The sequence below is a fragment of the Globicephala melas genome, chromosome 15 (assembly GCF_963455315.2).
Source record: "Globicephala melas chromosome 15, mGloMel1.2, whole genome shotgun sequence".
Taxonomy (NCBI): domain Eukaryota; kingdom Metazoa; phylum Chordata; class Mammalia; order Artiodactyla; family Delphinidae; genus Globicephala; species Globicephala melas.
The window spans coordinates 58,971,307-59,042,114 of record NC_083328.1 but is presented as its reverse complement, the minus strand read 5'-3'; the positions used below and the strand labels follow the sequence as shown (position 1 = coordinate 59,042,114).

At 51.1% G+C, this 70,808-nt stretch overlaps 1 protein-coding gene across 1 annotated transcript; it reads right to left on the bottom strand.

Moving 5' to 3' along the window:
* Window positions 1–13,551: 13,551 nt before the first annotated feature.
* Window positions 13,552–56,566, bottom strand: ANGPT4 (angiopoietin 4). The gene is made up of 9 exons (XM_060284719.1): window positions 56,060–56,566; window positions 36,583–36,738; window positions 35,016–35,137; window positions 32,029–32,261; window positions 28,243–28,358; window positions 25,308–25,409; window positions 23,601–23,767; window positions 18,406–18,536; window positions 13,552–17,438 (listed from the first exon to the last, which is right to left on the bottom strand). The coding sequence occupies exons 1-9, from the start codon at window positions 56,366–56,368 to the stop codon at window positions 17,278–17,280; spliced, it is 1,497 nt and encodes a 498-aa protein (XP_060140702.1). The 5' UTR covers window positions 56,369–56,566; the 3' UTR covers window positions 13,552–17,277.
* Between the last annotated feature and the right edge of the window lie 14,242 nt (window positions 56,567–70,808).

Below are 70,808 nucleotides of genomic sequence, written 5' to 3'. Positions count from 1 at the left end.
ACTTGTCCAAAGTCACACGACAAGTTCATGGCAGTTTGAGCCAGATCTGAAAAGCCTGTGCTTTTTGCTCTAAATCAGTGTTTCCCAAGCTGGTGTTTGGGGATGCACTGGGGGTAGTGGTTAATGAGCTCCCCATAAGACTTTTTAAGTTGCTTGCTTTCATTTTGACAGTAACCCTAAAAAAGTAACTCGAATATATCATGAACCATCTGCATGACCATAGGTGAGTCCTGTCTGAGATTGTGTTTGGATTTGGGGTCACACTGGCATCAAAGAATAACATTTATTGAGAACTAACCATGGGCTGGGTACTGTGTTTTGTACTTTTCATGTAGTATTCATTTAACCCTCACAACAACCCTATAAGATAGGTACTATTATTATCCCCATTTCACAGAGGAAGTTGAGGCCCAGAGGGGTTAAGTAATTTGCAACAAGGTCAACAGCGAGTATGGGGTGCAGCCAAGATTGGAACCCAGGCTGACTTCGGAGCCTGTGATCTTTTTTTTTAAGGTAATTTTGCTTACCTTTATTTATTTTTAAAAAATTTATTTTTGATTTATTTTATTTTTGGCTGCATTGAGTTTTTGTTGCTGTGCGCGGGCTTTCTCTAGTTGTGGCGATCGGGGGCTACTCTTCGTTGCGGTGTGCGCGGGCTTCTCATTGTGGTGGCTTTTCTTGTTGCGGAGCACGGACTCTAGGCGCGTGGGCTTCAGTAGTTGTGGCACATGGGCTCAGTAGTCGTCACTCACGGGCTCTAGAGCGCAGGCTCAGTAGTTGTGGCACATGGGCTCAGTAGTCGTCACTCACGGGCTCTAGAGCGCAGGCTCAGTAGTTGTGGCGCACGGGCTTAGTCGCTCGCCCCGGAGCCTGTGATCTTGACCACAATGCTTTACCACTGTAACCAGCTCGGAGTGGTGAGAAAAGGCAGGTGTGGCCTTGATATGTAAAATGAATTCCTGCTAAGTGAAGGCCATGTGATGCAGAGGTAGAGGGTGAGAAGGAAGTTTTGCCATGGGTAAATCAGAGACAAGTGGTGGGAGAATAAAGTTAGCAGCACACAGAGTTGGATGGAAGTGTGTGACGAACCCAAAAGAAATGGCAGCACAATTGAGTGTCCCACATTCACACTGCTAGTGACAATTCAGGTTTAGCAAAGCAACATTGTCCATATCACTAAATTAATATTGTTACATTGATGCTGTGACAGCATAACTTAGTGGTTAGGGCTTAAGAGACATGATTCCTGAGTTCAAATCCATCTTCCTCCTTGCCTAGTCCTCAGACGATGGGCAAATCACTCAACCTCTCTGAGCCTCAGTTTTCTCATCTCTAAAATGGAACTATAATAGCACTTGAAAGACTGCTGGTTCCCTATGCAATTCCCTTCTCTTCCTTTTCTTTGTTGACCAAACCCTGATTTTATTCCTGGTAGCAATGTACCCAGCCAAAACACTACATTCCTAGTCTCTCTTGCAGCTACCTGTAGCTAATGAGTGGAAGTTGTTAAGTGAGGTTTGTTGGAAATATCCTTAGAAGATGCTGATGCAGCTGAGAAGAAAACCAATTTGCCCTTTTTTCTCTTCCTACATGGAACTCAGGCATTAAGGCTGGAGCCCCAGCAACCATCTTGGATCAAAAAGGACCTGGAGGATGAAACCATGTATGGTTAAGGATGAAACAACATGAAGCCGGAAGGAACCTGAGACATTGGTGACACCATGGAGGCTGCACCAGCCCTGGCCCAGAATGATCTTTCCAGATTTCTTTTTGAAAATAAACTTTTTTCTTTTTTGAAAGAACAGTTTTAGGTTTACAGGATTATTGCATAATACAGAGACTTCCTATATACCCCACACCCAGTTTCCCTTATCATTAACATCTTATATTAGTATGGTACATTTGTCACCATTAATGAACCAATATTGTTACATTATTATTAACTAAAAAGTCCATTCTTCATTCAGATTTCCTCAGTTTTCCCCAAATGTCCCTCTTCTATTCCAGGATCCCATCTAGGACACCACATTACATTTAGTCATCATGTCCCCTTAGGCTCCTCTTGGCTATCAAAATTTCTCAGACTTTTCTTGTTTTTGATGACCTTGACAGTTTTGAGGAATACTGGTCAGGTATTTTGAAAAATGTCCCTCAATTGGGATTTGTCTGATGATTTTCTTATAGTTGGACTGGGTGGTGTGTTTGGGGAGGGAGGTCACAGACCTGAAGTGGCAGCCTCCTCATGTTCTGTCAACATGACTTAGTGTGGCGGTGAACTTTGATCACTGTCAGGTTCTGTCTGTAAAGTTACTCCTTTTCCCCTCTTTCTATGCTGTGCTTTTCGGATTAAGGTCACTTTGCACAGCCCACACTCAAGAAGTGGGGAGTTAGTTTCCCTCCTTAAGGGTGGAGTATCTACGTAAATTATTCGGAATTCTTAGGAGAGTTATCTCTTCTATTTGTTTGTTTATTTACTTATTTATACCAGTATGGGCTCATAGATATTTATTTTATTCTTCGGGGTGTAATCCAGTAAAACTTTATTTTTTTTACTCAAATTGTTCCACTTTTGGACCTTGGGATCCCGTTCTGTTGGTTCCCCAGACTTCTCGACATGAGAGTAAAACAAACTGAGGTAGATTTTTAACAACAATGGTCTCAAATTCCTCCCATTCCTCCATGCTCATGCCTTTGCAATGTGACTTTATAGCTTCTGGCATCAAGACCTGACCCTCTCTCCATCCCTGGAGTCTGGGCTGGGCCAAGTGACTTGCTTTAGCCAATGGGAAGAGGCCAAAGCATGAAAGTGGCTTGTGCATTGGGGCTGCTGCACCCAGGACCCTAAGACCACCATGTGAGCAAGCAGCGCTTGCCTGTGGAGGAAAAGAGGCCGTGTGGCCTGGTCACCTCCGCTACCCTTGCCTACAGCCAGGCAGCAGGCACGTGTGGGAGACCTTCGACCATAGCTGACTTCAGATGGATGACAGACCCAGAGGCGAGCCATCCCCACTGCCCACCCACAGGGTAATGAGCACATCAGTGGTCAGCTTAAGCCACTAGCTTGTGGGGTAGTTTGTTATGAAGCAAAAACTAACTGCTACACAAGCCACTTTCTTTTGCCAATCTGTTGAGTTTTCTGTTACATGAAGTCAAGCCTAATTCTAAAAGACTCAGTATTTACTTCATAGGGAGGTTGTGGGACTTGAATGAGTGAGGCAGGGATAGTACATGTAATAGTACCCCAGTAGATTAAGATTATGTAATTATATTCTATTTCTATAAGATATACAATATAACCATTATGGTTATTATTATTAGTTTTGTAGTGTGTTAGTATTTAATTTGTAACTTTGTTTCAGATTATAGCTGTTTGAAGACTATAAGCTTCAAGACCTGAGACCTCATTTTGTGAGCGACATGAATCAGTAATGTTCTGTCCATGCCTCCAGCCCAGGACCACCAGGAGCACACCAGTGGTGGTTACACACGGGGGCTTTATCACCCACTGCAGGGAGGGAATGCATGCCATGGGGAACCCAGGTGTCTCAGTAAGAGGGTGTCAGAGAAGGCTTATCATAGGATTTGGGATCGTGTGAAGTGATTTTGAGGAGAGTTTAGGGAAGTGGGGTTTTTCTCTCGATTGGATGCTGTCAGGAAGTGGGAGTCATTACAGGCTTGGGACCTTGATAATCTTCTCTAAAGAGAAGGTGGGCTAGAGCCAGGCTAACTCTGGTAAGTGGTGAAGAAGCAGCAGTCACTGTGTCAGGTGGGGTAGGGGGACAGTGTCTCAGCAAAATGTTTCGTCATTCTGCCTGAGACGTGATTACAAGCGGTCTTGGTTTTGTCTTGAGTCATCAGCCACAGCGCACCTTGTCTGTCGCTGGTGTTCTGTGAAATTGTTTATGTTCGGTGAGACATCAGCTGTCCCCTGTGAGTGTCAGGCCAGTTTGCAGCAACGTGATCACCATCCGTGCCAGCTCCTGGATGGCAGGGCTGCTTTTCTCCTTCTCAACTTAAGTCAACACTGGTGAATCTGGGAGGATTCCTTCCCCCTTTTAAAGATCTCAAGTTGAAGCAAAAGTTCACTCCTGCTCAAACCGGACAGCTATTTTTAAGGCACTTTTCTTCTCCCAGAAGTTTTCCTCTCCCACTTACATATTATATCAACACTACCTTAACCATATAGTTATAGTATTAATTGCACATAAATGAATTATATAACTAATAAGATAACAGTAATAATAATATTTATCATGCACTTGCTATGTGTCAGGTACTGTTCCAAGCATTTTATATCTATTCGTTTAAGGATTCTTAACTGGGGTCTTACCACAGTCCATGGATGGAATTTATCTTCATTCATGTTTAATTAAATTCAGCACTTTCGGGCTTCCCTGGTGGTGCAGTGGTTGAGAATCTGCCTGCTAATGCAGGGGACACAGGTTCGAGCCCTGGTCTGGGAGGATCCCACATGCCGCGGAGCAACTGGGCCTGTGCGCCACAACTACTGAGCCTGCGCATCTGGAACTTGTGCTCCTCAGCAAGGGAGGCCTCGACAGTGAGAGGCCCGCGCACCGCGATGAAGAGTGGCCCCCGCTCGCCGCAACTAGAGAAAGCCCTCGCACAGAAACGAAGACCCAACACAGCCAAAAATTAAAAAAAAAAAAAAAAATTCAGCACTTTCTTCAGTTATGAACATGGAGACAAGCCACAGTGGTATTAGGGCCTGGAACTTTGTCACCATTAGAAACCATGGCTACTTTCATATCCTATCAGTGGTTTCAGATAGCTCAGAATGTTGTTCACAACCACCATTACTTTGAAATTGCAGTATTAATGACATCCACCACTAGATCGTGCAATAAGTGTTTTAATTAAAAAATTTTTAAATTTTATATTGGAGTATAGTTGATTTACAATGTTGTGTTAACTTCAGGTGTACAGCAAAGTGATTCATTTATACAAATACATATATCCATTCTTTTTTAGATCCTTGTCCTATATAGGTTATTACAGAATACTGAGAAGAGTTCCCTGTCCTATACAGTAGGTCCTTGTTGATAACCTATTTTATATATAGTAGTGTATATATGTTAATCTCAAACTCCTAATTTATCACTCCCCCCATAAGTGTTAATAGAGAATCATATATAATACTATGTCACAATTGTGTTCTTTAAAAATATTTTGATAACCACAATTTTAATAAATTTGTTTCCTTCAAAATCGGATGCATTTTATTTCAAGCATTTGAAAACATCGTTCTGAGAAGTGCTCCATGGCTAGATCCAAAGGTATCCATGACAAGACAGATGTGAGGAGCCCTGGGCATTGATTAAATCCTCCAGTGACCCCCACGAGCAGGTATTATTACCAGCATGTTACAGAGGGGGATGTGAGGCACAGAGAGGTTGTACGGTTTGCTTAAGGTCACGCAGATATCAAGTTGTAGTGCCTTATCTAATCTGAGAGCTGTGTTTACAGCCTGTGGTCTGCTGTGGGCTTGTTCTCTGTGTTGTGCTTATGCATGTGAATGTCCCTAGGCAGGTGTCATGCGTGTGGTTGTGTGGATCTCCGTTTCTGTACGTGGGTGTGTGTAATGCATATAGAAAAGGGAACCACAAACACCTGTCCACTCGGGGGGTTCTGTCTGACTTCTGGAATCACTTGGATTAATTGCATCTCCACATCCCTTGGGCCCTGGAAACCGAAGGGCTGGGTTGGGGGAGGACAGTGCGGCCAGGCCCGGGGGAAGGGGCAGCAGGTGAAGGTGGGGTAGGAGGGCAAGCCTAACCCCAGGGCTCAGCCTCTGGCCTGGGTCTAGACATGTAACCTGGGCACAGCCTGGGGGGAGGGGAATTTGGAGGAAAGCGGAGGCAGTTCCCATAGTGAGCCCTTCTCTTGGGCACCTGTGACTGAAGGCTATCTGGGACCACAGTCCTTGTGCCAGACTGCCTGTGGGGAGTGGCAGTGCTGTTGGGAACTGTAAAGGAAAACCACACTCTTGGAGGGCTTCTTGGCCCTCAATACCCCACTATAACACTACTTCACTGCTGATGCCAGACTGGGTTTTCCACACATCAAGCAGTTCTGTGACACCAGCTGGGTGTGTTCTACAATTTAACTCAGTTCTGACACTACCTGGAATTAGTGTCAGATCCTACAAGAGTGCCCTCCCTCCACTTCAGACACGAGTCTCAAGTTCAGGTTGTCACCTGTGCTTCTGACAGACCAGCTATCAATCGGAGTTTCCCAAGACCCCCTCCCCAGGTTTCATTAATTTGCCAGAGCAACTCACAGAACTCAGGGAACCAGTTTACCTACTAGATCACAAGTTTATTGTAAAAGGATAAAACTTAGGAACAGCCAGATGGAAGAGATGCGGAGGGCAAGGCATGTGGAAGGGGGGGCGGAGCTTCCATGCCCTGCCTGGGTCCCCACTCTCCCTGCACCTCCATGTGTTCTCCAGCCCAGAAGCTCTATGAACCCCATCCTTTTGGGGTTTTATGGCAGCCTCATTACACAGGCACAGTTGATTAATTCATTGGTTGTTGGTGAAAACCTCCAGCCTGTGTTCACTCCAAGGATTTAGAAGTGTGTGCCAGAAACAGAATGAAGACCAAATCTATATATTTCTTTTTTTTTTTTTTTTTTGCGGTACGCAAGCATGTGGGATCTTCCTGGACCGGGGCACGAACCCGTGTCCCTGCATCGGCAGGCGGACTCTCAATCACTGCGCCACCAGGGAAGCCCTATATATTTCTTATTATAAATCACAATATCACAGTAGTCTAGTAAAGCCTGCCCCCTACCCACACAGGGGTCCTGGGGTTCATAGCCTGAGGAGACTGAATCCCCAGAGGGGTCTTTGGATGTGAGCCATCTGAGCCACAGAGCTAAAGGCTCTTCCCACCCCATGGCCCATGGGATAGGAGTCCCCCAGAAGGGGCCCTTTAATATTCTCCCTGAATATCTCTCCCTGCTCCTCAGCTGTACCTCTCAATATATCTTTCCAAAAATGCCAAGTCTAGTTAATTGTTTTCATCCCCGATGTTAAATGATATCAATAACAATAATACATATATCGCATGGATTATTTGTGGTCATCATTTGCTAATCCTCATACTTGTGCCGCACCGGGTCAATGATTATAGCTCTGTGATGTGCTTTCTAAGGAGTCGGGGCAGAATGGAAAAAAATCACAGCAAGTCACCTCATCTCATTTTCTCATTTAAAGAACAGAGACAGTTACTTGAAATATTTGTGAGGATTAAAAGAAATATCTGTATTTCCTCAGTTCTGTATGGTAGCCTCTATATCTACCCAATGCTATGTCTGAGGAAATTTGGGCAGGAAGAGAAAATAACAACTCGTATCTTATCTAATAACTTAAAAAAAGAACAGCTTTACTGAAGTAAAACTGACATGATGAATTACACGTATTTAAAGGAAAGCATTTGGTAAGTTTTCACATACGTATACACCCGTGAAACCACCGTAGTCAAGATAATGAACCATATCATCACCTATAAACGTTTCCACATGTGTAATTTAGAGCAGGGGCTCTGGGAGCTCCCATTTGTCTGTGATTTTCAGAAGGATCATTCTCTTGTTTCAAGGCTCTGCTGTAGCCTTAACCTTCTTGACGATGGTATATTTGAACTTGTGTTTTGTAAGTGAAGTTTGACGGGATGGTGGCTCATGTGGCAGGAGATATGTGTGCATTCGTTCCTTGCTGCCTTATTAGTATATGCGTTTGTGATGCCTGCTACGTGGCTTCTGTAACAAGCTTATTTTGTATGTAGGGCCACACGCTCAGAAGGGCTCCTCTCTTGTTTTAATGCTCTGCTGTCACATCTTAAAATTCTTAATAATTGTCATCTTGAAATTTTTCATTTTATCTTTGAACCTGTGTATTGGAAGTGAAGTCCAATGGGCAATGGCTCTTGTGTGTGAGCAGAAGAGAAACATGCGATATGGGTGTTCACCATTCACATACAGTGTTCACAGTGCCCCATGAGCATAGAATTCTGGTGAACCCACAACGCATGGACAGTCAGCGAGACTCAAAATGAGTACAAGGGAAGCGTGTTATATCTATGGTAAGGAGGGGCACCAAAGAGGCCACGCTTTCTGTTCAAACTAGAAGTTTCTTAGGTCCCAGAAAAAAGGTAATGGCCTTCCAAGAAACAAGGACAATCAAGGAAACTTAACATATCCTTTCTTAGTCATGATACTTCCCTGTTTTAGCCAATCACTTACACTGAAAATGATAACATAGAAGGAAGGGGAAACATAGGACACCTCATACTTCCCTTTCCTTTCAGCCTTCCTCATTCATTAGTAAGTAGGAAGTAGGGAGTGTCGGTAAAATGTGTGAATATCAAGAAGTGAAATAAAAGCAATTCAGTTGGTTTGGTGCAACATTTCCACTGTCCTGGTAAGAATGTATGAGCTATGCAATACCAACGGTGTAGTTTCAGTGATTCCACATATGAGTTAAATGCTCTTAGATTGCATTTAAAACTGTCATTGCACAATATAAACATGAATGGTAAAATTCATGCTAATAATTTAAAATTAATTTTTCTTAGAACAACATTTAGTAGTAAATAAAAAACACCATGACAAGTTGAGAGAGACTAGAAGAGAGGAAACAGCTTTATACTTCAATGCTCCTACTGGCACGTTTTTCCTACTTTTTGAACAAGGGGGCCCGCATTTTCATTTTGCATTGGGCCCTGCAAATTATGTTGTTGGCCCGGTTTGGAAAGCTTGCTGTCAGGACGCTTCCTCTCAGAATGCAGCTGCCGTGCTGGGAGCAAGCCCAAGCCATATGGAAAGGGCACGTGTAGGTGCTCCAGTCAACAGTCCTGCCCAAGTCCAGCCTTTGGGGCATCCCAGCACAGGTGACAGAAATACAGCCTTCAGATGATTCCACTCCTACCTCTCCTAGCCCTCCCCCAGCCCCACCTCAACTTCCAGACACCTCCATCCACCTGGGTCTTCCAGCTGAGACCCAGCCTTCATGGAGTAGAGACAAGCCATCCCTGCAGTACCCTGTCTGAGTTCCTGATCTACAGAATCCATGAACAAAATAAAACACATGGTTGTTATGTTTCACCAGAGATTAGGGTAGTTTGATATGCAGTAATAAATGTATCCTAGTTTATTCACTCGCGTTGATTCCAATCTTTTGTTAATACAAATGAAGCTGCAATGAATAACTTTGTGCATAGCTTATGTATACTTAGGGCAGATTCCTAGAAACGAGGATTACTGTGTCAAAGGGTAAAATGCATACACAATTTTGTTAGCTCTTGCCAAATTCCTCTCTAAACAGCCTTCTTTGCGTTTACAGTATATTTGTACATGTATAATTCCCCTCCCCAACATACCTACAGAGAAACATACATAGAGAAAAATGCATAGAGGTACAGCTTGATGAATTCTTGATGAAACTAAACACATGTGTAACCCTCACCCAGGTCAAGAAACAAACATTCCTAGCAGCCTAAAAGCTGCCCTTGTCCCCCTTCCCAGTGAGTACACCCTTCCATGGTATGAATTTACCACTATTTATCCAATTTCCTTTTGGTATTTCCCGTTAGGGGCTAATACATTCTATGCTCCTTGGCTTTTATTATAGTCATCAGAACCTGTTGCACAGATGTCACGTTTGTTAGATGCTCCTCTATGGTTCTGCCGTTCTGTTGGGTTATTGTTCTCAAAGTAGGTTCCTGTGGAACCCTGGGCTTCTTTCTCAAATGACAGGAAAAAGAACAAATGCATGGATTGGCTCTCCTCAGTGCAAAAATTTTCCTAAAACCTTTGGGGTTCGTTCCCACTTGTCGGCTACCAAGTTTTAGCGATGACAGATGTGCAAGAAACAGGAAAGAATGGGAAGACCCAGAAATGCCATGGGCTGCTACTGAGAGTAACAGTGGTCATCATCTACGGAGAAGTCTTTTGCATTGGGATAGGGTCTTTTACGTACAGTAGATAGATCTTCTCTAACCTTCAAAAGCCTTGGCGAAATAGGTATTGGGACCCCTCTTTCACTGGGAGTGAAAACCCAGGCTCTGAGAGGGGAAGTAACTTGCTCAAGGTTCATTGCTCACATTGGAGAATGGCAAAGCCTATAGGCTCTGGGCTCCCCAACGGCCCTGGCTTCCTTCGGTTTAGACCACATCTTTGTGTCCTCTTCTCAGTCTGGCACCCAAGGCTCTGCCTCCTCTGCCTCTTTCAGAGCACTGGCCTCTTCCTTCCCCTTCCTGAATGTTCTCAAGCTTTTCCCTGAGCCGCCCCTGGGCCTTTGCACATGCTGCTCCCTCTGCCTGGAACCCTCTTTTTCCTCTTTACCTAACTCCTCCTCGTCCTTCAAGGACGCATCCCCTAAGTTGATATCCTTGCTCCAATAGCACTGTATAGTTCCCCTGTCACTGTCACTGTGCTTTTCGTTGTTTGGTTATTGAATTTCTGTCTCCTCCCACCCACCCCAGACTGAAGGCACCTTAGAGCAGGTGTCTGTCTGTCTTGTTCATGGCTGTGTCCACAGAGCCTAGCACAGTTGCTGGCACATAGTAGGCACTCAATAACATTTGCTGAGGGAAGGGACCATCTTACTTGAGTCCCATGGCAACCCTGTGAAGCAAGCAGGGCTGGGCTGCTCACTCGCATTTTACAGATGAGGATAGCAAAGCCCAGAGAGGGAAGGGTCCAGTCCCCTGTGACTTGTGGACACAACCAGGCCTGGGTGACTGTGTTCCTGACACCTCTCCCAGACCGAGGGGTGGGGCCTCAGCCAGCCAGGGGGGCTTCCAGGGCTCCCGTAGCCCTCCCTTGTTTCCCAGATTGGAAGTGACAAGTGTGACCCTCTCCTGCCCAGGACCTGGTGGGCGGGGTGGGAGGGGTGCGTGGGTGCAGCCGGAGGTGGGATCAGAGCGGCGAGAAGGCCGAGGAGGTAGACAAGAAAGCTAAGTCCTACTTGCAGAAGAGTTGGGGGGTCGTGGAGCTGTGGTCACGTTCTGAAGCCAGGGCAGGGGAGTCAGGAAGTCAGAAGCAGGAAGGAAGCTCCCGTCCCTGCCCCAGGAGGACCCAGAGGACTCAATGGCCTTTATCTTCCTGTGTGTTCCAAGCACTGGTCAGCTTGGACTCAGCAATTGCTTATGTATTTATTTTCCTTTAATCTTGGTCACAGGGAACATAAGACTCTGGAGCAGGTGATTTGGGTCCAAAACCACCTCTGAAACCCCTCACTGTGTGACTTTGGCCAAGTATCTTGGCTTCTCTGGACCTCCATTTCCCCATCTGTAAAAGGGGGAGATGATAATAGTACCTATCCCATACGGCCGTTATAGGGCTTCCCCAGATATTCTAAGGGAAGTTCTTCGTGGGGTGCCTGGCATAGAGAAATAATTAGAGATAACATCACAGAGAACTTACTATGTACAGGCCCAGTACGAGGGCCCTTACAGTTTACTAAGCCTTCATGTGGACTTTGGAGGCTCCAGCATGATCCTCGAAAGGGGCAGAAGTGGGACTTGGACCTAGCTCTCTACAGAACCAGAGGGCTGAACCAAAGAACCATGTTACTTAGACAGAGCAGCTGCTGCATGCCGGGCCCTGCATTCTGTTCCATAGGGCAATAAAGGTCAAGTGGAAATGGACAGTTCTTCCAGGACAACTGATGGCCATCTGGGACCCTCTCTTCAGAAGGAATACTTCAGGCCCAAACCTGCACTCCAGTTTAAGAACCCCTGCAGCAGGAGGGGAGCTGGAGAGGGGCTGAGCTAGGCGGTGAGGAGTCCTCCTTGTAGGCTGAGCTCAGGGTACTTGGGAGCCGCTGAAGGCTCTAGGCAGGGGAAGTGACATGACTGTAGGCCAGGAGGGAGCAAACCTGGAGATGGGGCTCTATTGGGAGGCTGCTGGGATCTTCCAGGCAAAACATGAGGCTGGGGTGAGAGGGCAGGCGCTGGAGGGGGAGCGGTGCCGGATGTCCTGCTTCCCTTCCTGCCAGCTGGGAAATGTCACCTTTGGGTACAGCTTGCCCTGCTCCCAGAGAAGGAAGCTGAGGTGGTGGGTGGCTCTGCCATACATAGACGGCTCAACTCCAGACATACACAAAAGAGAAATATTTAACTTACTGAGTTTTGGGGTCTTTCTGCTACAGCAGCTTGGCCTGTACCAGAACTCACTGTGTGACCTCAGGCAAAGGACTTTACTTCTCTGAGCCTCAGTTTCCACATTTGTAAAACAGGGGCAATAACAGAACCCACTAGGATTCCGAAGTGGTGTGTGTAGAGCTAACACGGAGGAGCCATGCAGTGAATGCCCCTTATCCCCACACAAGCCCCTGGCTGGCCCCTAACTCCCGTCTAGCCCAGTGGCAAGACTTTTATTTTCTCTTCCTCCTTCTGACTCCCTTGGTGGCACAGGCTCAGGGCAGTGGACACAACAGACGTCAGACCCAGGGTCTGGATGACTTTCAGACAGAGGCGATCCCTCTCCTGAATTTTACAGATTAGGAAACTGAGGTCTAGAGAGGGGCAGGAATTTGCCCCAGCTCCACAGCAACTCGGGCAGAGTGGTGCTGGATCCAGTCCCTCGTGGGCACTGGGGTGGGGAGTTGATTTCCGAAATAGGTGTCGGGGGCACCTCTTCCCACCACTCTCCCTTGGCTCACTGGCTCAGTGGCATCACTCTCCCACACTAGCCTCCTTATGGTTCCTCACAACTACCTCAGGGCCTTTGCACATGCTGTTCCCTCCAGTGGGCCTACTCTTCCCCCAGCTCCTCACCTGGCTGCCTCTTTCTCACCTTTAGTCCTCAATTTAAGTGTCCCTCTTCAGAGAGTCCTTCCCTGATCACCCTGCCTCTGAAATCTTTTATCTGTAACTCCTGTTTATTTTCTTCACTTACAATATATTAATTAGTTAATTTAGTTAAATAAAAAATTTTTTTTTAAATTTTATTTTGGCGGGTCTCTCCCTCTAGCCTGTTAAGCTCTATGATTTCGGGACTGTGGCCATCTGTCTCTCTCGTTTGCTGCTCCCTCCCCATCACCGAGGCAGGCCTTGGCCCAGGCAGGTCCTCAGTACGTCCCTGCCATGTGAAAGAATGAATACGTGTATGAATGAATAAATACATGAGTGAATGTGCCAGGCCTGGATGTCCACCACTGCACTGAATTTGCACGACTTCCCCATGACTAGAGCACAGTCTCTGCATTGTGCAGATGTGGAAAGTGAGGCTCAGAGAGGTCCCACAGGGGAGGGTGGGAATGTGTTGGATGTTAAAGGTCATTGGACTTCCCTGCCCTCAGGACACAGGCAACAGCAGCTCACAGGCCACATTACACGTTAATCTAACACAAGAAAGTAACACATTTTTGCTGGATGTGGCCTGGACCAGATTCCATTCACAGAAGGGCTGCTCCATCAAAAGATGCTGATGCTGCTGTTGCCAAGGCAACACTGTTAGCTTTCCGAAGCACCTTCAGTGAGAGAGGTGAAGGCCCAGATGGACACTGGGGGGGGCAGGGGGGGGAAGTCTGGAAAAAGGGATTAAATCACCCAGCCAGCAGGACAAACCATCCTGATGCTGACTTATCCCCTGCCCCCTGCAAAGGGCCACCTCCTACCCCATCCATGATTGTTGTCTCTAGGCTGTGCTCAGTGAACTCTCTCCCCCAGTGTGGCAACTGCCTTTGCTGCGAACGTGCAGAGATCGTGGGAAGAATGCATTCTGCCTGCCTGGCTCCATCGGGACCTACCAGGTGCCAGTGGGAAAGACAGATTAGTCTTGGAAAACTTTCCAGAAAGTTCCTTCAGCCCTTGATATAGGTGGAGGGGACACCACTCCAGCATTTTTGTGGTCGGTGCCAAGGTGCCTCCAGAGAGCTCTGGACGAGGGAGGCAGCTGATAGGTGCAAGTGCACTGGAGGTGGTGACTGGCTGTGCCTCTCGGATGAAACTTTCCCTCTCTGAGTTCTAATTTCTTCATTACTAAAATGGGGGAACGCTGGTCTGATTCAGGGAGAGGGGACAAGGATTCTACATAGGAACCTGCAGATGTAGGTATCTCAGAAGCCGGTTCCTGCAAGCGGTGGCCTCCAGGAGACCCACCCAAGGCCAAGACCTCACCAGCCAGGCCCCCTAGGGCCTTGTGCACCCAGAATCCTTTAGCTGTTCATGTCTGCAGCCACGGTGAGTCAGCGTTGCTCTCTTTTAGATGTTTGTGGGTGCTCCATCCTTACAGCACAGATGAGAACTGGAGGCTTAGAGAGGGCAGGGGCTCTGCTCCAGTGACAGAGCCTGTACTGCGAACCAGGGTCTGACACCTCTGGGCAGAACACAGCAGTGTCCTTGATAGTCTGGGGCAAACCAGGGATTAGCTGGAGCCTGAGGGGCAGGCCTTGGGGGCAGGGAGGCTAGGAGAAGAGGCAGAGATGGAGATAAGAGAGATGGGAGTCTGAGAGATGGAAAGAGAAAAAGTGAACCTCTGTTCTTGCCTGCCCAGCATCCCTGCTTCCTAAAGTGGCTCCTTAGTTTCCCCAAGGCCAGTCCACACTACTTGGAGGGAACTAACTCCACCCCCTGGTTCCAGGCATGATAGTGTGACCCAGGTCTCGTCAACCAGAATCACAGTGATAAGCACAGGGATGGACACAGAACCAGTCCTGGCTGGAAGGAATCCTGCCTTTGCTGGAATCCCTGGGACAGGGGAGCTTTCTGTCTGAAGGATGCTGAGCAGGCAGGCCACAACCCTGGGGCTGCTGGAGCCATCTTTCAGGAGAGAACGTGACTGAGAATGAGGTCAGCATGGTGGAGGGCAAGTCTGAGAGGTGGAGAGGGACATCACTTGAGCACCTGGATCTAACCACATCTGAGTCCATCCCTAGACTCCCTGTATGTGAGTCAATCCATTCCTCAGGATAAGGTTTCTATCCCTTGCACTTGAGAGTCCTGGCACAGAGAAGGAAGGAAAGTAAGAAGGAAGGATGGATATTTTAAAGAACAGGTGTGTGAGCGTTACCCAAATCGGCTTCTTGGTCTTCTCAGACAACTGGAGTGCAGACAGGGATTTGGGACTTCACCCCACCCAGAGGAGCTCTGTTCCCGGGGCACACAGCATTGCCTACACACTTGTAGCACAAAAATAAATGCTGTAGATACAAAAATAAAATGCTTACCTTCCCTGGGTCCAGAAGAAGGGGTGGCATGCGCTAGGGGGCCGATTTCTCCACCCCATGCACCTCTTTGGGAACTAACATTTATTAGGCACCTGTTTCATGCCAGGCTCTGTTAAGAAGTTGCAATACAAGGTCTCATTTCCTCCTGCCCCATCACAGCAAGGAGGGAATATCACCATCTCCATTTCACAGACCAGACGATTGAGGCCTTGAGAGGCTGAGCCACTGGCTTCAAGTTCAAGAGCTGCAGCAGGGCTGTCTGACTCCTAAGTCCTGCCGACAGCACCACACTGTACACCGTAGACACTGAATAAAGGCTGGCCGAGCAAATGCTGGGTAGGGCGGTGTCAGCCTCCTGGGCAGCCACCTGCCCCTAAGTACTTTTCCCTCCTGCCTGAAGTCACCATTAGCAACCACATCCTTTGGATTCCCTGAAGGAGATCAGCATTAATCTGTGCTGGGTTTAATCAGTGGATTGGCCGAGGTGGGACCCAGGGGAGGGGGCAGAGCCCAGTGGGATGAAGGTGCCCCATTTCCACCGTGCAGCCCCATCCAGGAGAAAACCTTCTGAAGACAGAGGTGCAACCTGGCGGTAGGGCAGGTCGGCCGTGGGCTGAGTCCGGGTGTTGGCTGAGGACGACAGGACTTTGGTGGCCTCATCAGGTCTGAGGAGGGTGACACAGTAATGGGACTGGGTGGCAGAGTGGCTGTGGCCCCTCTCTGAAAAAAGTTCATGAGAAGCCCGTGGTCTCCCAGACTCAGCAAAGGCCCAGTCTCCATGGAGCCCTAGCTGCAGCATCACTGTTGGACAAGGCAAGAGGAGGCTAGGGGCTCTGCCTTGGAGGCGGGAGGGATCTGGACCCAGCTATTGGTGTCCTGTTCGAGGCAGAGTGGGCCCCAAGAGCCCCTGAACTTGAGCTGGTATGAGCTGGGGTCACACGGAGTGCTGAGGGCAGCCCCCGGACAGAGATCTGGCTTCCTACGGACAGAGAAGCCTTGGAGCACAGACAGGAAACTTAGTTATAGACCCTTCTTCAGCGACGGTGTATCTGTTTTAACCCAAAGGTTCCTTCCAGTTGTTTTTAGCGGCTGAGAATGTCACTGTGGCCCTCGTAGCTAGAAATGGTGAAAGCAGCTGAGGCTGGGGATAGTGACCTGGGGTTTCAGCTCATGACATATGAGGACCAGCTTTTTCCAAGGGTATCCACAGCCCTGAGAGATGCTCTGGGATAATCAGGGCCCATTTTCAAATAAATAAATTTGGGGAAAGCTGCCTACTCTAGCCCTTTCATGGGCAGTCACTAAGCACATGACCACACTAATGGCCCTGACAAGGCCTGCAGCTAAGAATGCCGGTTCACGTTGATTTAACCTGGTGTTTCCCTCCCTCACTTGACCACAGGTACTTTTAGAGGGGAGTCCTAGTTATTCTCTCTGGAATATATTCTAGGACATTCAAGGGGTAAAGGAATCCCTCTTAGATCTCCTGGAGCCCCTGAGAAACCACATCTGAGCTTTAGATGCTGGGGCCTAGGAGTGGTGGACAATGTGGGCGGAAATAACTCCCGTTATAGGGTGGATGCAGCTCCTTCAGTCCTGAACAGAAAGTTCAAGGACATCTCAAGGCTGAGAAAGCTTGGAACAAGAGATGGCCTTCCCAACAACCCAGGGACAGACTCTGGGCCTCCATCTGGGCAGTTTCCCGCCTGTAAATACCTTTCCGCCTGCCTCACATCCCACCACTAGTCGTGTATTCCTTTGAGGAGCCCAGTTAAATCTGTTCTCAGCTCATCCAGGGTACTGCGACCCTCAAGCTGGCCGGAGGGCCCTGCAGGAGGCAGGAGAGAAGAGGAAATAGGGACAATGAAGAGGCAGGAACCCCCAAACACCCACCATTTCACAACTTGAGGGAAAAAGGGAGGGAGGTGACTCTTCTGGACTCCTGGGGTAAGGAGGGCTGGCTCAGGGGACCCAGGGTGTCCAGGACGAGGTCCTGGCGTTGTGTCCTGTGTTTGGGTCCAGCTTGTTCAGAGGATACCACATCCAGGTCCTCCTGCGGGGCCAGCCTCCAGGAGGGCTGCTCCTTAGATGTCTGTGGGACGCACCATCATGCGAGTAGAACGCAGCGAGTAGCTGGGGCCTTGGAAGTAGTGCCAGCGGATGCCGTTGAGCTTGCGCACGTGGTGGCGGGCCGGGTAGTAGATGCCATTGAGGTTTGAGAGGCCGCAGGCATCAAACCACCATCCTGGTGGAGGGGGAGTTAGAGGCTCTGGGGATGTGGAAGCCCAGCCAGTGGGGGAGGGCAGCCCCCTACCCCGAAGATGAATCAGGGCTGGTGGCTCCTCTGGGAAGCCAGCTTGCTGGAGACGGGGCTGGGTGGGAACGGGCATTGGCTGGTGGGGGAGGGAGGCTCCCAGACCCGCCGCTCAGTATGGGGCCTCCAGAGGCAGTGCACTCATGTCTGTCTCTCTGTGTCTCTCTCTGATCTCTCTGTCTCTCTTTGCTCTCCCTTACCCTACCTTTCTGGGTCTCTCTGTCTTTCACACACTTTGTCCATCTGTCTTTCTGTGGTCTGCGTTTCTCTCTCCATCTATCCCTCTGTACTTCCCTCTGTCCCCGTGTAGCTCTGTGCCCAGCACTCTGTCTGTCCATCCTGATGTCTCTCTCGTCTCCATCTGTCCCTGTCTCTGTGTCTCTGGAGGTCTCCTCTGATCTCTGTCCTTCCCATTCTGTCTCTCACTCCTCATCTCCCACTCTCTGATGTCTCTCCCCACAGAAAACACTGCCTAAGCCAGAGTTGGTGGGCAGCTGCCCCTCTGCCCTCCACCCAGGTCTCCCGCCTCCGGATCCTGCTTGGCCCGGGAGGAGGGTTGGGGAGGAAGTCTCAGGCCTGGGGTTGGGGCAGATTAGGCATTGTACCCCCCTAGGGTGCACCCTGGGCCCCGCTCTCAGTGCTTCTCAGAGGTCTCAGAGGAGAACTGGTGATGCCAGCTTTAGGAGGAGGTGAGACCTTGGAGGGGACGTCAAGGAGCCTGTCGGGGGGAACGTATGGATGAGGGACGGCCAGGCCAGCCCATGGGTGAGCGAGACCCTGACCTGCACCCACTTCTTGACGGCACCTGGCTGCACAAGGACCCGAGTGGGGAGGGGATGGGCGTATTCAGCCAGGCGTGCCTGTGGGGAGGTGGGGCTTCACCCCGCCCTGCACCCACCTCCGGACAGCATCTGGGCGCACTTGCAGAGGCAGTTGTCGTTGTCTGCGTCGCGGGTGCTGAAGTTGGTGCCCTGCAGGACCAGGCTGCTCTGGCGCCCCGCCGAGCCGCTGTACCCACTCAGGGAAAGCCTGGAGGCCACCCGGAGGTGGTGATGGGAGAGGGGCCCAGAGTCAGGTTGGGGGTGGTTGCGGAAGGGGTTCCCCTCCGGTTGTGCTGAGGCATCTCCCCTCCCTGTCTGCTGCCTGCAGGGACAGAGTGCCCACCCCGTGCCAGGCCTCCCTCAGCTGGCTGAACCTGAGTCTTGGCCAGTGGTGAGAATGATCGTGACAATAATAATGAGGACCACAGCTAACATTTTTTTGAACATCTACTATGTGCCAGGCATTGTTTAAAGCACTTTACATGGGTTAATTCATTCTCATTTAATCCTCAAAATACCTTAGTATTCCCATTTTACAGACGAGGAAACAGAGCTCCCAAGAGCCCCAGGAGCCTGCCTGAGATCTCAGAACGAATGAGGGTGAGAGACAGATCCCAGCCCCATCTGGCCTGACTCGGGAGCTGTGTGCATCACCTTCCCAGCTGACCATCCGGCAACCCCAGCCCTATCACACCTTACGCCCACCCACGCCCTCCGGGAAGCCTTCCTTGACCACAGCAGCCCACATGGATCAGGGCCCTGAGGCACCCCCAGCCCTGTGACCTCCACCCCTGCAGCCAGCTGGGGAGGGTTTCTATTTCTCGGTCAGGTTATGAGGCCCTGGCGGGCACATCCAGGCCTTTGTGGTGATTACGACCACAAGTTCTGGGGGTAAAACGCCTGGATTCAAATCCCAGCTGTGCCGCTCGTCAGCTGTGTGGCCTTGGGCAGATTGCTTCGCCTCTCAGCTTCAGTTTCTTCATCTGTTAAGACGGTAACGATAGTATATTAACCGTCATGGTGATGGGGTGACCTCGGCGTGTGACAGGTGCAGGGCAGCACTGGCACACAGTAAGTGCCTGGCACGTTCGGTGCTTGTGGACTCGTCCCATCCTGTCCCCGTGTTCCCAGCCCGTGTGCATGGCTGGCACAGGCTTCCACTGAGCCTGGCAGGAGAGAGTGTTGGGGGCTTGTAGCAGGGCAGGGGCTGCACTGGCAGCTGAGGCGGGAGCCAGTTTGGGAGCAACAGAAGGTCCTACGGGTGGAGGCAAGTGGACACCAGATGCAGCCGGGGCAGCTCGGGGAAGCCCTGGCTCCCCAGGGCAGGGCCTGCGAGATGCCCCCATTGGGATCCAGAGGAAATGTGGGGCCTGGGCATGAGGCCACCTCAGTCCCTGCATCTACCACCTGTGTTCTCTGTCTGTGGTGAGGGCAGGGCTGGCTCAGGGTGGCCAGCCGTGAAGCCTTAACTGTGCCCCTAAATATGCCACCCTGGGCTTGCATGAGTGGCGTTGCAAATCCCCCGCCAAGAGGCCCACCTGGCCAGGGGCTCCCTGGGGTGGGGACAGGCTGGCCGGCCCACCCGCTTATATGGTCCCAGCTTCTCCTTGTGGCCATTGAGGGCTCCATTTGAGGGCTCAGTCATGTCAGTTCAAGGCCAGGCTCGGGACTCAGGCTAAAGTTTGGGGTCACCTTTAGTCTGGGGCTGGGTGGAATCAGTGCTGGACAAAGCCGAATGATCTCATGGGGTCACTGTGGCAGCACTGGCCCCAAGTCCTCAGCCTCCCTTCCCCTCCTCTCTGGGAGCCAGAAGGGGGATCTGCGATCTCTAAGGGACCCTCAAGTCATGAGCCGGGAAGCCCCAGTTGACCCATTGCTCAGATGCACTTTGGACATAATCATGGCTCAGGTCTGGGGAACACAAACATACACACGAGTCCTTGGACACCCCCAATTGAGACACACGAGGTGCGTGAGCCTGTGTCTGAGGCCGTGAGCATCCGGATACAAGTCTCTGTGCCTGCGTGTTCATGTGTGCGTTTAAGTTTGTGCGGCAATCTCTATGGTGGGTCTGAGTGTGCGCTCTGGAATATGTCTTTGTGCCTGAGATTGTGTGCGTGTTTACCTGAGAGGGCTTCTCTGAGGCACGTTTGCACACGTCCCTGGGTGTGTGTCTGTGCTTGTTTGTGTGGCTGTGGCACTTGTGTGAGTCTGTGCCCTGAAGGTTCAAGTGTGTACCCCAGGGGTACATGTGCATGTGCGTCTGTGCGTGTCCCTGTATATCTCTGTGTGTATCTGGTGCTTGTTGCTGGGTCTGGGTGTGTGGGCACCTCTGGAAGGCCTGTGCCTGTGTCTTGTCTGTGCCTCCCCCATCCCGCTCCGTGGGCCGCTTCTCTGCAGTCTTATGCATGCACCCCAGCTGGGCTCCAGAGGGTTCCCATTATTGTGTCTGACAAATAAGGGTGCCCCTCCCACCCCGATGCCCACGCTCCAGCTTCTGCCTGCCCAGGTTTCGCCACCTCTAGGCTTCCCTATGGGGATCCACCCCACCTCACCAGGCAGCTGACGCTGTACGGTGGGGACCCAGGGACGGCACCTGTTTCTGTCACTCTCCTCTTAGCCCTCCTCTGGCAGTTTCCAGGTCCCTATGTGTTTTCCAGGATCTTCCAGGCTTTTCCTGAATGAGCAGGGCCTATTCCTTACGATCCCCGGAGCCCTTGAAAGAGCCTTGCTCAGGTTTGGGGTTTCTGTGGCCAGCTGCATGTCAACTCTTCTTTCTGCCTTCTTTTCAGAATCTCCCCGCTGCCTGAGGAGCCCTTTCTATCCTCTCTCTGTCTGCAGAATGCCTACTCTTCATAGGCACCACCTCCTCCAGGGAGCCCTCCCCGATAGCGCAAGCATCTCTATGCCCTTGTGCTTTCCCCTTAGGTAGCTCCTGTCTTCTTGGGGGTGTGGGTTTGCTTGTGGACACACTCACCCTCAGACACACACGACACGCTGGACTGTGAACAACTTTGAGGGGTAGAGCGCAGGTCTGATTCTTCCACAAATGACCAGAACCAGCCCATGCCTGGCACAGAGCAAGTGTTCAATATATCATTATTATTATTTAGGACTCTGCAAAGGGTCACATAGATGTGGGCCCTTTGAAGCCTGAGCATAACAGTCTGGAACCATGGGCAGGGAGCTCTCCATGTCTCAGATAAAAAGCCAGAGGGAGCGCATCAGATTCACAGAGGGGAGCACAGCAAGGGGTTCCAAATGTAACATACATGTACATGCTTGTATAAATGGACATAAATAATTGAGATATACATAGATGCAGAAATATTATATTTCTGTCTTTGAATATATCGTTTGTATATCTCTAAAATTTATGTAACACTTACCACATGCTGTGCGTTTCCTGCAGATCATCTCAATTATGACACAGATACTATATTTTACAGATGAGGAGACTGAGGCACAGAGAGGTAAGTAACTTGTCTAAGGCCATGAATCCAACGAGTGATAGAGTCAGGGTTCACACCCAGGCAAGCCGGCTCCAGGGCCACGTTCTTTAGCACAATGAGATACTTTTCCCGATGTTTCTTGCGCAAGAAAAATGGCAGATCCTGGACTTAGGGCCAGAGAAGCTGCTGCCCAAGAATTGGGTCATGGAGCTGAGGTTTAACTGTTACTTGTGTAGGAAAGGGAGGCTCCCCCAGCTTCCTGTTATGCACTTACCATGTCCCAGGCACTGGAGATGGGAACAGCAGTGAGCTTGCCCAGAGCAGTCCAGCCAAGTGTGTGAAGGGCTGGCTTGGGGACAGTAATTATAATGTTATAATATAATTTGCTGAACATATACTAAGTGCCAGCACTAATGCTCTACGTGTGGTATCTCATTCAAGCTTCACAACACTTCAGATGAGGTAGGCACACCTATGGCCCCCATTTTGCAGATGAGAAGGTGAAGGGACTTGCTCAGGGTCGCTCAGGGAGAGAGGGATGAAGTCAGGATTTAAGCCTTGGCTTTGGTGGTCAGCAGCTTAAAGAGGAGTCAGCAGGACGTTGTGGCTACTCACTGTTCCGCTTAGGGAGTCGGAGGCATCCAGCTGGGCCCCGCCTTGCCCAGAGCCGGGGATGTTTCATTCAGCTCTAGACATTGCACTTGAAGGAGGAACATTATCAGACTGGGTTGGGTCCCACAGAGGGGATGTCAGAACCAGCTAGCTGGAGGAACCAGGGGCATTTACTAGAGGGGTTGGGGACCCATCACCGGGAAGCCCTCAGAGGTGGAATTAGGCATACAATGCAGGCGGACAGAGAGTCATCAGAGATTCTTTGGGAGGAAGTGACCTCCCATCAGTGAAGGCATTCCAGCATGGCTGGATGATGAATGTGGCTGTGGAGGAGATTCTAGCATCATGTGAAGAACCAGATGACATGTGAGGTCCTTTGCGGCCCTAGAGCATGAGTCTATGAATTCAATTCTGTCCTGGTTCCAAGCTAGCTTATCTTTAAGATCCTTGAGTTTCTGAGAGACGTAACATCATGTAGGAGAAACACCATGAGTTTTGGCAGCAAAACTGAATTCAGAACCAGGCCCTACCTGTTTTGTAACTTTGGGCAGGGGACTTAAGCTCTGTGTCTCAGTTCCCACATCGCTAAAGCAGGTACAACAATGCTTACCTCAGAAGGTTGTGGGGAGGATTAAATGGAGTCATTTGCCTGGAACATAATAGGTGCTCAAGAAATGTTCATTCCTTTTCCTGAACAGAGCCAAGAACCAGGCTGAGGGAGGGGTGAGAGACCATGATGATTTTCTAGTGGGCTCATATTTAAGCCCATCCTGTGGTTAAGAAGCAGAGGTACAGAGAAGCCCACTTGACTTGCCTGAGTTCACACACTGAGCTGGAGCAGAGCCAGAATGAGCCCAGTTCCCCTGATTCCCAGCCTGAAATTTCCACCTCACCCCACAGCATAGGACAGGCTGGGAAAGTCACCTCCCCACTTCTGGGCCTCTGTAAAATGATTGCCTCGGGGTGACTGACCTTGGAAGGCCCCTTCCTGTTCCTGGCATGGCAGTGTCAGCGACATTCTCTCCACCCCACCCAGTGGCCAGGATGTGCTGAGTGCTAACCAGCCGTCTCCAGATCCCATGACGTGCGCCCAAACGGGGGACAGATGGCAGGAACTGGAGACGCCCAGGGACTGACCGCTGGTTCATACTCTGTGGCCACTAGCCCAGGGCTCCCAGCCCACCCATGAGCCTGGGCCCCAAGCCCACCTGTACAGCTGCCCCTCGCTGCCCAGCTGGAAATGCTCATACTGGGCGTAGGCCTCGTTGCCTTCCCAATCTTGCAGCTCCACGCGCAGAGAGTACGCTGCCCTGCTGGTGAGCTGGTGCACCACCTCGTTACCTAACCAGTGCTCCCCGGCTGGGTTGCCAAAGCCCTGGGGAAGAGGAGAATGGGGGTAGGCTGCATGCCGAGGAGGAAGGCTACACCTCTGGTTAAGGAGCTGGGCTGGGCCGGGCTCTGGGGACACTTACCCAAAACCATTTTGCTAGGAGCTCCCCAACTCCTAGAGCAAAAAGACTAAGACTTTTGTGAATGTAAAAGCCTGTTAAAAATAATTGAAATCACATGAATCATAATTGAAATCTATGAAGTTCAAGAACAGGCAAAAAAACAGAAGTCTGTGGTGGTAGGAGTCAGAATAGCTACTACCTTTAGGGGAGTCTTGACTTGGAGGGGACACAAGGAGGGTTTCTGGGGTGCTGGAAGTGTTGTGTATCTAGCTTTGAATGGTGGTCACATGGGTGAATACATATGTGAAAATTCACTGAGTCTTACACTTCAGATTTGTGCACTTAGCTACATGAATATTACATCTCAATTAAAAAATTAAATCAGCTGCATAAGTGGTAGAGCCAACATTGTTCAGTGACATGGCAGCCACTGCAAAATTTCAGTGACATAGGAATGTAAAGCTAAGAGCATTGGGAGTCACCAGTGTCCCAGAGTGACACGTGACCAATGCCCTTGGGCAGAACAGTAATTCAGCACCGAGGACAGGGCACACCTAAGCCCCACTCCCCATTTTAGTCATGCTGTACCCCTTATTAGCCTAATGGTTAATATCCAGCAGTCTTTTGCGTATTTCTGCTTCTGAGCACCCTCTTTCTCTTTGCCATTTGAGTGATTCTTTAAAACCCAATTGGTTCAAGAACAGTCATAGATTAATTTGGTGCTTTTTAAAAAGTATTTATCAAATGAACAGCAAGCAGACACACAAAAAATAGTATTGTATTTCTGTGTAGCTTTTTCTATTTCTTTTGCTCTTAATAACTTTAAGAGCTTTTGAGTCAGCTTGCCAAAAATCCTTTATCCAAAATTTAATTAAAAAATTGAAAGACGATCAGGCACTATTCCTCGTCTTGTAAAATGCATGGGGTCTTTAAGCCAGCAATTCTGAATTTACATCTCTCCTGCAGATGTAGTCATGTATGTGTGCTAAGACAAAGACATTCATTTAAGCGATGCAGCCAGGGGTGAGTAAGCCAGCAATTCTGAATTAAAAAAATCTCTCCTGCAGATGTAGTCATGTATGTGTGCTAAGGCAAAGACATTCATTTAAGCAATGCAGCCAGGGGTGAGCAGCGGAGATCACTTTTTTCTCTTCCCTTTTTTGTATTCTTTAAAAATTTTTAGCAAGGTATATGTATTATCTTTTCCAAAAATTAAAACAAAATAAAACTTAAACTTTCATTCTTAGGATATATGTCAGGACTTGCAAAAAGAGGGTTCAATTTCGGGTGATGGAGTCCCCGATAGCATACTTGCACTGGCCAAATCTCTTTGAAGGCAGTTGGTTTAGGTGGGCTGAGTTATTTTCTGAGAAGGGTCGGGGACAAACCAGACCCCTGCCCACAACCCACTTCCTGCCCCAGGTTTCAGGGCTAACAAGCTCCTCCCCAGGGCAGAAATGTTACCTGTTTGTAATCCTTCCAGTTCCGTTGGAAATTCATGCTGCCATTCTCACGGCGCTGGATGAGGGTCCACCCACCTCCACTGGCCTCCATGTCACAGAATACCTGGAGGAAATTGGGGAGGTGGGAAGTTGGAAGCCCCAGGAGGCAGCCAGAAGCCAGGTCTGGGCCAGCCCGAGGGTGATTTGGCTGACAGAACCTCACAGAGCAACAGGTGAGCTTGGTGGTCCAGGGCCTCCCAAGGATCCAGGTCCGAATCCCCCACCCGTTGTCTTCATTTGTCTGAAACGGTGGGCAAGTGATGTCCTCCCGGAGCCTTCTTTTCCTCAGTTGTAAAATGGGGATGTTAATACCTTAACCTTTTTGTGCCTCAGTGTCTCATCTGCACACTGGGATTGTTGTGAAAATTAAATGAGATGAGTCATCCACCAAAAGAACAGAGCCTTTCACTCGCTGTTATTGCAGGGTTGCTGTAAGAATTAAATGCCAAGAGATGTAAAGTGCTTGGCACATGGTGTAGACTCAGGAAATGTTATTACAGGGGTTCCCTGGTGGCCTAATGGTTAGGATTCTGTGCTTTCATTGTGGAAGCCCAGGTTCGATCCCTGGTTGGGAAACCATCCTGCATGCCGGGCGGCATGGCCAAAATACAAAAAAAAAAAAAAAAAAGGAAATGTTATTACATTCAGCAGATAAATGTTTTCTGAGCATTTACTAGGTGCCAGGTTCCATTCAAGGCATGGGGAATGCCCATATGGATAAGACAGAATGATTCTTTCTTTCAAACAGCTTACCATCCACCACAATCACATCTCTCAGTTTAACTTTTGTTCACATGTTATTTTTTCCAGCCAGCTCAGTACATTTCAATGTTTGATGAGGAAACACTTGGTGCCTGCCCCTGTACTAGGTGAATCAGAGACAAATCAGAGATAAATTAACCCCCAGGGCTGGCTTGGTCTGGAGGAGGCTAGCGGACTGATAGGGCTAGGTCTGATAGGGCTAGCAGACTATTGAATAGGAACATTTGGCCAGCTACAAAGAGAGTTCCCAAGAAGGAGTCATGGGGCAATCCTGGAAAGCTTCCCAGGGGAGGTGGCATTGGAACAAGGCTTTGGATGATGATATGCCTGCCAGACAGAGATCAGTGGGAATAGTGTTTCCAGTGGAGGGAGCAGGAGTAAAGGCTCTGAGATGGTGAAGGTCTGCTCAGGGAGAGAAGACAGTGGCATCTGTTGTGAGGGTAGCAGAAGTTGCAGGAAGGGAAACTGAGGCCCAGAGAAGGGAAGGGACTTGCTCAAGGCAAATGAGTCAAAAGTAAAGCTGAGGTTTGAGCCCAGATCTCTTGCCTCCCAGGCCAGCTCTTCCCTCTCTATCAGTGTTCCCAAATTTTAGTTATTCACGCCTTCCCAAATTCCACCATAGCTGAACTAATTTCATATAAAATATTTACTTTAAAACTGGTATCTTTCGGGCTTCTCTGGTGGCGCAGTGGTTGAGAGTCTGCCTGCCGATGCAGGGGACATGGGTTCCTGCCCCGATCCGGGAAGATCCCACATGCCACGGAGCAGCTGGGCCCGTGAGCCATGGCCACTGAGCCTGCGCGTCCGGAGCCTGTGCTCCGCAACGGGAGAGGCCACAACAGTGAGAGGCCCGCGTACCGCCAAAAACAAAAACAAAAACAAAAACAAAAAAAAAAACTGGTATCTTTCATAGAGAATGGACTTGAGGATACGGGGAGTGGGAAGGGTAAGCTGGGACGAAGTGAGAGAGTGGCATGGACATATATACACTACCAAATGTAAAATAGATAGCTAGTGGGAAGCAGCTGCATAGCACAGGGAGATCAGCTTGGTGCTTTGTGACCACCTAGAGGGGTGAGATAGGGAGGGTGGGAGGGAGACGCAAGAGGGAGGAGATATGGGGATGTATGTATATGTATAGCTGATTCACTGTGTTATACAGCAGAAACTAACACACCATTGTAAAGCAATTATACTCCAATAAAGATGTTAAAAAAAATGGTGTCTTTTTTTTTTTTACTTAAATAAATACTCAGACTAAATGCATCTTAAAAGGAAATCTTATTAGTACCATAGAGGGAAAATTAGTAACACTTGCTTTTATTCAGATAATTGTAAAAATATATATAATGAAAACAAAATAGTGTTAGAAAATTCTAGCTAAAGATTGAGGGCCTGATCTCTCTTTGTTAAAAGGGGATTTAGCAGGTGTGTGAGAACTGTTGAAGATAATCTGAGCCATCCTCCTTGATATATTCAGCTGGGTTGAAAGAAAACTGAAAAGGGAATATGAAGTGGGAAGACTGGCTAGTTGTTCTCCAAACTCTTCCACTTCTGGGCCTGGCCCCCAAACCCTCCCTCCTGACATCCACATTTTCCCTTGACTGCCCTCCCCCCACACATCTGATAACTGGGCCTCAAAGTTCTGGGTAAGCTTGGGAGCCACTCACTGAAGACGGTGGAGCTTCCATCGGCCCCAGTCTCTAATTTCCCACATAAAGCAAGCTCCCACACCTACCTTCAGCTGGACTGTAGGTAGACTAGAAATAAACTTCTTTGTGTTAAGCCCCTGGAACTGAAGTTCTTGCAGGTTTGTTTGCTGTACCAGCCAGCATTATCTGAGCCAACACAGAACCATTTATTGCTATTCCAACTTAAAAGCATCCCAGGAAAACATGCTGGAGAAGGATGCATTGCCAGCTTTGGGAACTTCTGCTTTAACCGCATGATCTGATCCCTGAATGCGTGGGGGCTCCAGAGGGTAGGGTCACCCCCACCTTCTCTGGAATCTCAGCTGTTGGACAAGACCTGGAGGTGACGTTGGTGGGGGCAGGGCGGGGTGGGGTGGAGGGTTGTCTGCGAGTCTTCTGGCTCAGCACCCTCTGACAGCCTCAGCCCTCCGGGAACCCCCTAACCTTTCTGGGCTCTGTCACATTGGCCACATGGATGGTGTAGATGCCACTGGCATTGGCTCCGGAGCGCTGGATCTCTGCACAGTCCTGGAACACCTGCTCAGCTGCCCTCATGGAGGCTGCAATGGGACAAGGTAAAAACAATTGGAAGTGAGCTCAGGAGAGAGGGAAGGGGTCAGGTGGGCACTCCCATCTGCTCTGTGCCAGGTTCTGGGCTGGGAGGCGTTGGGGATAGGGAGAGGTAGTGGACCCTGGAAGGTTTCGTAGAGGAGCTGACAGTGAGCTGGGACCTGGAGGAGGAGCAGAGGCCTCCCAGGTGGAGAAGGGGCGAGTGTCTCAGGCAGAGGGAACAGCATACGCACGGGCTCCAAGGCGGGAAGAGTCCTGTGTGTGCAGGGATCGGGGTGAGGTGAGGGGAATTTGGCTAAGGCCACAAAGAGGAGATGACTCCCACCCAAATCCAGAGCTAAGGCCAGAGGGAGCTCTGGCTGTTTGATGGACCAGAGAGCAACATTAAGGAAGGAGAGATGAGGCTGAGATTTCAGCCTTGAATGCCAGGCTGAGGAGCCCAGACTGTGCAGAAGAAGAGCCCTCTGGCCAGAGGATAGAACAGAGATTGGAGGGGATGAGACTCAAAGCAGGAAGGGCAGAGATGAGGCTGCTAGAGTCTTCCAGGACAGGTAATTGGGGCTTGAACTCCACTGAGGTACTTCCGCATTTCACAGACTAGGAAACTGAGGCCCAAAAGTGAGGTAACTGGCTCAAGGCCACACAGCTGGGTCGGGTGGGAGGGGTTGGGCAGGGCTTTCCCTCTCTCCAGGTCTTAGGGGGGATTTGTCCTTGGAGCTCTCTCGGGTAGGAGACCCAGGGTCCCCTCCACAGCCCACTCTACCAGCTGGATATCCCTGCAGCTCTTAGGTGGGTCTCCCTCATTATGCCCTCCCTGGGAGCTGACCTCTGGCCTTAAGGGAGAATATTAATTTAATGGCCAAATCCCACCAGGGCCCTGGAGGCCTTCAGGCTTAACCTGAAAAAAGTGACTGTTGGTAAATAAACTACAGAGGTTTCAAACACCCTCTCTGGCTCCTTTTTTGGGATCCAATTAGAGGTTTGGGCTATGATTCCACCAGAAACCAATCTGTGGGTAGGTGGGTATCCAAGGATAGGGCTAAAGTTCCAGATGGATAGGTATCCTGACCAGTGAGGAACCAGGAAGCTACCAAGGGGTGGGACTTCCTGTTTTGGCCTCATTCTTGAACCTGGATCCTGGGTCCTGGAGCTGAGGCCCTGTTGAAATGAGGCTGTTATTCCCAGATCACAAATGAAGGGACAAAGGCCCCAAATCCATCCCAGTCTGTGCACAAACATTCCCTGGGCAGGGTCTCCACGGCCCCGTCTGCCAGCCCCCTGGTCCCTGGGGAACTGGAATCTAGCCAAGCCTGGTAGGTTGCTGGCCTAGAGGCGAGCTGGGACAGGCCCAACTTTCCCAGCTAGGCAAGGGCAGAGCTAGGAGTTGGCCTCAGATTTCCAGCCACTCTTCTCAGGGTCTGTCCACTATTGTTTTCCTTAGTCAACAACAATAGCCTTAACGACAATCATAGCAATAAAAGTGAAATACCCACCATGCATTGTAGTGTTTCTTAGCCAGGTACTGTCATGGGCAGCCTGGGGCCAGGAAAAGTATTTTCAGGGAGCATAAGAGCAAGGATGGACCAGTATTGCCATGCAACATAGTCTGGCCTCAGCCTGGACCCCGCTTAATCTTTGCACCAGCTTCACCCCCTTTTGGCCCTAGGCACCAAGCTCAGCCCCTTCGAGTGTATGAACTCATCTGATGCTCTGTGCCAGAGCTCTGAGAGATAGGAGCTATTATTCCCATTTTATAGGTGAGGAAAGTCAAGGCTCTGAGATGTTAAATGACCTGTGCAAAGTGCCAGTGCTAGTAAGTGAAGGAGCCAGAGCTTGAACTCTGGTCCATTTGACTGGAGAGCCAGTACCTTTCCTACTACCCACCTCCCCTTGGGTCTCCACCACTGAGCCCATACAAGGTTGGACAAACAGACTTCGTTAACGAATGCTGCTTCTGATGCCATGCATGGGTTAGGTCTTTTCTACCTGTGTCCCCGTCCTTCTAACCTTCTGAATGCCCTGAGTTCTCCACCCCTTGCCAGCCTCCACCTGCCTAGGACAAAGCTGTGCAGAGAGGGGGTGCAGGCTTCCTGCTGGCCTTCATGGATGCCTGGTTCCTGTGCCCGTCTCCATCCAATCTTCTGTTCTACACCTGGTGACTAATCTTCCTCCAGTTTCTCCATCTAGACAGTAGGGAGAAACAACCCGTAGTGCCTCTCCCTGGTGACAGTAGGGCAGGACAGGCGTTTGGTCAAAGGGGGCCTGAGGCAAAGTCCCCTATACAACCTCTCACCCAGACTGGTGAGCAGACATTGGGCCACAGCTGGAGACAGAGTTAGCGGTGAGCCTGTGGGGAGAAGTGTTGGGCCCAGGCCCCGTGCCTTTGCTACAGGATTAATTTAGGCAGCCTCATTGCTACGGCTCTATGCACAAGCCAGTGATGGGTTCGGGTCACTCCTAATCTCATGGTTTGGAAGGTGTTCACCTCTCTTGCCTGTGGCCACCTCAGGCCTCACACCCCTATCTGGTGGGACCTGCCCAACTTAGATGGAGCCATGGTGCCATCCTCTGTCTCTAAATCGCTGCCACCCATAGTGTCTGGAATCCATCACTATTGCTTTTTGGTTTTTTTTGGCTGCATTGGGTCTTCGTCGCTGCGCGCGGGCTTTCTCTAGTTGTGGCGAGCGGGGGCTACTCTTCCTTGTGGGGCGTGGGCTTCTCATTGCGGTGGCTTCTCTTACTGTGGAGCACGGGCTCTAGGCACGTGGGCTTCAGTGGTTGCAGCACGGGCTTAGTTGCCCCACGGCATGTGGGATCTTCCCGGAGGACCAGGGATCGAACCCATGTCCCCTGCATTGGCAGGCGGATTCTTAACCTCTGGAAACTTCAGGAACACTGCTAGCAGGGCACCTAGCACATAGTAGGCACTTAACAAATATGTATTTCCTCCTCCTTCCCTCAGAGACCCACAGACGGGGGTTGGGCATCTTTTGCAAGAGACAGTTGTGGAACTCTGCTGTTCACAGCTGTATCCGCAGCACCAGCACCGGGTCTGGCGCAGTAAGTGCTTGTTGACTGAGTGATTGAAGCTGGAACTGAGTGACTGAAGTCGGTCCCATTAGAAGTGAGGGCTGGGGAGCGGGGCCGGCCATTGTCCTCCTTTCTCAGAAGCCTGGGCCACAGGTGCCTCTCCACTTCTGTTTGGCCCTCTAGGGCTTAGGGGCAGGGGGCATTAGGGTGAGAGAAGTCCTTGGGAGGCATTGAGTCCAACCTCTCCATTCTGCAGATAGGGAAACTGAGGCCTGGGGAGGGGGGCAAGCCCAAGCAAGTGAGGATGGAGGGTGGATCCTGGACGCCGGACTCCTCAGTCTGGGCTGGTGGTATCCTTCTTATTATCATCACCTCCATTAAACGCATGGGGAAACGAACGCCGGTCAAGGTCACACGTGGAGTCGGGACAAGAGTCTGGATTGGGTCCTCTTAGGACTGTTGTCGTCACCATTATTACTGCTGTTTGGTGTTATTCCTGTTTCATAGGTGGGGGCGGGGGGTGGTCTTTCCCGAGGTAGCTTCCAGGACTGGCGTGAACCGGGAGGGTAAGCGGGGTCTCCCACCCCTCTCCTCCCCTCCTCCCGCACCTGGCGGGCCCCCTTTGCTCACCCGGGCCCTGGGCCACGACGCGCACCAGGCGCTGCACCGACTCCAGCAGCTGGCTCTGCTGGCGCTGCAGGAGGCTGGAGTTGCTGCTGGCGGCGCGCAGGCTGCGCTCAAGGCCGGCGAGGGCGCCGCTTTGGCGGCCCAGCAGGCGCCGCAGCCGCTCCTTCTCGCCGCGGAGGTTGGCCAGCTCCGCCTGCTGCTGCGTCTCCAGGGCCTGCACCCGCGTCTCCAGCGCGCTGCGGGGCGGGGGCGCACAGGCGTGAACCCGCCGTCCCCACCTTGCAGTCACACTCGCGGGCTTTCCCCTGGGCCCGGGGGTGAGACTCAGACCCGCACTGAGGCTCAGAGCGGTAGCGTCCCGCCCAGGGTTACACAGCCCGGAGGTCCGTGCCCACAGATAGCACAGAGTGAGGAGGGGAGGAAAGAGAGACCTGGCATTGGAGTAAAATGGATTGGAGTCCAGTAGAGGAAAGGGGTGGGGTGGGAGGGACACAGCAGCAACCTGGTAGCCATTATCAAATCCCAAATATGCGTGCCCTTTGACCTAGCAGTCCACTTACCAGAGATAACCTCCAGGGAGCATGGGCATGAATGCCCTTTGGAGGATGGGTTGTAATAGGGAAAAACAAAACAGCCAAAATGCCAACGGCCAGGACTGGCTGAGTCTGTTCTGTTCTGGTGTCCCTGGAAATGTTCTGGAGTGGTGAAGGGGAAGGAGGCTGAGAGCATTTGCGCAGAATTGGAAAGATGCCGGGGACTTGGAGTGGGCGCCCTGGCGCATCAGTACCTCTAGTCTAACCCCACATGTGGGAAATTAAAAGAGAAAGAAAAAGGTATTAATATAAATGTAGAGGGATACTGGGGAGCTTATAGGAAAAGGCGTGGATGGACACGTGGAAGGACATAGTGGCGCCTGTGTTTCTAGCGAATGTGAAAGAAAATCCACTAAGTGCTGTTACTTCTGCAGAGCAGGTTTGAGCAGATGGGGGTGGAGAGGCAGGGGTGGGTGGAGGGGACTGACCTTCCCTTTCATTCTGCACAGGTCTCTATTGTCTGATAAGTAAGACTGTCTAATGAGCATGAGGCATTTTTGTAATGAGTTTAAAAAAAAAGAGTCTTAAAAAAGAAAGAAGCTTTTGACTCAGCTCTTGCACTTTTGGCATTTTATCCTAGAGATTTGCTCACATGTGTGTGCAATAAGATATGGGAATGTTATTCATAGCATCACTGGTTGGAATCGTAAAAGACTGGAACAACCTCAATACCCATTAACTGGGGACTGGGAAATAAATGCGGGGACAGCCACACAGTGAAACATTATGCAGCTGGAGGAAAGAACGGGCAAGTGTGTCATGCAGTTACGGAACCATCTCTAGGATAACTGAAAAAACGAGACAAAAAACCAACGTGCCGAGGAGTAGTCTGCTTCACTTGGGTTTAAAAAGGGACTGTGCATACCTATTTGCCTCTGCTGTGGGTGGGTGGGTGGCTGAGGGATAGGGGTAGGAGGGAGATGTTTTCCTATACGTGAGGCTATGCCAACCCATTCTCCAGACTAAGAAAATGAGTCCAGCCAGGGCAGGAGGAACTTTCCCTGGACCCCAAATTATGCCGCAGGAAAAGAGAGAGTTTGGGCACACTGGATTCTAGAATTTTAGCTGTCTCCATGGGCCAAGAGCTTATTGATCATATCCTCCATCTTCACTGGTCTCTAGGCACTTGGTAATTCAATTCAGAGTGATTGATAGTGTCCCAGTCCTTCCCCCCTCAGGGTGGAGAGTAAGAATAAGAAATTACACAAACTATCATTAACGGTCCTCAGGTCACAGGGAGCTGGAGGACCTTTATGCCTTTTCTTTTTTTTTTTTTTTTTTGTGGTACGCGGGCCTCTCACTGTTGTGGTCTCTCCTGTTGCGGAGCACAGGCTCTGGACGCGCAAGCTCAGCGGCCATGGCTCACGGACCCAGCCGCTCTGCGACATGTGGGATCTTCCCGGACCGGGGAACGAACCCGTGTCCCCTGCATCGGCAGGCAGACCCTCAACCACTGCGCCACCAGGGAAGCCCCTTATGCCTTATCTTGACCCACCATGTGAGCAACAGTAACATCTCGCCCTGTACACAGGGCTTGTGGCTGCTTCAGTGCCTCCTCCAGCAGCCAGACCTTGGCAGTGTTTTCTCTACTCAGCTCGAAACCAAGATGAAATCAGCTTCAGAGGTCCATGTCTCTCTGCCTTATCTGTACCCCAGGACTCTTTCTTTCTTTGTAATTTAAAGGGTGTTCCCCTTGTGTGTCTTTGCTTATAAATGCAGAGACTGTCTGCTAATGCAGAAAAGAAACTGGTCACTGTGGTTGCTTCTGGGAAGGAGAGTCGGTAGATGAGATCAGATTTATTTGTTTGCAAATAAGTAAATCAAATTAAAATGTACAGGGGAATTGTATGGTATGTAAATGGTAGTTCAATAAAGCTGTTAAAAATTTATGAAATAAATAAAGGAAGAAAGAAAAGAAGGGAAGAAAGAGAGAGGGAGAGAGAGAGGGAAAGATAGAAAGAACAGAGAAAGAATCAGCGTGTCCTGAGCCCCAGGAAAATGCCTGTCCCCTGTCCCACCCAGGACGGGATAGCCAGGCCCCACGCCTGCCTGGCTGCCAGCCGCAGGGTCCACATTCACTCTCGGCTTCAGTCTGATCCCCAGCCCTGGTTTCAGTCTTTCCCCCAGCCCTGGTCACGACCCAGCTTTAGCTCCAGCCCTAGTCCCCCAAGTGTCCCCTCACTCCAGTCTTAATCCAGGCTCCTAGCTCTGGCCCCACCCCCCAGCCCAGGCACTAGCCCAAGTCCAACTTCCGACCTCGGCCCCGGCCCGAGCCCAACCCTGGCTGGCTCTGGTGCTCACCCTTGGTCTCAAGCCCACTTGGGTCCCAGCTGGCCCTGGCCCTCAGCCCTGCTCCCAGCCCTTGTCCCTGTCCAGTGCCAGGGTGCCAGTGCCCACCTGTTGTGGCCCTGCAGCCGGTGGAGCTCGTGGCCCTGCAGCAGCAGCTGCCTCTCCAGCTTGTTGGTGGACAGTGACGTCTCCAGAAGCTGGATCTCCATTCTCGATGTCTGGTTCAGGACCTGCCCCGGCGAGTGGGGGGTGGGGGGAGGTGGGGGCCCATGTAAGCCCTGCCAGCAGCCACAACACCTGACCTTGGGCCCTGCCATTCCAGAAACTTGCTGACCTATTTCCACCTTCTCAGTATTTTCTCACTCGCTCACAGACCCTAACTGAGCTTTTGATCTGCTTCTTAAATTTACTCTTCCCCGTCACTGCATGGCAGTTCCATTCCTCCTGCTGCTCGGACCCCAGCAGGGGTCAACTTTGACCCACCCCCCCATATCTAATCCATCAGCAGGTCCCATCAGCTCCGCCTTCCAAATGGGTACCTGACCACTTCCCTGCGCTTCCCCGCCCCCACTCAGGCCCCGGCCTCCATCTCCCGCCGTACCCGGGCCAGCCTACTCACAGGGCTCTCCGCTCCTGCCCTTGCTTCCTGCAGCCCTTGGCTGCTTGGTAGTCTGAGGTAGACTTAAAAAGCAGCCCCTATGCTCTCCCTGCGGCTCCCACCTCACACGGCAGTGGCCTGCGAAGCCCTGTGATGCCATCTGCCCCCATCACCTGTCTGAGCCCACTAGTCTCCCTGGGTCACTCCAGCCATACCGGCCTCCCTGATGCTCCTGGAGCTTGCCAGCACCGTTCCACCCCTGGGCCTTTGCAGATACCATTCTCCCGGTCGGGAAGTTTCTCCCAGTAAGCCTGGCTCCAATCCTACCCTCCCAGTGGTGCCTTCCTGGCCGTACTGTCTAAACTTGCAACTCACCCCTCCCGCCGCTCCCGGCACACACTCCCCACTGATCTCGTCCATGCTAGTTTCTCCCTAGTGCTACCACCGTCTCACACACGTATGTTATTTATCCTGTTTGTTTTCTTGGTGCTCATTAGAAAGGAAGCTTCTTGGGGGTAAGGCTCCACGCCTGTTTTGTTTACTGCTGTAAACTAGAACCAGGCCCATCCAACAGTGCCTGGTACATAGTAGGGGTCAACAAACATGTGCCCATTTGTCAGTGTCTTTTCAGCCATTCACTTACCCTCTCATTTATACTCCTGTCCTCTCCTTCCCTCTCCGCTGCTCCCTGTGGCCTCCTCTTTCAGAGTCACTGGCCCCCTGAGTTCTAATGAATTGTTTATTATCCACCTTCCCCTGGAGCACTGTGAGTCCTTTGGGGGGGTGTGTGCTGCGGCATCCCCTCATCCCAGCGCCCAGCACGGACCCGGACACTGGAGTCACAGAGGCAGAAGAGCCAAACCCAGTGTCTACCCTCCCCCCTCTCCCTACCCTGGGCTCATGGCCTGGTGGGAGAACGTTTTGTAACGGGGTCATCAGGGAGGAGCCCAGGAGGCTATAGGGTCAGAGGAGGCCCTGACCTCACCCAGGGACAGGGGTCAGGGCAAGATGACTGGGGCTGTGAGCCAGCCTGGCCTGCCACAGGCCCCCCAGTGCTGCCCCCTCACCCTCCGGTACCTGAGCCTCCACGTCGGTCAGCTTGCGGGTCTGGGCGGTGGTCTGGTTCAGGAGGCTGGTGCCCAGCTCCAGCATGGTGGCTGTCTGGTTCTGGACCATGTGCTGCTGGGCCTGCGCCAGCTCCAACCTCAGGTTCATCTGGATGTACCTTTCTAGCTGTGGGGAGACAGACGGTGGGCTGGGGTCATGGGTAGGGCCTGGGGGAAGGCTCCTGTCCCTTCCATATATCCCCGTGGAAGGACATAGAGCAACCAGGGGCATCCTCCACTCAGCAGCCAGAGGGATCCTGTTAAACCTAAGTCAAATCACATTTCTCCTCTGCTCAAAACCCTCCCAGGGTTCCTGTCTCACTCAGAGGGAAAGCCAAAATCCTCTCTGACCGCAGGTTCTTTCATGACCTGGCCTCCTGCTACCACTCTGATTTCCTCTCCTTGCCTTCTCTCCCTCACTCAGCTCCAGACACACTGGCCTCTGTAACACCCTTCCAACAGAGCAAGCACACAACCACCTCAGGGCCTTTGCACATGCTGTTCCCTCTGTGTGGATCCTCCCCACTCACACACCATCTACAAGGCTCACACCCTCATGTCATTTCAGGTCTCTTCCTACCACTTATCACTCCCTGACTTCGTATTACATATTTATCTGTTTATTGCCTTTTAAAATTTACCCTTGGAATGTCAGTGCCATGAAGCAAGGGGCTTTGACTTGCTTTATCTCCATATCTAGCACAATGCTTAGCTTACAGTGGGTGCTCAAAAAAAATGTGTTCAATGAGTCGATGAAAAGGGGAAGCAGCAAGGGTCAGAGCATAGCGCCCAGCGTCATGCCCGTTACCCAGCTTCCTAGGGCTGAGTCAGTAGCAGGAAGTGGGGATGCATCTTTCCCCGTACAAGAGTTTGCAGGTCCATCAACCAAGCTGGACTTTCTATTTTCTGGCCCCCTCCATCTGTGAAATGGAGCTGAACTGGCCAGTCTCCAAGGGTTCTCCCAGCTCAGATGTTTTGGGATCTGACAAGCTAATGTTCATTTCTTTGACAGGGCAGCTCTCTTTCCCAAGAGCAGGAGAAAACTGGTGTGGTGTGAGACCAGGATCAAATTGCAAAGGTGAACAGCATGTTCTCAGGGCTCAGTGCCTGAAGGCAGAGAGCCGGTGCCCCTCCTCCACTCCCTCTCCATTTGGCACACTTGCTGGCCTCTTGCCACAGTCTCTATCCCTCAGCCCTGGCTCCTTCCCTTCTCCTGTCAGTCTTCCAGGAGGTCCAAAAGGGCAGCTCCCAGGGTCCCTGGGAAGACTGGTGCTTCCAAGAGAGAGGCAGTGACCTTGGCTGGGGGTCAGGTTCCAGCTGCTTCTTCCTTAGTCTCTTCCATCTCAAGTGTCTGCTCCCACACCTTCCTCCCTTGAGTGCTTTAGAAGGGGCATGGTCCATTGTAGTGCAATGTTAAATCCTGAAGGGGGCGCAAGTGGTGTTGATTAGAGCAGTAGTTCTAAACTTGTAGTCCTTGTGGCAGCATTGCCAGTGAGCTTGTGAGAAATGCAAGTTTCTAGGCCCCACTCCAGACCTACTGAATCAGAAATTCTGCGGAGAGGCCCAGCCAGCTGATGCTCGCTTAAGTGTGAGAACCCGTGGTGCAGAGGTCACAAAGGGGACTTGAGGACCAGGGAGACAAGTACATCCGAGCTTCTCAAGCCTTTGTCCCTTTGGCCCCTTCTTTCCTCCTCTGCACCATGAGCGCCCCACCTCCCCCAGCACACACATGTGCTCCAAGGGCTCCCAGCTAAAAATTAAAGAAAAAAAAATCCTTGACTCCACAGCCCCCTCTATCTGTGTCTCCGGTTTCTCTGCTCCCCCAAACAACAACACTTCTTGAACAAGTTGTCTCCATTTTCACCTCCATTCCCACGCTCACCTTTTCATTTTTTTATTTTTAATAAATAAATAACTAAATTAATTTTGGGGCTGTGGCATGCGGGATCTTTGTTCCCCAACCAGGGATCACCCTTGCCCCCTGCAGTGGAAGCATGGAGTCTTAACCACTGGACCACCAGGAAGTCCCCACCTTTAAAAAAAATTAATAATATTATTATGGTGTACTTCACGCACACACACAAAAGCGTAAAGAATAGTACATTAAAATGTGTGTATTTACCACACTCAAGAAAAAAATACAATCCGTATTGTTGAATCCTGTGCACCCGCCGACCTATCCCCAGCCCCAGGAGCCCCTTCACTCTTTAACGCACCTTGTTATAACCCTCCTTGACAAGCGAGGGTCAGGGGACACTTCTGTGCCCTCAGCTTACTCTCCACCTCAGCAGCAGTCAACCCATATGGCCGCTCCCTTTTTCTGGAAGTATTTCCCAGATGTACGCTCCTTGAGTTTTCCTTCTCCCCTCCTCCGTCCTTTGCCCTCCCCTCCCATCACCCCCTCTCTGAGTCCTCCTTTTTCAGGCTTCTTAGGGAGCTCTCATGAGCCCCATCCTGGGCCCTCGTCAAGGGTGTTTACGTTCTCTCCCTACGTCAAGGGTGCTTAATGGGGGACCACAGGGCCTGTGAAGAGAATTTAGGGGGTCCATGAACTTGGATGAGAGAAAAATTACATTTCTGTTCACTAACCTGTAATTAAAATTTGGTATTTCCTTCAATTATGAGCATAGGCCCCAAATCATAGCACTGTTAGTTGATTGGACAACTTCATTACCAATAGAAATCACAAATATTTTCACATCACAGCACCGATGTTACATTATCTTAAAATATGATATTGATCATCACTTCAGAAGGACAGACATTCTCAAACCCACCCCTGGATGATGTGACAACTATGGCACAGATTTAATTATTAATGTTTTGATTATAATCTCATTATCACTGGGTGTTCTTAGGCTTTTATTTTATGCATTTAAAAGTAATATTCTGGGGCTTCCCTGGTGGCGCAGTGGTTGAGGGTCCGCCTGCCAATGCAGGGGACGTGGGTTCGTGCCCCGGTCCGGGAAGATCCCACATGCCGTGGAGCGGCTGGGCCCGTGAGCCATGGCCGCTGGGCCTGCGCGTCTGGAGCCTGTGCTCCGCAACGGGAGAGGCCACAACAGTGAGAGGCCCGCGTAATGCAAAAAAAAAAACAAAAAAGTAGTAGTCTGAAAAAGGGTCCATAAACTCCCCCCAGGACCAGATGGCAAAGTGCCCAAGGCCCCGGAGGCATCAGCGTCCTGCCACTCCAGTGGGTCCTAGGATTTCCACATCCCCCTACGTGCTGACTGCGCGGTCTCCATCCCACCCGGATTTCTCCCCTGAATGTCCCACCAGCTTGCCATCACCACCCGGGCTTCCAAAAGCATCTCAGACAGAAGCATCCAACATATAACCCTTGATTCCCCAGCTCCCACAGCACCCCGTCCCTGCCTGTCCACCCCATTCTCCTCCCTCTTTCCCATCACAGTAAATGGCCTCACTCAGTACTTAAGCCCCAAACCCAGACTCCATCCTTGACTCTTTCTGTCACCCACCGCACTCAATCCACTAGCAAGTTCTGGTCACTATGATCCTAATGTGAGTTGCCAATCTGTTCGCTTCCCTGCACCTTGGGCCAGGCTGCCAGCATACCCACAGGTCAGCCTCCCCGCCGTGCCTCTATCAATACTCTGGGGATTCTAACATGTGGCCCAGCGTGCATTCATGTGCACAAGGGTAAGCAGAGCTATACTGAGGCTGCTCTCAGACTATCCCATGTGTCACAAGCCTGGTTTAAAATATAGACTCCCAGGCCCTGAGCTCCTGCTCCACACAAACAGCAAGTTTATTCCTTCCATGAGACCTTCTCAAGCCTCTCCCCCAAGAGTCTCATTTGCAGATGGTCAAACTGAGACCCAGAAGAATTGCCGAAGGTCACCAGCTGGTGGGCTGTGTTCCAAGACTCCTCGGGTCTGCAGAGCAGGGTAGCTTGGGATCCTCTCAAGCGATGGGAGCTCCTTAAGCACTCTTATTAGTCCCCCACTTGTCCTGTGGCTGCCAATGGCTGGGTGGGGCGAAGGCCACCCACAGCTGGGGCCCATCACCCAATTTGCCACGCATGCTCATGGGCCCTAGGATGGGTGATCTGGGCACCGTTCAGCCAGCCCGCAGCTCTGGTGACTGATGTCAGCTTGTGTGGTGGGCGCTGGGCCCAGCCTGGGCTCAGGCACCAGCTGGAAGGGTGGAGGAAGGACCCCCATGGAGAAACAGGCCCTGGTGGGATCTGCCACGCCGCCGCCCCCCCCCACGCAGGACTGGACCTCCCCATTCTCTGCCACCCTCATGCTGGTAAACTCTCAGGGCTGAGATGGGGGAATGGGGCTCTGAACTCCCACCACCCCTCTGGCCTGCAGAGAGGCTGATCTTTGGCCCTTGAGCTACTCCCTCTCCCCTTGGCCCTGGGTTTGACTTCTGGCTCTGCTACGCTCTAGCTGTGGGCCTCTAGCAGGTGAGGGCTACCTTTCTCTGAGCCTCACTTTACCAACCTCTGACACGGGGACAGTAAACCCTGCTCCTCGTTGGGGAGGGGGCATTTGAAAAGGGCCTTGAAGGAAAGGAGAGGAGTTTTGACAGGCAGGGGCTGGGGGAGGAAGGAGGCTACCTCGGACACACTAGGGACGAGCATGTAGGCACGAGCAGCCTCAGTGGCCAAGGGGATCTGCTCAAGCCAGCTTTGCTCCTGCATTATCTAAATGAACAAGACTTCAACTGGTCAATGCGTAAACAGCTGTGCTCCATTCATGCAATGAACTCTGCTCAGCAATAAAAAGGAATGAATTACTGACGCATGCGACAGCACGGAGGCATCTCCAATTATGCTGCACGAGAAAAGCCAGACTCAAAAGGCTACATGCTGTAGGATTGTATTTATATGACTTTCTGGAAAAGTCAGAATTAGTTGTTGTCAGGGGCTAGGGCCCGGGGGTAGGGATTCACAGCAAAGGGACACAGGGGAAATTTTTGGGGTGCTGGCAATATTCTATAGCAGGTGATGGTGGTTACACGACTATGTACATTTGTCAAAATGCATAGAACTGTACATTGAAAGAGTGAATTTCACCGTATCCACATATGAGACTATATCTCAATATGAAACACACCTAGCCACACAAGGTTCTATAAAGTGTCCCACATAAAAATGTGTTATAATAATAAATGTTTCCTCAAGCTAATCCCTCGCCCTCTGAGTTTCATTCATGTATTGACTCGGAAATTATTTCTTGAGCTTCCCATCTTGGGATGGGAATTAGGGTGAAGCAGGACAGGCTGAACCTTGGCCCCAGGGGAGGAAGGGCAGAGATTAGAGCCTAAGGAAGGAGAAAGGGCTTCAGCAGGGGTCCCTCGGGCACTGGGCCCCAGGCAGGGAGGGATACAGGAGCAGAGACCTGGCGAGCCTGGAGGACATGCAGGGCCCAGTCAGCCCAGCCCCATTTCACATACAGGGAAACTGAGGCCCCAATCAGGAAAGTAACTTGCAGGAAGTTACACACAGGAGCTACTGCCCTGTCTAGCCAGACATATGGACATCTGGAAGGTCAGAGCTTTGACGGTTTTGTGTATGTGTTTCAATTTAAACGCAAATTTTTGTAATTTTAATTTAAAATTTTCTAATGGGTAATATAAGCCCTGCCCTGTTTCCCCTACTCACAGGCCACTGAAGGGGCTTCCAGGTTTCCTCTCAGAGAAACTCTAAGCATGTACCAGCAGTAAGTATGCTTATATCCCCCCGCTTTTAGTCTATAAAAATGTCAGCTCACCATGCTGCACCCTGCGTCTTTTTTCTTAATGTAATTTGGAGACTGTTCTAGATTCATCCAGGGAGACTCGTCTTGCTGTTTTAACAGCCTCCCACTGTTTGCTTACAGCTGGGCTGTAGGTTATTTCCAGGCTTTTGCCATCACATCAGGGCTGCTGGGAACATCCTGTCCACTTGTCATTAACTCTCTTGCAAGGCTGCTTGGGGATAAATCCCTTAAACCAGAACTGCCGAGTTTAAGGGTGTGTACACTAGTGATGTGGACAAACTGCCCTGGGCAGAGGCTGTGTCTGTGGTTCCCACACTGCGTCTGGAGGAGGGGCCCTGAGCCAGGGTGTTACCTACTCCAATCCTCCAACACACATCCACACGCCGCCCCTATCTCAGGAACTCCCAGAGCTTCTCCTGTCAGCTCCCTTCTGACTTTCAGGTCTGCCCATAAGTGTCATCTCCTCTGAGCAGCGTTCCCTGGCCACCCCATCAAAGGTAACTGCACCCCAGCCCTACTCCACCTGCCATGACTGTGGTTTCTTCACAGCATGTCACGCATCTGAAATCACTGCAGTCATCTCCTATTTGTCTCTTCCCCCCACAGGAATATCAGCCCCAGGAGCGCAGTGTTGCCCTGTTCATGACCACGCCCTCTGTGCCTCTAACAGTGCCAGGCACATAAGAGGTGCTCAGAAACTATTTGTTAAAAAGAACAAATAGGTCCATTCTATGTAAGGAGCACCGGATTTCCACCGAATCATCGTTTGGCTGCTAGAAATAAGTTTGGACGTCCTAACCCAGCCCCAGCTGCCCCTGGAGCCCCGTGAGAGGTATGGCCAGAGGGCCAGAGTGTGGGGAGACCACTGGTTCAAGGACAGGAAGAAAAGGGGAAGAAATGCCACACAGAGACTGGAGGGCAGGGGGGCAGGAGCTGAGGGAGGCCCACGGCAAGGGAGGGAGCCAGCTTGTGGTATCTGCAGGGGAAATGTTCCAGAAACCTGACACAGTCTCGGGGCCCATTCGTCTGTTCAACACACTCATTCAGAAGTGCCAGGACTCTTGCGGGGCACTGGGGAGAGAGCGGTAACCAGGGCAGGCTGGTTCCTGCTTGAGGAGGGGTGCCAGGTGTGGCCCCAAGGGCTTTACTTAGCCCGTTTAGTCCTTGGTCTCATCGCTCCCATTTCACAGATGAGGAAAAGAAGCACAGAGAAGATGAGCCCGTCCCCCAAGTCTCACAGCTTGGGAGTGGCAGAGGCTGGCTTGGGACCCAGGCCTTCGGGCTCCTGAGACCACAGCCTTCACCACTCCAGTGGGCTGCTTGTAGCAGCCAGACTTCAAGGCAGCCCCAATCACCCTCCCAGTACTCATGCCCCAGTGTAGTCAGACTGGCCAGTGTGACCAACAGGACCCTGGAGAGATGTTGGTGGTGAGCCCGTGGTGACATCGTCACATTGTGGCTTCTGCTTTGCCCCCTCTTGAATCTCTTGCTCGGGGGGAAGCTGGCCCCCATGTCCTGAGGACCCTCAAGCGGCCCTGAGGAGGGACCCATCTGGAGAGGAACAGAGGGCTCCCACCAGCAGCTAGTACCACCCTCCCGGCCCTGTGCTGGGGCCACCTTAGGGGCTGATCCTCCAGCCTTAGTCAAGCCTTCAGATGACCACAGCCCCGGCTGACATCCGAGTGTAACTACATGGAAAAAAACCCGAGTCGGAGCTACCTTGGTAAGGGGCTCCCGATTCCTGACTCTCAGAAACTGTGAGAGATAATAAATGTTTGTGGTTACTCTAACTTGCTGGACATCTTAGGGTGATGCATTATGCCACAATAGATGACCGGAACTACTGCACTGCTTTCGCAGAGGTCACAGATGTTAGACCCTCTTTCTCACCGGCCCTGCCCCCTTTGCCTGGCCCATCACATCCTGCCCTGCCATCCCCAGGCTTCAGTTTCCTCATTTTCCCAATGGAAGTAACTTTGTGGCTGTGAGCCTGACGGCCAAGGTTGGCCTCTGCCTGGCTCCAGCCCCTCCCGTCCCCTCGGGGCCCACACAGGCCCTGACCCCTTGGCTCAAGGCAGAGGGGGTTGTCTTGTTTTTCCTGAGCCTCCAGGCCCAGACTTCCTAGGCTCTTTTCCTCCCTGCAGGAGATTCTGTTGCTTTTCTTCTGGGTCAGGGCTCAGAGTAAGCAGAGTGAGTGGGCAGGGAGCCAGGAGTGGAGAGTGTCAGGGACCAGCGGGCTGTTGAGGAGGAATGCGCTTTTCAACTCTCAGCTCAAGCTGCGATTCCCGGCACAGGCCCGGCTCCGTCAACCTTCCAGCTGGAGCGCTGAGTCCAGTGTGGGCCTGGTGCATGGCGCTGAGAGTCAGGCGCTGCTCCAGTCACAGCTTTGGTGTTTGCTTTCTGAGCCAGTGAGGGAGCTTCTCTGAGCCTCAGTGGCCTCATCAGAAAATGGGGCTCATTGATTCCTCCTTGCAGAGGGGCTGGCGTGGGTGCCTCTGCCACCTGGATGTGGGTGCCTCTCATAAGCTGGGAAGGAGCTGCCAGGGCTCTGGTCTCAGGTTCAGCTATCCCTTTGTGGTTGTCTGTATCTAAACCTTGATCTTGGAAGGATTGTCTACAATGAGGCCAGTGGATGAGGCTTCCTTATTCTCCCAAGTGTAGGAATTGGGAGTTTGATCAAGAGGAAGTGAAGAAGCACATTTCTTGCAGTCACTCACCTCCCTGCCACCTGTGCAGCAGCCCTTACACAGAGTGGGGTGGTGTGTCCATTTTGCTTGGCAAGTGTCTACTTAGTGCTTGTTATGTGCTGGACACTGTTCTAACCTCTGTGTATATTAAATCCCATCCTCTGTGGTAGGAGATACTATCAACCCATTTTATAGATGAGGCACATAGAAGTTATGCAACTTGTCCAAGGACAGACAGCTCATCAAGGGCAAATCCAGGCTGTCTGGGAGTAACTCTCCCAGGCTGCACTTCAAAGCTGGCTTGACTGAAGTGATCATGTGACAGTAACCCCAGCTCCCCTCCCAGCCCCAGCTCCACCTGGGGGAATGGAGTCAAGTGTGTTCTAGATGGAAGGAGGCCTTGCTGGGGTCTCTCCCCATGCAGCAACAGGGTTTCCTGCCTGCGCAACTCTGGTGTATAACTCTGATCCCCAGCAGCCTGGAGGAAAGGAGAGATTGCTCCACCCTTGACAAATGAGTAAACTGAGGCCCAGAGAGGCCAAGCATTACCCACAGCTGGTAAGTGAGGATTTGAATCCAATGGCTAAGCTCTTTCCCTCACCCATTCCCCCATCCCCCATCTCTGGTGGGCAAGGCTGATATTGAAGACAGGGTGACAGGGATAGGACCAGGGTCAGGCAAAGAGGGGAGGAGCAGGTCCAGATGTCCATTGCCACTGCCCATCACTGGGGGCAGGACAGAAAGTGGCCACATCAGTTCCCAGCACCCGAAAGCCTCGAGAGCAGGGTCAGGTCCAGGGAGGTTGGGTCTGGGCCCTGATGAACACGCTGGTCTCATCTTGGCCACACTCTGCTGACTCTCTGGGTTACAGCCACACCAAACATTTTTCACTCCTTCAAAATCCTTTTGCTCCATTCCACCGCAGGGGCTTTGCACTTGCCATTCTCTGTGCTTGGAATGTTTTTCCCTTCTCTTCCTTGCCTAGGAACTGCTCATCTACTCTTTAGATCTCAGCTCTGTCCTTCCTCCTGGAGCCGTCCCTCCATCAAGGTTGGGCCCCCTATTATCCACTCCTAGAACAGGTGAGCCCCTCCCTCACAGCATGTATCATGGTTTATCATTGCACATGAGAAATTACTAGGTTAGTGTCTCTTCCTCTGCTCCCAGAGGGGAAAGACCAAGTCTTCCTTGCTTACTGCTGAATCCTCATCCCCTGCACAGTGCCTAGCGTGTAAGCTTGCAGTAAGCATCAATGGAGGGGATGATGAAGTGCATGGAGGAATGAACACTCTACCTGGCAAATTGAGTTCAGAACGGTGCACGTGTGCACGTGTGCAGGCCTGTATTTCTGCACATAATCCCAGAGCTTCGTAACTGTAAGGATGCATGGATTTTTCATAAGGTTTCTGACATGTTGTGTGTCCTGTCACCACAAGATTGTCCCTGCCAATGACCCTGGGGTGAATGTAGTCGAGTCATTCCTCCACCCAGGGTCAGTGTACTCATCTGTAAACTGGGTGGCATGGAGAGGCAGTCAGTGTAGTGATTAAGAGTGTGAGGTCTGGAGCCAGCTTGCCTGGGTTCAAGCCTACCTCCCTCACTTCCTAGATGTGTGAACTCTCTGGGCCTCAGTTTCCCCACGATAAATGGGGATCATAACAGTCCTCACCTTTTAGGGTATCATGAGGTTCAATGAGTCAATGTTTGTAAAACACGTATGATAGCGCCTGGCACAGAGACAGTCCTGTTTGTGGAGTAGCCACAGCAACACATTCACCCCGGAAGAGAGAAGAAGCAGTAACAGCATCTCCCTCTTCCCTGCAGGCAGATGCAGCGCCAGGCATGCTCCCAGACCTCCGCATGCACTAGTTATTTGGGCCTCACAGCAAACTCAGGCATGTGCTCACCATTGTCCCCAGTTTACAGATGGAAAAACTGTGACTCAGGCTTTTCCCACACTTGCAGAGCTATAAATCTCACAGATACAAGGTCGAGTGAACAAAAGCAAATTGTAGAAAGAGATAGACAGTGTGACCACTTATACAGGAAACAAATATACATCGGTTAGGGAGGGACCTGGAGTAGGAGGTCATCAACACAGAATTCACAGTAGCCATCTCTGGTGGGGGAAGGAGGCAGGAGAGGGTGAGGGGCTTAGCTAGGTTGGTAAGGTTTTGTTTCTTAAGTTGGGTTGTGGGGACAAGAAATTTCATCTGATTTTTCTCTCTACCTTTTCATACGTCTAAAGCATTTCAGTAAAAATTTCAAATGCATAGAATGAACAGCAAGGAAACTAACCAGGAGATGATCAGGGGATTGGGGGATTTTTTTCCCTCTGTGTCTTCACACACTTCCATATTTCCCAATTTTTGCACACTGAAAATTCGTCAAAAGCTGAGAAAAACAACTAGGGTGCTGGCAAGAGGTAGAGCTGGAGCTGGACCCTAGGTCAGCGTGACCCCGGCCGCTGTATTTACAGCCTCTCCCTAGCTCATCTCTGCGCCTGGGGGACCCATTTACAGTCTCTGCAGAACTTTCATATGGGGGTTCCCCTCAGCTGCTTGGGAGTCACCTTCCATCCTTCAGCCCTACTTGGTAGACCAACGAGTGTTGGACCGGAGTCGGGAGTAAAGGGCCACAAGCCTCCGCCAGCATGAGCTTCTGCGGCTCTGTTCCTCTGTCCAAAGGAAGCCGTTTTGCTTTCAGTCATCTCCTCACCTGCAGACCCCACCAGATCTCTGCATGCTTTACTTCATTTTGTCCTCACCTGAGGTACTTGTTTTCATGCTCCCCACTTGGCAGACGAGGAAACTGAGGCCCAGGGAGGAGAAAAAGGGACTTTCCCAAGGTCACACGAGGCGGGACACAGGGAAGTTGGTTGGGCTCCTGTGCTGACGCCAAGAAGGATTGCCCTCCTGTGCCGAGCATCCCAAGCTTGTTTTCCACAGCTGGCTTCCCTGGGCTCTGACTCTATGCCGGGCGCTGTCTTCAGCCCTGCACATATATTAATTCATTTAATCTCCACGACAACCCGCAAAGTGGCTTCTACTAGTGTCCTTGTTTCACAGACAAGAAAGCTGAGGCACAGACTGGCAAAGTGATTGAGAACACACGCCCAGCAAACAGTAGAGATGTGATTCAAATGGAGTCAGTGGAGCCCCAGGGCCCACGCTCAGTCTCTGTGGGATTTACCCCAGGCCCTGGGCCAAGGATGGAGGTTGTGACAGTGACGACGCCTAGACGGAAGTTCAGGGTTCCCTCAGCTTTCAAGGGCTGCCCCTGATGACTGAGGTGCTCGCTGAATTTACTCTGGCAAAAGAGCCCTAGAGAAGTTCTCTTTGGCTGAGGCCTCCCGGGAGAAGGGGAAAATCTAGCACCTGTGAGTTTTCCCTCTGATGGCCAAGGGCCTCTCTGTTCCCCAGGCCCCAGTTGGGTACCCAGGGACCAGGTCACAATGGACATGTCTTGTTTATTGTGTTGAGAGCGTGGTTTCTGGCATCAGACAGCCTGAGTGTGAATCTGACCTCACCCTTCCTGGTCTTGTGACCTTGGGCAAGTCACCTCACCTCCTGGTACCTCAGTTTCCTCATCTGTTAATGGGCAAACAATCTTAGGCTCATTGTGAGAATTCAGTGCAATAATTCCCACAAGGCACATAGGACAGTGTCTGGCGCACAGGAAGTGTTCCATAAATGCTGGCCATAACTCCTGTTCTATTTCCTTATCTTACCCTCTCGCTGGGAGGCAGGATTTTAAATTCCACTTTGCAGAGGAACTACTTGATGCAGGTGGCTTCCCCAGGGCCCACAGCTGGTCGGTGGCCCCCCTGGGACATGACCCCTGACTCAGGCTCCATTCCAGACATTTCAGAGCTGACTCTGGGGTTAAGCAAATGCTCAGAGGCCAGAGTGTGGGCAGAGCTTCAGGCTGAGGGGCAGACCTGGGGCCTGTTTTCTCACATTTCCTGCCCAAAGAGTGAAGGCGAAGGGGTCTGTGTGTATCCCAGCCAGGCCAAGCTCTGGGGCCCGGGAGGAGAGAGCCAGAAGCTGCCCGTATGGGATGGCCTGCTCCTCTGGGGAATCCTGCATGAGGGGCTACACTGCCTCTGCTCCCTGCTCATCCCTACGCCCAGGGCATCTGTGCAATCCATTTCTAGGTTCCCTCCTTGGAACAATAACCCCATTCTTCCAAGAAGTAGATGCTGTTCTCCCCACCCCCTTCCCAGCCCCAAACACTTTAGAGGAGCCAGCGGTGAGGTTAGGAAATCAAACCTCAAGACATTTTGTTCGGCAACCAAGATTCATTTCTTGTTTGGATAACCGAAGGCTGAAAATGCCAAGAATTTACGGGCAGCCTGGGGAGGCCAGGGCAGCCGGGAGCCCCGGCCAGTTTGGGAGGATCTTCGGCTGGGCCAGGACCCCACGCTGAGCTCCCGCTGGATGCACTTTCGATCCTCGTTCAGCCAGGCAAGGCCTCGCGACCGCTGGGCCGAGGGACCGAGTTATTCTGAGGTTTGACGTCAGGGACCTGGAGCGAACAGCAGAGGCTGGGGGGCTCCTGCCCAGCCTCTGACCCTTCCCTGCTTGGCTTTGGGTGCAGAAGGAGAAGAGAAAGAGGCCCCAGCTGAGCCTGGCTGAGGGGTGGGGTGCTAGCCATCGGGCCGGTGTGTCCTGGGTCCTCCAGTGTGGACAGAGCATGTGGACACCGGGGAGGTAGAGGCAGGAGGGATGGATGGCCTAGGGGTGAGGGGAGACCAGAGCAAGAGACTGGGAGAGACTCAGGTAGACGCCAGCCAGACAGGAGAGAGAATAAGAGTGACAGAGGCACCCACAGAGTTAGAGAAAGCGAGTCAGGCCACCGTGAGAGCCCTAGGACAAGAGGCAGACAGACACAGAGACAGAGAGAGGCAGAGACACACAGAGAGATCGGCAGAGAGACAGAGAGATCGGCAGAGAGGGCCAGCGGTTCTCGGTACAGGTAAGAAAGTGGAGGGCTCCACGGTTTCCGGGTTCAGAGTCTGCCCCGCTCTCAGCAGAAGCTTTGCTACCCTCAGGTGCTGGGGGTAGGACGGGAGCCTGGGGACTTGCGTTTCCTCACGCTCCTCACGTGAAGGAACGGGTCTCCTTGGGGGGCACGGGAGAGGGACTTCCTGGCTGGGAGGCCTGGGGCACTGAGGCCATGACAGGACAAGAGTGGGGCTTTATCGAGCACCTGCTATGGGTAGATGCTTTCTGGACGCTGCCTCTCTCGACCCTACATCAAATGTCAGGAGGAGGACCTTTCACTCTCCATCTTGCGGCTGAGGTTCCCAGAGCTAATCTGAGGTGGACCCAGGAGCCAGGCGCTAACCACTGGTATGCACGGCCCAGCGAAGGAAGCCTGCTCTCCAGCTGGCTCTGTCCCACCCACCCCTGTCCCCCCAGCATTCCTGCTGCAGCTCTTCACCCAGATGAAGTGGTGGAGCAGAGCCAACGTGCATCCCGCTGAGCTGATAGCCGGCTCCAGACGTGAGTCATTGGGCAGCGGTTCCAGGAGGAGGGAAGAGGAAGAGGAGACTAATAGAAGGAAGGGGAGGGGAGGGGTGCCTGGAGAGGAGTGAGGACGGGGGAGAGGGAGCGGGGGTGGGCACCCCCATGCACCCTGAGCATAGGCAGGAGGACACCACAGCAGAGTGCTGAAAGAAGAGAGTAGGTATTGGGGATTTGGGAATTCTGAGGCAGAAGGGAGCACCCCATTGTCTCAGGTCGGGCTTCCCCCACCTCGTTGACACCCTGCAGAGCTGGAGAAGGAAGCTGGACTTTGGGTCTCGCTGCTGTGCCATTCTGGCAAGTTCCTTCCCCTCTCTGGCCTCAGTTTGCTCGCCTGTATACTGGGAACAGGGAGAGGGGTTGGGGGCATGGGCTGAGCAGGTATTGGCTATGGCGAGCTTGCAACAGGGAGGCTCTTCCCTGTGCCGTCCCAGCTGAACGAATCTTGCTGAGAGCTCAGTCTGGGAGGCCAGTCCTCCCCAGTCATCCCTGGTCATCCCTGATGGCGATGGTGATGAGAATATTTTGAAACTCATTTTTTTTCTCTTCTGGGAGATTACAGCAGGAGCCAAAAAGAGGCCCTCAAATTTCAAATACTGTGAGATAAGCCCAGACCAAGAGAATACACAAGAGAAGAGCCAGAGGCAGGTCATGGTCACAGAAGGTAGCAAGCACCCCTGACCAGAGGGGGAGAGATGACTGTTCAGGGGCCTTGTGTCTCTGAGTCAGGGGCCACATGTCTCATCTGGGAGAGGAAGAACTCAAGAATCGCAGGATTTGTGTTTCTTTCCAGGGAGAACTCCTAATAGAAACAGCCAACACTGATTGAGAATTTACTGTGCGCCTGGTGCCGGGCAAAGGACTTCATATACATCACCTCATTAAATATTCATGAAGGTAGATAGTGTTGTCACCACATTTTATGGTGAGGAAACTGAGGCTCAGAGAGGTGAAGCAACTTGCCTCAAGTCACACAGTCAGAAAGGGGCAGAATGGGTCTCGAATCCCAGAAGCTGGGCTCCAGATCTGGGGCTCTCACATTCCAGGCTATGCTGCTGCCCAGGAGGTGACAGGATCCAGAGGAAAGCGACTGCCAATGGGTCTGACCTTGTGGCAGGCTCCACCGGCACAGGGTGACCTGGCAGTAACCCAAAGACCAAAGGGCATGAAGGGGGCGCTCAACCCAAGAGTACCCAGGAGATGGCACAACAAACCTCTGCTTGGACCCCAACAGAGACCAGGCAGGATTGGGGACCCCCGAGAATACCAGCATGGACAAGTGACACTCCGTGCCCCAAGGTTACCTGCCACCCTTGGACTGACTTGACGAGGATTGAGCTTCCCCCACCCAGCGGTGCAGAGCTCCAAACAGAGATGATGTTGAGTGGAGTAAAAGCCTACTGCGCTGCTGTATCCCTGCCCAGGTGAGCTACCCCACGTCTTCATATGTTGTAGCCGGGCAGCAGGCTGTGAGTGGTCTCACTGGTCCTCCCAGCCACCCCTTAACATACTGCTCTTCTCTCCACTTTGCAGAAGGGAAAACTGAGCCTTGCTTATCAACCGCCACGTGGCAAGTAAGTGCTGGGGCCGGGATGGGAACTCAGGTCCACCTGATTCCCACGTCTGTACTCTTTAGCCCCATGGTGCTCCATGGGGACCCCTGCCTGGGATTATCAGGCTACGTGGACAGATACCTGGAGAGGACACTCCACTGCCAGATAAAGAGGCGAGGGACCTCCTAACCTGAAAACCATTGGTTTAAATCCATCATTTGGCTCAGCCAATGTTATCCAAGCACTAGACACCCAGGGGAGTCAAAGATGGATGAGAAGGTGAGACCTGGGGGAGAAAAAGCAGGTGGGAGGTGAGAGAAGTGTTCACAGGAGAGGTGACAAGGCCTGAGCCAGGGCAGTGGCCAGGAAGACAGGAGGATGGCCTGAGAAACTGAGGCAACAGGATGGTTGGGACCTGCTGCCTGGGGGTGAGTTGGGGGTGAAGGACTCCCCAGGGCCATAGATGACCTACTGGCTGGGTGGTAATGTCTTCAACAGGACAGGTGGGCAGGGGAGGGAAGAGCTGAGTTTCAGGCAGCTTTGGAGTTGAGATACTGTGAGCCCTCGGAGAGGAGATCAGGAGCCCATCAGATGTTGGTTTGGTGTCACTGGGGGGCAGGTTGGAGACGGTGCTGCTGGAAGTGACAGGGGCAGCCCTGTGGGTTGTGCCACGAAGTGTGAGAGGAAGCAAAGAATGGAGACTGTGTCCTAGGAAACACCAACATTTCAGGGTGGGGAAAGGAGCAGGAGTGGCCGGAGAGATTGGAGGATGCTTGTGCGTCCACGCATTCATCCATTCAACAGACATGTATTGAGCACCTACTATGTGCCAGGCACTGTTCTAGGCCCTGGGAACCCAGTAGTGAACAAAACAGACATGGCTCCTCCCTTCTTGGGGCTCACAGACCAAAAGGAATGCTTTTAAGAACAGGTGGTGGTAGGTGTTAAGGGAGAAAACCAAAGCTGAGTAAAGGGATAGAGAGTGGCAGAAGGATTGTGGCTATTTTAAATGGGGTGGACAGGCAGGGCCTTTCTGAGGAGGTGACGTTTAAGCACTAGACCTGAGGTGGGTCAGGAGTGAGCCACAGAAGTGTCTGGGTGAGGGGTGTTCCAGGCTGTAAGGATTTTTGTTCAATAAGAGAATAACTAAAGAGAATGGGAGTCCCAGGAGGGTTTTGAGGAGAGGATCTAGCTTAGGTTTTAACGGGACCCCTCTGTCTGCTGAGTGCAGAATGAACTATGGGGGTCAGGGTGGAAATGGAGCCCAGGGCAGCGGCCATGACGACCATACAGGTAGGAGATGGAGGTGGCTGGTCCTGGGTGCAGGTAGGGAAAGTAGTCGGAGTAGCAGCTGAGGACTGGTTGATGGAGACTGTTTCTAGAAGGATGATATTGGTCAGCAATATTAAATTTGCCAAGAAGTCAAGTAAGATGAAGACTGAGCTGTGGCCATTGGAAGTGGGAAGTGGGAAGTGGGAAGTGGGAGGCTGCTTAGGGAAAGGAGAGAGTGGAGGAGGAAGTGGAGGCAGAGCTTGTGGATTTCTGAGAGACAGGCCAGACGTCAGAGGGTGTGGGGGTTGGAGAAGGGGCTTGTTCTCCTTCCTCCTCATTCTCTGCTTTCTCTTTCTTTTTTAACATAGGAGATACTTGGATGCAATTAAAGACTGAGGGGAAGGAACAGCAGAGAGGGAGGTGTTGTTAGAGACACAGGAGGGCATGGTTGGTTTGAGGAGGTTGAGGGGCTGCAAGGGATGGAACCCGCAGGTAGGGAAGAGTGGCCTTGGCTCATGGAGGAACACTTCCCTCTGAGCCAGAGAAAGGCCCTGGGGACTGGTGGGTGCATGGGTGAATCTGCAAGTGTGGGGCAGGCCCCATTTCTCTTTGAAGTAGGAGGTCCATGGTCTGGTGAGATGATGGACAGAGGGTGAAGATGGAGGCCTGAGGAGGAGGTGAGGTTTGGCACGACCCTTATGGGACTGGAAACAGCTGCCTGAAGAGACACACACAGATTTCAAGGCAGCATGGAGCCCCCTGGGTTGGGCTCTGGTGTATGAGGCCAAGAGCTCCCTTGAAGGGGAGTCCAGGGGTGGGATGGTGGCAGCTGGAAGTGCTGCAGGGCAGGAGGGGTGGAGGGCAAAAAGGCAGGGACTATGGGAAGATGGTGAGTGGGGGGCGAGGGAGATAGATGGCCAGGGCAGGAATGAAACAGGAGGTTAAGTGTGTATTCGAGTGTGTGCACAAATCAGCTTGACTAGATACATATAGAGCAACCTCTCCATCTGGGGGATGGACCAACCCAGGGTATGCAGAAGGCAATCCTTTGGAAGACAGGAGGAAACCACCAGAACTTCAGTTTACATGATGTCATATCTTATCTTCTTCTCTTTTTTTTTTTTTTTTTTTTTTGCGGTACGCGGGCCTCTCACTGTTGTGGCCTCTCCCGTTGCGGAGCACAGGCTCCGGACGCGCAGGCTCAGCGGCCACGGCCCACGGGCCCAGCCGCTCTGCGGCATGTGGGATCCTCCCGGACTGGGGCACGAACCCACGTCCCCTGCATCGGCAGGTGGACTCTCAACCACTGCGCCACCAGGGAAGCCCCATATCTTATCTTCTTAAAGTTCCATTTTCATTTGTCTCATACCCTGTACATATTATATTAATATGGGTGCACGTGCATAAATTCTAAATAAATATGCGTGTACTGGGGGAGCGAAGCGTTGTTTGCTGATCGGGCAAATGATCTGAAAAATTTGGAAACCATGGGTAAGGAGGGACTGCTCCCCATCTTGGACACCACAGGATGCCTTTTCTGCCCCCACCCCACCCAGGGCCAAACCTGCCTCGTTCACCTCTGTACTTCAGTGTCTTGCCTAGGGCCTGGCACATGGCGGGTGCTCAGAGTGTCTGCTGAAAGTATGAGGACAGGAGACCCTAGAGTGGCCCTGGCCTTGGGCCAAAATGGCAGTGGAGTCCTCAACTCCTTGATCTCTGCCACGCCATATTCAATTCATCAGCAGAGCCCATTCGCACCCTCTTCAGAATATACTAGAACCTGACGGCCACACCCCCTCCCCCAGCTCTGTTCTGCTCCACACCTCCATCACTTCTTGCCTGGTGGCTGCAGTGGTCTCTTCTTTGGGCTCCCAGCATTGAATCTTCTCCTACAGTCTATTCTGTTAAAACTAAATCAGGTGTTTCTCACCTGCTCAAAACCCTGCAATGGCTCCCGTGATGCTCAGAGAAAGAGTCAAAATCCTTCCCAGTGGACTCCAAGGCCCAACATGGTCTGCCCTCCCCTCATCTCTCAGATTTTGTCCCTCACCCCTCTGTCCTCCTCCTTTCTGCTCCAGCCACACTGGCCACCCTGCTGTTCCCCAGGTAACCCAGCTACATTCCCACCACACAGCCTTTGTACTTACTGATCCCTTTGCCAGGAATGCCCTCCCACCAGATACCTTCCTGGGTTGCCTCATCACTTTGCTTGTTCTCTGGGCTCAAACGTCACCTCCTCCGAGAAGTCCTCTCAGATTATCTGACCTCAAATAGTCACCTCTGGTCATTCCTCGCCTTTTTCCCTTTTTCATTTTGCTTCACCATCTGACAGAATAGATATTTATCGTTCATCTCTTTATTGCCTCTTTCTTCCACTAGTCCAGACAGGGATGTACGGTTCTGTTTACTGTTGTATCCCCAGCGCCTAGGATGGACCTGGCCCTTAATCGGATGAATGAATGAATGGCAGTTAGGGAGTCAGGTTTCCCAGCTCTGACTCTGCCCAGTCTTGCTGTGTGGCCTCAGGCTCCTCTCTTTCTGGGCCTCATCATCCCAACCCGTACAATTCGGAGACAAAGGACCTATCAGCCTGGCCATCTGTGTCCAGGGCAGGCCTCTGGGGTAGATGTTTCACCTGCTGCTCGCTGCGCACCACCCTCCTGCAGGCCCAACCCTTACCTTCTGCAGCCACTGTGTGTTGTTCTCTAGCATTTTTTCCAGCTGTCGTACCCGCTGGGTCGGCCAGTCCCCTAGGTTCAGTGCGGCTGCCGGGGAGTCCCTCTGGAGGCTGTTGGAGCCCCCGAAGGCCTCGGGCTCCGGCGGGCAGGGCTCAGGCTCGGGCAGCACGAAGGTGTAGCTGCACTGGCCATGCTGGACTCGGTGTGCCCGGCGGCGCCCGCCGGCCTCCTGCCCCCTCCGCTGGGCCACAGTCGTGGTGGCCACAATGAGGAGGAGGCCACTCAGCAGCATGGCTGGCCGAGAAGGCATCCAGAGATGTGATGGCGAGGGGTGTCAGGTCAGAGCCCAGGGGCCGTGCCTGTCCACCGCCTGTCTCCCTGCCCAGTTTGCACCCACCGTGGCCAACAGTGGCCAGTCCCGCCTGCACAGCCGCTGCAGCTGCAAAGCCCTGTTTGGCCAAGCTCCGTCCAGGCGGCTATTTATACTTGCTCCAAATACCACAGCTGCTCTGCTTCCTCCCACCGCCTCAGGCTCCCGCCCCAGACACCCCCTCACCTCTCTTCTTCCCCCTTTCCCTTCCTGCCTCCTCACTCTTGTCCGCACACTGCCGTGTCCCTGCACTGGCTTGCCTGCCTCGCCCCTGAGTCCTTGGATTATCCAGGGGAGGCCTGGCCTCCCTGCCTGAGCGGAGGAAAGAAAACAACGCACACACAAACCCCCAAGCTGCCCGCTTTGAAAAACCAAAGGCAACTGAATTCTCTCTTCCTGTCTCTGTCTCTCTGTGTCTCTCTCTCCAACCTCCCCCCACAGGGAGGCTGGGATCTCAAATTTCAGCCCCCAACGCCTTCCCCTTCTCTCCCCGCTCCACCTTCCCCCCTTTGATTCCCAGTTAGCCTCGGAACACAGTGAAGTGACCTTACAGGGAGCAAAGGGGAGGGGGGCAGATGGGTGAAGCTGGGGAGGAGGCAGCCAGTTCAATCTGTTTCTAGAGACAGAGAACATCCTTGCAAAGCCAGGGAAGTGGGCGCCCCAGCCTGAGCGGCTCCCATCCTCCTTTCTCCCTCAGGGCCTGGAGGGACATTGGGCCTTAAGGTGGCCCTGGCTCCGTTGCTGTGACAGTAATGAGAGATTGTCCTGTCTTGGGGCAGTAGATTTTGGGGAGAAGAGCTTGGGGTGCAGCAGTGCCCGAGTTAGCAGCAGCTGGCTCTAAATCCTCCTGTCCCAACTACTGGCCCTGAGACCTTGGGTGGGCAACTTCACCTCTCTCGGCTTCCATACCCTGGTGTGTAAGCTGGGTAAACCCCATCTCTTGCATGAGGAATGTATATGAGTTCTGCGTGTGGGGACTGAGGAATTTTTGATTTACTTGTTAATTTGTTTACTGATTCAAATCCTGGCTCCACCACTTATCAGCTGTGTGACTTCGGGCAAGTCGCTTAACCTCTCTGTGCTTCCATTTCCTCTTGGTGAACAGAGAGAAATAATACCATGCACTTCACAGGGTGTGAAAATTGAGTTACAGCAATGCTGGCACAAGGTGAGCGCTAAATAAATGTTTTTGGTTGTTGTTGTCATCAGTGTCACAGTTCTTATGTACCTCCCCTCCCCCACCCTGCTGGAATGTAAACACCACAGGGGCAAGGATTTGTCCTTGGGGGACCTGGTTACTGGACAGAAGGTGCCCAGGAGTTGCTTGGGCTCTTCCTGTGTGGGCTGCCTTCTGGCTTTCTCTGCTTGTTTTCCCAGAGTGGGGGCTTATCCGGCTGTTTGGTATTGTTTTTTTCCCTTTGTCTTCCCAAATCCTGATGGCGTTTTGAAGTGGGCAGGCTGCTTGGGACAGCAGCAAAGTAGGGGCTCATCCGGGGGACTGAGAACATGAAACCAGGTGTGTGAGGCTTTGGCAGGAAAAGGAAAGGCAGCTGGTCATCAGCCACCAGCATTCACGGAGCCCTGCTTGCCCACCTCTGCCTCCACTGTGTCCACTGTAAAGGGGGTCACACCACCTCTGCCCTTGCAAGAAAGAAGAATGTTAATGTAAGTCACGAGTTTATCACAGTGCTGGGCGCAGATGAGCCCAGAGTAAGGGCAGCTCTCGTTAAGATTGTGTAGGTTGAGCCTCGAGATAATCTCAGTAAGGCCAGCATTATTATCGTCCCCATTTTACAGAGGAGAAAACTGAAACCCAGAGAAGGAAAGTGAATTGTCCAAAGTCACACAGCCTGGAGGGGCTTGACCCGGAAGTGGCAAAGGTGGGCAGGCTCAACAGCCATGCTGGCCCCAGAGCCCATCCCACTTCCTCCCACGTACCTGTCAAGGCAGTGTGTGAGGACGCCTGCCCCTCGGCCTCAGCCTCTTCATCTGTGCACTGGAGGGAGCATTAACACCTCCTGGTGGGCACCAATATGACAAGGGAAGCTCCTGGCACAGGCAATGCATTTAATCCTATTGATTGAAAGAAAGAATGAATGTTAATTTCTACCACCCCCTAGGGCTTAACTAAATAGACATGGGCCCCGTAACTGCACTAACACAGAATGCCTCTCTGCACAGAAGAGCAAATAGGATTGTCTGTTCACAGGAGAGATGCAGGTAGAATCAAAAGAACAGTTCTGGAAAGCCTGGGAGATGGCCCTGCCAACCTCTGCACCTTCATTGTAGCACCTCCTTCTCACCTCAGGACTTTGCATATGCTGCTTTCTCTGTCCAGAACACTGCTGTCCACATGCCCTCACCCCCACCTTTCATCAGTGTTCCAGTTACTGTGGCTGCCAGAAAATGACCCCAACACTTAGTGGTTTAAAACAAAAATAACCATGTAGTATCTCTCAGGGTTTCTGTGGGTCAGGAATTCAGGAGCAGCTCAGCTGGACAGTCTGTTCCATTCTCTCATGAAGTTGAAATCAGATGGTGGCTACAAAGGCACATGTCCTCAGAGAGCCAGGTGGAAGTTACATCGCCTTTTATGACCTAGCCGCGCAAGGCATTCAGAGGAAGCTCTGCCTTCTGCTATTGGATGGGGTCTGCCCAGGTTCAAGGCAGGAATGTAGACACCATCCCTTGATGGAGGAGTGTCATCGTCACAAGAGGAGCTTGCAGGATGGGAAGTGCGTTAGTGTAGCCGCCTCTGGGAAATGCTACAGGCCGGAGAACTGACACATGATTACACGGCCCCCTCAGCCCTGTTCAAACCAGACCCGCCCCTCTTGGAGCCCTACCCCTTTATCTTAACCCTCCTCAAGGTGCTCAGAGGTTAATTACTTGTGTAATTAGTTATCTCCCTCTGTTCCCAGCATTTGATATACAGTATGTTCTCAGTAAATAAATATCTGTCAGATGAATGAATGAATGAGTGAGTGAATGAATGCTTGAGCCAGGCTCTCTCTGTTGGACTGATGAGGGGCAGGAGGTGGGATGCCGTGGAGCTGCCATGGGGCTGTGGCACCAGGGCAAGTCCCAGCTGGCACAACGCTGGGAGGCCTCGGGCAGATCACCATTTGGGGCCAAAGCTACCTCCTCCTCAGTCGGAGGGCGGAGGGCGTAAACAGGCTCCACCAGGTCTCCTGAGATCTCGCAGAGGAGAGCTCTAGGGAAAGTTTACAAACTGTCAGGCCGCTGAGAATCTTTGAACACAGGGCCTCAGGACCAGTGTCGGAGGTAGTCTGGGCATAGGTCTAGCCAGGAGACGGAGGTTTTACAAAGTGGCCTCTTGGCATTCTGGGACATGGGAACCAGCCAGTCCCACGAGAAGCAGCAAGTGCCCAGGGGCAGCAGGCAGGGGGAGCTGGTGCCTAGACCCAGAGAGGAAACTGGAAAGAGGCCATCTGGGGTCGGTTAGCGAGCTCAGGGAGCCTAGAGGCAACACTGAACTTTGGACCTGAAGGGTCTTTGGTAACCAGCGTGCTCTGTGCTGTGGACTCCTGGCCCCGAATTCCCTCCTGAGCCCCAGACCCATTCGCCTTCTGGACGTGACCTCCTAGGTCTCAAACGGAACTCCTCATTTTCTCCTCCCCTACTCCACTCCAAATGAACTTCTTCTGGATTATTCCATCCCTGGGAATTGCCCCACCTTGACCAGGCACCTGGACCAGAAACCTGGAAGCAGGGCCGGCCAGCTTCATGGGTGTGTGACCTCTGTAGTCATACAGGGCCCCACGCTTAGAAGGGTCCCACACTTGGTTTAATGCTCTGCTGTCACCATCTTTAGATTCTTAATAAGTTCTGAACAGAGGGTCCAGCCCTTTCATTCTGCACTGGGCCCCTCAAATTATGTAGCCGGTCCTGCCAGGGAGACACAAGGCCCCACCACCCCCCTAACCCCACCTGCCATCCAATCAGACCTGTTCTGCCAACATGATCCTTTAAATATTTCTCCCTTCTGCCCCTCTTCACTGTTCTGGGCATACTGGAGCCAGCCTGTCTGGGTTGGAATTCTGGCTTTCCCATCTCCCAAATGTATGGTCTAGGCCAATTTGCTTAACCTGTTTGTACCTCAGTTTTCTCTTCTGTCAAATGGGGTTGATACTGGCAATTACCTGGTAGGGCTGTTAAAAGGATTAAAAAGCTTATCCCTGTAAAGGCTTAACACAGAGTCTGGCACATACAGTCTGGCTCAATAAATGGCAGTGCGACGATGTCATCATTCCCCCCACTGTCACTCTTTTAGCCCAGTGTCTTCATCCCTTGCCAAACAGCCTCAGAACTGAACTCCTGTTAATCCACCTTTGATGCTGCAGTCAGCGATTTTTCTAAGACACAAATCCAGCTCTTGACTCCTTTGCTTAAGACCCTTCAGTTTTAAGCTCCAAATTCTTTACATGGTTTATAAATCTCTGCAGGATCTGGCCTCCAGCCTCACCGCTCTTATCCTAGGACTTGCTACCTTGTGATGAAGAATCGGTTTTAATTTCCAACACTCTGTCTGCCATCTTCAGCCTCAGTTCCTTGGTTTTTGTAGTCACTCTGCTTGGACAATCCTCCTCGCATTTATTCACTGGCTTCCTTCTACCTGTCTTCTGGGTCTTATCTCAGGCATCACCTCCTCTGGGAAGCCTTCCCCGTCAGCCTCCCTCCTTTGGTGGAAATAGGCCCTCTTCCTCTGGGACCCCGGGGCCCCCTGCCTGTGCTTCCCCATCAAAGCTCTCACCCTGTATTATAAAGCCTTGTTTGTATGCCTTTATCCCCCTCTGGTTTGAAAACTCTTTCAGGGCATCAGCCACACTTTCCATTTCTCTGTCTGCTGCCTCTCCTAAGGTCAACTTCATAGTAAGTTCTCAAGAGTGTTGAATGAATAGTCTCCACTTTGGTGTGGGGACTGGAGCTGCAGCCCCAAGGTGGAGACTAAGGAAATCACCCTTTCCAGGGCAAGGGAAGCAGGAAGTTTCTGTTTGGGGTATTTCAAGTATCTTGCCTCCAAATACTTAAAACAACCCCTCTACCCCTAGTTTATTTTCCCTTTGCTGGCCTGCTGTTGCCGTGGAGCCAGAACGTGGAGAAGATATTCATATCCTTCTAGAGACTTTGGCTTTTGCTCAAATGTCTTGTGCAAAAAGAGAACTTATTGGCCGATGTAACTGAAAAGTGTAGGGGTATCTGGCGTCAGGCATAGCCTGGATCCAGGTGCTCAGTTGATATTAGGAATTCTTTTTTCCCCTTTTTCTCTAGCTCTAAGCTCTTGTTTTCCTCTGTTAGTTTATCGCCAGACAGTTCTCACCACCATCACCTCTACCATTGATGAGGGTAGCTCTAATCTATCAACTTAGACACCCCCCAAGAAATGGAGTACCCCTTTCCTGACAACTCTTGGGAAAGTTCTGGCTTGGGCCACATGGGCCTTCCTGAACCAAGTACTGTAGCCAGAGGGTTGAGGTACTCTGGTAGGTCAGGCTGGGCCATGTGTCTCATGGGTCAACCTCATGGGACCCAAAGGGATTGAGGGAAGGGTAGGGTGGCTCTCAAGGAAACCTGGGGTAGAGAGACCAGAAGGGAGATGGATGTTGATGGGCACAGACCACCTGCCCACTGCTTCCCCATCTTAGTCACTCACCACGTGAGCTGGCTTCCTGCCCCCCGCCCCCAGCCAGGGGAGCCTTGGCATAACCAGGGATACCACGGGTTCTCACCTCGCATTTAGCTCATGAGGCGACTTGCCCCAAGTCACACACTGGGGTCGATTCTCCTGGAAGTATGGCTCTTTCTGCTCCGGGGAACAAAGGTGGGGAAAACAGGATCATTCTTGGAGAGTCACTTACTGATTTTGGATCCAAAGAAGAGGATTTAGTCACAAGTCTGAGTCTGCTACTCCTGGCTTCATCTCCACAATCCAGCACTTCCCCGCCCGCCTCCCTTTTCAGCTTCCTACATTTCAACACCCAGGGTGATAATTGAGGGTTGCAAGTGGGCAGCCTGACGTGACCCAAGCCTCTTGTTCTCTACTCTCCACATCCCTGAGAACATGGCCTGGCATCTGCTAGGGCTGCTGATTGCAACGGGGCGAGTCTTGGCAGGAAGCTCTGGGGTTGCTGACCACCAGGGGGATGGTCTGTCAGTGTCCCCAGGAAGCCAAGGGGGAGAGCTTTGGAGCAGGAATCATGGTGCCCCCCGTGAGACCTTCCACTCAAGACAAGTCTGTCAACTGTTCCCTGCCTCTGCTTTCCGCCACCCCAAACCTAGAGCCACAGCACAGCTGATGGATCGGGAGGGCCCAGGCTAGGTATTGAGGTCACTCCTGTGACCCACACCTATCAATTAAGAGCTCCCCACTCATGGTACTGAATCTTGATTCCATTTTAGTAGGTGAGACTTGGTTTCTTCATCTATATAATGAGCGAGCCGTCCCTCATTAGCAAGGTGATTTGGGGGGGGGCGTGGCTTCCGGTTCCCAGGGTTGTGTAATAAAACACCCAACACTTAGTGGTTAAAAGCAATGGCAACGCCTATTTTACTCATACACGTGCAGTTTGGGCCAGATTTAGCAGGGACAGCTTGACATGACTCCATTCGACATCAGCTGGGTCAGCTTGAAGGCTAGAGCCTGGAATCACCTGACAGCTCATCCATTCGTGTAGCTGAGACCTCAGCTGGGGCTGTCAGCCCTAAAGACTACGTACGGCCTCCGCATGTCGGGGGGCGGGGTGGTCCTCACGACGTGGTGGCTGGCTGTCCAGGGGGAGCATCTCAAGAGAATCAGGCAGAAGGCATATGACCTTTACGACCTAGCCTCATGAATCATGCAAGGCCAGCTCTCAAAGTCCCATCCAAGTTCAAGAAGCAAGGGAATAGACTACCTCTTAATGGAGAGTGGCAAAGCTTTGGAAGAGCACGTGGGGCGGGAGATGTGGCCATTTTTGGAAAATATAACCTGCCACCGAAGGGCAGGATGAGAAAACGCCATTTAAGTGTTAAGCGCAAAAGTGCTTAATAGTCGGTAGCTGTTATTATTATCCCTGCCATTATGGGAAAGATCCAGCATCTCTTTGCGTGAAAATGTCCTTCAGCCCTTCTAATGGCTAAAGGTGCAGCAGGAAGTGGGATTATTTCCATCGGGGCCGCCAGAAAAATTGGCCCAGAAATGCTCTGGGGTTTGTCCAAAGCCACCCAGCGTATCAGCACCCAGTCCAGTCCCAGCCAGACAGGCCTTGGACAGAGCTCTCTCTGCTCTTAGCGACACTTGCCTCTCCCTGGGGTATCCCCTCTGGCCTCAGCTTCCCCTTTGAACAATGGCAGGCCTGACTCTGCTACCCCAGAGTTTGAGGGGACCAGGGTGGAGGACACGCACCTCTTGGCTGTGCCACTCAGCCTGGGCCACTATCCGTATCCATCCTTTCCCAGGCCTGGGGAGCCCCACTGCCTCTGAGCCCACGCCTGGCACTCGCTGCAGGACGTGAAGAGTGAGGCTGCCAGGTCGAAGGGCAGATCTATTTTGGAACCTGGCACCCCCCGGAGGCCCAGGGGAGCCTGTGACCCAGAGAACCAACAGGCCCCTCTGTATTTTGTTTGTTTTTATTAAACGAGCACAGTATGTCCCTCATAGAAAAGTCAGAAAATACATACTTAGCAAGAGGGAAAAAAAATACATGTTGCCTCTGCTCTCACCAGCCAAAGGCAAAACCACAGCTAACATTTTGGAGTATTTTTCCCCCAATCATTTCTCTCTACACACAGACACGTATATTTTGGGGTGGTTTTCTAGCAATCCCCCAAAACAAAATATCTTCCAGAACCTCAAAGGAACATTTCTAAGCCATTTAAAAATTTGTTTTACTTACATTGGTGTTACTTTTTGAAAAACAAAGTATAAAAAATGCACAGGGTAATATAATACAACCCCATATACCCATCACTCGTAATGGGCACCTGTCCACATTTTGCAAATTTTCCCAGATTTTTTTAAAGAAATGAAATATTGTTACAGGTTAAGTTGGCATCCCTTACATCCTCCTCCCCAGTCTCATTTTCTCTTCTCCCTGCCCACAGGTCCATATGTATGTAACCATAAATAATGATACTATTTCTGTGTTTCCAAAACTCAAACATATGCTATTAAGCTGTAAGCAATGTCCTGCGCACACACCATGTTTTCCAGATCTCTACAAATTTCACAGATAGATCCCGTGACTGGGGTCATCTTCTTTTCACCGCTGTGCAGCATTGCATCAATAATCACACTACTCTTTATTTATTCAGCCTCTGTGGATGGACATTTGGGCTGACTCAATTCTTCTGTAGTTCCTAACGAGTTCTGTGGCTTTCTTATACACTAGCCCTGTACCATGAGTATGCGTTTCTCTAGGGTATTAATGGAGGGGTGCTCCTCCTGGGGTGTGGGGTATGTGCATTGCCAGCCTGAGTAGATTTCCAGTCTGTGCTTCCAAGAGGCTGCACTGAGGTACCACCCACCAGCAGGCAGGAGAGTCTCTGCTGCTCAGCACTCCTGCCATCCCTTGGTATCGTCAGGCTTTACTTTTGTGGCAATCTGATGCCTGTGAAATCAACGTGAAATTATGTACACGTAATTTTATAGCCTGTGTTTCCTACTTAACACTCTATGTATTATGAAGTACTTTCTACAGCAGAAGGTTCTTCTATAAGCACATGTTTAATGGTGGCGTGAGCCTCCACTGGTGTAGCCAAGGTTTTCTTAATTCATTCTCCGTTGTTGGACACTGGGCTTTGTTTTGGGGTAGATTGCAAAACTGGCCACAGATTCCAGTCCCTGTAAGCACGCTTCTTTGCAATGTGACTTCCCAGCTCCTCCCTTTAAAAGGTGGAGTCTATGTTACCACTCCTCGAAGCTGGCTTTGGTCATGGGACTTGCTTTGGCCAATGGGACCCCTTCAAATGTGAGGCTCCAAAGCTTGAAAGAGACTATGCCCTGGGGCTTGCTCTCTCACTCACCTGGAATCCTGGGACCACAGTGTGAGTGAGCCCCAGCTAGCCTGCTGGATGATGATGGACATGTGGTCAAATCATCCTATCACCTCAGCTGACATTGAAGCAACCCCCAGATGAGTGAGGCCATCCTTGACCACCAGGCCAGCTGAAGACATCCTAGACCACACATCTCAGACCAGAAGAATTGTCCAGTTGACTCACAGAAAGGTGGGGATAGTAAATATTTGTTGTGTTAAGCCACTGAATTTGGGAATGATTTGTGAGATACTAAAAGCTGATGCAGATCCAGTCAGGTTTCCCCTTTGCTCAGCTCATTAAGGCTGTGTATGTTAGGCAGGTTGCTGAGTCTCAATTCCTCTTCAGTAAAATGGGTGTTAATATCTATCCCTCAAAGTCGCTGTGAGGATTGAATGAGATGGTGCATGTCAGGATCACCCAGTGAGGACTTGGTACCTGACAGGTCCTCTTTCGTGTCCTGGTGGTCTTAGACTTGTGACTTTTCTTAGGTCCCCTTTGTTCTCCCTGCTGCCCCTCTTTACCCAAAACTTCCTCATCCTTGCAGGTTTTCTGGAGGATATGGCTATCTAAACGTAAAGGCAAACGTGATAATTTAAGTATTTGATGATCACTTAAGTAAACATCCCTAGTGCTAGATTTCCAGGTCTCTTCTCCTTCCAGGACACTCCTTCTTGAAGTTACGCATGGCCACGTGACTTGCTTTGACCACAGAATGTGACTGGACACTTTTAAGACCCACTGTGGGATTCTCTGCTTCCTTTCCTTATTGCAGAGAAACTGAAGCCTTGTGTTAAGACAGCAGCAACATCAAATGGTCAAAATTCGTGGTCCCAGTGAGGTTTCCATGAGCTTACCTGATGATCCCCATTGGGGACAAGAAGGAGGAGAAAGACAGGAAAAACCTTTGTTGTATTGTGCTGTTTGTTATGACAGCATAACAACTATTTTAGGCTGACCTGTGTCCCTCAAAATATATGTTGAAGTCCTAACCCCAGTACCTCAAAATGTGACCTTATTTGGAAAAAGGGGCATTGCAGAGGTAATTAGTTAAGATGAGGTCATACTGGAGTAGGGTGGGCCCTTAATCCAATATGCCTGGTGTCCTCATAAGAAGATGATGTGAAGATACTGTTACCAAATGGAATTCAGGTCCGCTAGCCCCTGGGCAGCAAAGTCAATCTATTGACACTGGGTTGTGGTGAAGGAAAGTACAGTGTTTACTGCAGGGCACAAAGCAAGGAGAATGGGCAGTGCATGCTCAAAAGATCCGAACTCCCCACTGGCTTTTAGGGAAGGGTTTTTAAAGGCAACATTTGGGGTGAGGGTTGCAGGAATCTGAATCATCAACCTTCTGTTTCCAACCAGTCTGGGGTCAGCATGTAGTCACCATCTTCCACCTGGGTGGGGGTCTTCAGATTGTTATGTACATCCCTTGAGGAGGAACTAGGACTCTGTTTTATGACTGAACCATTGTTTGAGCTATCATCACTTTTCTTGCTTGCCTTGTTTGTTTCTGCACTCCCTCTCTTCCCTAATTATTAACCGAATGTGTCTGCTCTTTGGAACTCAGGGAAGGCCTAGGAGACTAAAGACTTTTTTCCACAAATAAGAAACGGGGAACACAGAGGGGCTTTTGTACTTGCAAAGGCCCCACACAGGGTCCTTCTCAGCTTCAATACCAGGGCAGAACACCACGTGGAGGTGGAGACAGAGATTGTAGTGAGGCAGATGCCAGCCAAGGAATGCCAAGGATTGATGGCCATCACTGGAAACCAGAGGCTAGGAAGGATCTACCCAGAGTCTCTGAGGAAACATGGCCCTGCTGATACCTTGATTTCTAGCTTCCAGAGCTGTGAGAAAATCCATTTCTGTTGTTTGAAGCCACCAGGTTTGCTGTCCTTTGTTATGGCAGCCCCAGGAAATGAATTCACCAACTTACACTATCTAATACAACAGTCAATGAAGGTTCCCTCTTGCAGTCATCACAGTGTCTGTTTAGTGAGATTTTCTGTACACCAGGCACATTGCTCAGTGCTCCACATATTATTTATTTTCCTGTTTATTTTATTTACCACATGCTTACTGTATGCCCAGCACTTCTCTCTAGGCAACGAGGAATGACTGTGAACAAAACGGCCCCTCCTCACAGAGCTGGCTGACTAGGGGGATGTGTGTGTGGCTTTTCCAAGGAGATGGCATTTGTAGAGTCGGGAAGGAGGCTCCACAGGTCCAGCTTTGGGGTTTAGAGGCCCTCTGCCTGGACTTCTCTTCCAGAAGGGGAATAAGAAACTGTAGCAAGTTCGTGGGCTGAAAAACCAAGGAGCTATTAAAAGTGAGGTTGTTGGAAAGATCCATGATATATTAAGTTACAAAAACAACTTCAGCCAAGATTTCTAAGGACGCCAAAAGCATGAATCATAAGAGAATAGATTGATAAATTGACAAAACAGTGTGGTATTGGCACAAAAACAGACATATAGATAAGAGACTGATAAACTGAACATCATTAAAGTTAATTGCTTTTATTCCTCTAAGACACGATTAACATAATGAAAAGGCAAGTCACAGATGAGGAGAAAATATTTGCAAAACAAATATCTGACAAAGGATTTATATCCAGGGTATATAAAGAAATCTCAAAACTCAAGAATAAAAAAACAAACAACGCCCCAAAAATATGGGCTAAAGTTTTGAACAAAAGCCCTCAATGAAGAAAGAGACACAAATGGCAAATAAGCACATGAAAAGTCATTAGGGAAATGCAAATTAAAGCCACAGTGAGATGCTACAATCAAAAAGACTGACAACAGATGCTGGTGAAGGTGCAGAGCAATTGGAACTCCCATTCATTGCTGGTGGGAATGCAAACTGGTACGGCCACTTCGGAAGACAAGCCGGCAGTTTCTCATAAAGTTAAACATATACTTACCATGCAACTCAGCAATTCTCTGCTTAGGTGTTTATCCAAAGGAAATGAAAACAAATGCCTACACATATGTATTCAAATATTCCTATGAATAATATTATTCGTAATTAAAAATTACCCCCAAATGAAAACAACCAAATGTCACAATTTGTGAATGGATAAACAAATTGTAGTACACGCAAACAGTGGAGTACTACTTAGCAACGAAAAGGAATGAATTATGTAGAACAACATAGATGAATCTCAGAAGCATTATTCCAAGTGAAGGAAGTCAAAACCACAAAAGAATTCATAGTGAGTCCATTCATATGGAGCTCTAGCAAAGACAAATCTAACCTATAGCTACAGAAAGCAGATGAGTGGTTGCCTGGGCTGGGGCCTGAAAGGTAGAGATTGACTGGGAAGGAACGTCACAAAGGAACATTTTAGGGTGATGGAGGTGCTCTATTCTGGATCGGAGTGGTAGCTACCCAGGTGTACAAATTTGTTAAAACACAACAAACTATAAACATAGATGCGTGAGTTTTATTGTATGCAAATTATACCTTAATGAAGCTGATTAAAATGATAACAGGTCGTGTCAGTAGGAAGACGCTTGACTCTTGGTGATCACCAAGGTGCTGGAACACTGCCTGCCTCTGAAACAAAGTGCAAGGCACTGTACCTCATCAGTAAATGGGAATCACCACCTGCCTCATTGTGTGATCCCTTGTGAGGATTGGAAATGATGCAGGAAAAGAGCCCCAAAGACCATAGTAAGTGATGGTGAAGATTGTTACCTCTAATAAACATAAGGATGGGTGAGTTTCCTTAAGGAGCTTAAGCATCCTCCCCCCATCTACTAAGAATTCAGCCATCCATGCCTCCACCCATGCCTCCATCTGTCCATTCATCCATCCATGGCTCCACCCATGCCCCCACCTGTCCATTCATCCATCCATCCACTCGTCCATCTAATACATATCTATTGAGCACTTGCTACTTGCCTAGAACTATGCTTGGCCCTGTGGATTCAGGAAGAAACGAGGAGAAATGCTATCGTTGTTGGTTTATATTTTAGTGCAAGAAAGTGATGCCAAGCCAAAAATAGACAGAAAATGAATCCATTTGTGACGAACGCTGGGAAGGAGGCTCCAGGGAACCCCGGGCCAGTGTAACAGGGTCTCAACCTAGTCAGGGTCGGGAAATGCAGCCTTGCAAAGGCACAGTTGAGTCGGGCTAGAGGGTGGTGAAGAGTTGCTCAGGCATGGGGTCGGGAGGCTCCTTCCGGCAGAAGGCACGGCAGGGGCAAAGGTCTGACACAGGGAAGAAGGCGTGAAGAAGGGAGACCTCCCTCGTATGTGTGTCAGGAAGATCTGGGCTCCAAATGAGAATGGAATGGCCCCGCGGTCACTTCATCCCCCTGCAGGGCTGGGATCTGGCCGGGCGGGCAGGGTGGCTACTCTCCATCTTGCTGTCCAGTAACTTCCCCACCCCACCCCCACCTACCACAGAAGCAGGGGGAGTCAGAGCCAGGAAGGTGCTGGGGACCTCAGGGAGGCCCGATAGGGCTACGGGTTGGGCTCAAATCTGGACCAGGTACATAGGCTGGCACGGGAATGGGAGAGCTGGTGGCAGGACCCCGCCAGGCCTGGGATGCCCCGGGTAGGGAGGAAGTGTGTCTCTGCAGGAGAGGAGGGAGTGTGGCACAATGCCATGGTTTTGAGCTCAGCTTTACAGACAGAGCTGGGTTCGAGTTCCATCTCTTCCACTATAATTATGAGAGAGTGCGAAAGTCATTTCATGTCTCTGAGCCTCCAATTCCTCCTCTGAAGAAGAGAATAATAGCAAAACAGAGAAGTTAGTAATACTATCTCCTTGGCCAGCACAGAGAGGCAGCAGAGCATAGGCCTGTGATCTCATCACATCTGCCCTGCTGACCAGCTGTGTGACCTTAGCCAAGATCCTTCACCTCTCTGTGCCTCTGTAAGATAAAGTTAGAGACCATGAGTTGTTCCCAACATCTATATCCCTCTTCTTCATCAATTATACAAACTGTGAATTTTAGCTGGGCTAAAGATGGAATTTCCCAGCCTCCCTGGTGATTAAATTCTGGCCAATGAGATCTAAGCCAAGGTTTGTATAACGTCTGGGGTAGGGATGGGGCTCTTTTCTTCTCCTGCCCTTTTTCTCCTTCTTGCTGTCTAGAATGCAGATGTGATGGCTGGAGCTGCAGCACCCATCCTGGACCATGAGCTGAACGTGGGAATTGAGGCCACATATGGCAGAGCAGCAGATAGAAGGAGCCTGGGTTCCAGACCTGACTGTCTTCCCCTGGCTGGTAACTGAGATAGAAACAAACTTCTCTGTTGATTAAGCCAAACCACTCCAAATGCTGTAGTTTCTACCTCATGGAGGTCTTGAGAAGACGAAATG

Bases quoted from the DNA above. Each gene is read 5' to 3' on its own strand.
- ANGPT4 (XM_060284719.1), bottom strand. From the start codon at position 56,368: ATGCCTTCTCGGCCAGCCATGCTGCTGAGTGGCCTCCTCCTCATTGTG. The intron at 23,768-25,307 runs GTAACATTTCTG...CCTCTTCCCCAG, and splicing joins ACTGGAAGGATTACAAACAG to GGCTTTGGCAACCCAGCCGG. The intron at 17,439-18,405 runs GTGGGTGCAGGG...CCCCTCCACCAG, and splicing joins CGCCCAGATGCTGTCCGGAG to GATGGTGGTTTGATGCCTGC.